At 51.8% G+C, this 69420-nt stretch overlaps 2 protein-coding genes and 1 non-coding gene across 4 annotated transcripts; 2 read left to right on the top strand and 1 right to left on the bottom strand.

Annotated features, from left to right (window-relative positions):
- Positions 1-10656: 10656 nt before the first annotated feature.
- Positions 10657-35983, top strand: LOC114885827 (NADH-cytochrome b5 reductase 3). Its single transcript, XM_029206144.1, has 9 exons — positions 10657-10729; positions 19752-19883; positions 23242-23314; positions 23673-23779; positions 26006-26135; positions 26631-26714; positions 26934-27019; positions 30999-31098; positions 34855-35983. Exons 1-9 carry the CDS (start codon positions 10709-10711, stop codon positions 35025-35027), a joined length of 906 nt encoding a protein of 301 aa, XP_029061977.1. The 5' UTR covers positions 10657-10708; the 3' UTR covers positions 35028-35983.
- Positions 35984-40492: 4509 nt separating this feature from the next.
- On the bottom strand, positions 40493-40642 carry LOC114886325. Its single transcript, XR_003791327.1, has one exon. It is a non-coding gene; the product is annotated as a U12 minor spliceosomal RNA (small nuclear RNA).
- A 294-nt stretch (positions 40643-40936) lies between these two features.
- Positions 40937-63876, top strand: POLDIP3 (DNA polymerase delta interacting protein 3). 2 transcript variants are annotated; one of them, XM_029205574.1, is made up of 9 exons: positions 40937-41089; positions 51298-51688; positions 52449-52535; positions 53724-53819; positions 55577-55756; positions 56318-56395; positions 59206-59335; positions 60453-60519; positions 61533-63876. In XM_029205574.1, the coding sequence occupies exons 1-9, from the start codon at positions 41031-41033 to the stop codon at positions 61708-61710; spliced, it is 1266 nt and encodes a 421-aa protein (XP_029061407.1). In that variant the 5' UTR covers positions 40937-41030; the 3' UTR covers positions 61711-63876. The 2 variants fall into 2 exon arrangements, with proteins under 2 accessions (XP_029061407.1, XP_029061408.1); XM_029205575.1 differs by lacking the exon at positions 52449-52535 and having other exon boundaries at positions 41011-41089; positions 61533-62066.
- The last annotated feature ends 5544 nt before the right edge of the window (positions 63877-69420 follow it).

Raw genomic sequence — 69420 nt, 5'->3', positions numbered from 1 at the left:
CTGGCTCCCTTCCTCCTTGGACAAAATCACACAGTGTTTTGAGGTTCTCAGAGCACCTTCCGATCCTCCCCTTGCCCAAGTCAGGTCAGGGATGGAGCCTTTTCTAGCTCTAGGATCCAGTGGTGACTCCCATTGGGTGCCACCCAGCTCACAGCTCACTTTAACCACCAGCACCACCCCACCGTGGTCACAGGCCTGCTTGCCCTTTATCCTGGGAACCCTCCCTGCACCCACCTTGCACCACCCCTTCCATCCCAAGGGGAGTTACCAACTCCCCACTTGACTCCACCTCCCTCACCAGAGTGATTGGCTAAGGGGTAGGCACCTGACCCAAACTGGGCCAATTGGAGAGTGCCAGCCCTTTGGCATCACTCATTGGTCCAAAGATGGGCACGTGGCAAAACAGACCAATCAAGATCCTTCTCTAGGATTTCTCTACTCAGACCCAGCTGTGGGGCAGGAGGTCCACCCCCTGGGAAGACACCTACTGTTGGCAAAAAGAGGCAAAGAAGTGGGGCAGGGAGACTTGGCCGGGGCCTTCAGTAAACTCCTTCCTGCGCAGGTGGTTTGAATCGGGTTTCCGTCCCAGGCAGTTGCGATCACGTTAAGAACATGGACCCTGGAGCAAGCCAGCCTTGGCTTTGAGTCCATTCCAGCACTCACTAGTGTGTCGCCTTTGGCATGTTACTGAATAGCTCGGTGCTTCAGTTTCCTCAGTATATTGGGGGATTGAATGAGTTACTACAGGAAGCCCTCAATAACACCAGCTCTTCAACCAGGAGCGCTCTGGGTCCTACGCCTTCTCGGGCCCTTGACCCCTCCCATGTGGTACCCATAGTCGTTCCGTCTGTCCATCAGAATACCTGGGTATGGTTTGCTTCCTTCTTGCTGAAGCCTGCACACTGACTCTCCTTAATGATCAGGCTGCAGTGGGCAGCCCTTCTTTCACTGGCCTGCTCGGGCTCTTGTTTTCACATGGGTAGCGGCAAGATGGCAGGCAGCCCAGTCCCAGGGATGGCTTAGAGACCAATGCCAGTGATGGACACCATGAGAGAGACTCAGAATTGCCCCTTCCCTTGGTGGTTAACTTTGTTTTGGGGTCCAGCTTACCTCACATGGCACCCGAGGAAGTGCCTGGACAGTGCTGGGAGGTGCTCAGGAAGTGCAGGTACTGTCATACGAGGTGCCCAGCTCCCTGCTCCCAAGGATAGCTGCCCTCCCAGGGGGCTGCTCAGCCCCTCACACAAACAGCTATCAGCCAGGCTTGCCCCATCACCATCAGGAACTTCCATCCAGACCTGCCCAGATCTGCACAGATCTGTCTGAGCCCTAGCTTGAGCTCAAGTTGGGGATATCCTTTCCTTTTCTTCTTTCTTTTTTTAAATTTATTTATTTATTTATATTTTTGGCTACATTGGGTCTTCATTGCTGCGCAGACTTTCTCTAGTTGCAGCGAGCAGGGGCTACTCTTCGTTGTGGTGCGCGGGCTTCTTGTTGCCGTGGCTTCTCTTGTTGTCGAGCATGGGCTCTAGTGGTGCGGGCTCAGTAGTTGTGACACGTGGGCTCAGTAGTTGTGACTCATGGGCTCTAGAGTGCAGGCTCAGTATTTGTGGCGCACGGCATTAGTTGCTCTGCGACATGTGGGATCTTCCTGGACCAGGGCTCGAACCTGTGTCCCCTGCATTGGCAGGCAGATTCTTAACCACTGTGCCACCAGGGAAGCCCTGGGGATATCCTTTCTACCCCCAACAATCTTTCTAACCAAGGAACAAAGAAAGACCAGGTTTGTAGTGGGTTGTAGTGGGTTCCACATGGAACCTCAGACTGTGACCTTATTGGGAAAAAGGTCTTCACAGATGCAATTATATAAAGATTTCAAGAATAAATCATCCTGGATTTAGGGGGCCCTAAATCCAGTGACTGGTGTCCTTAAAAGAAGAGGAGAGGGACTTCCCTTGTGGTCCAGTGGTTAAGAATCCGCCTTCCAATGCAGGGGATATGGGTTCCATCCCTGATCAGGGAACTAAGATCCCACATGCCATGGGGCAGCTAAGCACGCACCCTGCAACTACTGAGCCCACACACTCTGGAGCCCACGTGCCACAACTAGAGAGCCTGTGTGCCACAGCTAGAGAGAGAAGCCCACGCGCTGCAACTAGAGAAGCCCATACACCCCAACGAAGATCCCAAGTGCCACAACTAAGACCCGACACAGCTAAATAAATAAATAAATAAATAAATGAAAAGAAGAAGAGGAGAGGACACAGACACAGAGAGAAGAAGGCCACATGAAAACAGAGGCAGAGGGCTTCCCTGGTGGCGCAGTGGTTGAGAGTCCGCCTGCCGATGCAGGGGACACGGGTTCGTGCCCCGGTCCGGGAAGATCCCACATGCCGTGGAGCGGCTGGGCCCGTGAGCCACGGCCGCTGAGCCTGCGCGTCCGGAGCCTGTGCTCCGCAACGGGAGAGGCCACAGCAGTGAGAGGCCCGCGTACTGCAAAAAAAAAAACAGAGGCAGAGATTGGAGTTATGCTGCCACAAGCCAAGGAGCACCAAAATTGCTGGCAACCACCAGAAGCTAGGAGAGAGGCACAGAAAGGTTTCTCCCTCAGGGCCTCCAGAGAGAACCAACCTTGATTTCAGACTTCTGAGCTCCTGAACTGTGAGAGAATAAATTTCTGTTTATTGAAGCCAGTAAGTTTGTTGTAATCTGTTATGACAGCCTCAGAAAACCCATACCCACTTACATAATGTACCCACTGGCAGTGTGGCTGTATTACTAGGAAGCTTTAAAACTTTGCTCACTCTTTGCCCAAGCAATTCCATGTCGAGCACTTATTTTTATGAAATAATTGGAACAATGCAGGGATATATGTGCAAGGTGTTCCCCACAGTGTTGTTCAATGCAGTGAAAAGTTAGGAAAGAACTAAATACCTATCAATGGAGCTTGGTCAAATAAATGATAGCATCCCATGTAACAGAACATCGGGCAACTGTCAAACACCATTATGTGTTTAACATCAAAAGATGTTACGTAGTCATATGTGAAAAAAAGAAGTTTCAAAATAGTATATCTGCACAAGACATATTAATCATAAAGAAAATATGGGTAAAGTGGACTTCGTTAAGATAAAAAAAACCTCTGTTCACCAAAATATAACATGAAGAAGCTGATTTCAAATGCTGGTCCCACTAACTGGCTGTGAGAACTTGGGTAAACGTTTCAACCCTCTCTGCCTCAGTTTCTCGTCTGTAAAATGGGGAGGCTTTCTTCATGAGGTTTGCTCCAGTCAACTATTATCGTGTAGCCAACCGCTCCAAAACTTAGTGGTGTAAAACAAAACAATAGTCTTTAAATTTGCCTACGGATGTGAAATTTGAGCAGGGCTTGTGGGGGGTGGGTCATCTCTCCACAGGGTGTCAGCTGGGGTGCTTAACTGGGGGCTGGAGGACCTACTTCCAAGAGGGTGTACTCACATGGCCAGCAAATTGGTGTCGGCTGTTGGCTGGGGAGCTCAGCCAAGCTGAGGGTCAGAGACCTCGGCTCCTCTGCACGTGGGCCTCTCTATGGGCTGCTTGGGCTTCCTCATAGCATGGTGGCTGGATTTCAAGAGCCAGCATCCCAAAAGACAGGAAGTGGAAGCCACCCATTTCTTACGGTCTGGCTCCCACCAAAATGGCAGTGTCACAGAGCTTCTATTGGTCAAGAAGTTACAGAACCCAGATTCAAGGGGAGGGGACACAGACCCCCATCTCCCAATGGATGGGATATCAAAGAATTTACAGATATGTTTTAAAACTGCTTTAGGGTTGCTGTGAGGATTAAGTCAAATCATATAATCACAGTCTCAAAGGACCATCCCATGGATGACTTATTAAATAGAGACCTTTACAGGGAGAAGCCTGGCAGACATGGCTTGGCCAAGTGGTCAAAGCTAGCCTCACGGTAATGGAACACACTGACATCATTGCTGCTTCTTAAAGAAGCCAAGTGGGCTTCCCTGGTGGTGCAGTGGTTAAGAATCCACCTGCCAGTGCGGGGGACACGGGTTCGAGCCCTGGTCCGGGATGATCCCACATGCCACGGAGCAACTAAGCCCGAGCACCACAACTACTGAGCCCGCGCTCTAGAGCCCGCGAGCCACAACTACTGAAGCCCGCGCGCCTAGAGCCTGTGCTCCGCAACAAGAGAAGCCACTGCAGTGAGAAGCCCACGCACCGCGACGAAGAGTAGCCCATGCTCACCGCAACTAGAGAAAGCCCATGCGCAGCAGCGAAGACTCAGTGCAGCCAAAAAAATAATAATTAATTAATTAAAAAAAAAAAAAGAAGCCAAGCATACTCCTGCTTCAGAGTCTTTGCACTTGCTGCTCTTACTTCCTGGAACCCTCTTTCCCCAGTTATCCACAGGGCTTGCTCACTGACTTTCTTCAGGTCTCTGCTAGCATCACCTCAGGAAAGCCTCCCTGGCCCTTACATAAAACAGCAACTCCCACTACTACCTGTACCCTCTGACCCTGCTCTGTCTTTCCTTTTCTCAGCGAAGTTACATGTCTGTTTTTAAAAAATCGTTTCTTGTTTATTCTCCACACCCCATCCCCACTAGAATTTCAGCTTTTCAAAGGCTTTTTTTTTTTTTTTTTTTTTGCTATACGCGGGCCTCTCACTGCTGTGGCCTCTCCCGTTGCGGAGCGCAGGCTCAGCGATCATGGCTCACGGGCCCAGCCGCTCCGCGGCATGTGGGATCTTCCCGGACCGGGACACGAACCCGTGTCCCCTGCATCGGCAGGCGGACTCTCAACCACTGCGCCACCAGGGGAGCCCTCAGAGGCATTTTTGTCTGTCTTTCTCACTGCTATACCCCCAGCATCTCGAATAGTGCCTGGAACAAAGTAGGGGCTCAGTAAAGATATGAGGAATGAATGAATGAATCGGGTGGTAGCAACTCAAATGTCACCTTGATGAGGTCTCCGTTGACTTCACTCACAAGTGAATGGCCTGGACCCACTGTTTTCAGCTTGGTGCTTCTGCGTGTCTCTGGGGACTGAGCCGCATTCATTTGTGATTCCCCGGCCTAGCCCTCAGCATACCACAGACACTCAGGTAATGGTGCTGCTAGGTCTAATATCCACCTCTCCACACATCCAGCTTTGTAAAGCAGTTTTACACCTGGCATCTCGATTCATCCTCACCACAGCCTTCTGAGATGGGTGTGTCACATCTTCTGAGATAGATGTGACCTGGAGAGGAATGATGGCTGGCCCAAGGTCAGACAGCTGGTTGGGGGCAGAGCCACACCTAGAACCCATCTCCTGCTTCCCAGGGAGCAAAGAATGTGAAAATTACACTCTATGGGGGCACCTTGGGAAGGTCGTAGAATCAGCTCCACCAGAGGCTGCAAACCCAGCACCTGCAGGGCCTGCCTTTGGGAGCTGGTACAGCAAGAGTCTCAGATTTGTCACAAGAAGCCAGAAATACTCACTTGGCAACTGATTCAAATGAAGCCAAAACCCAGAACAGACTCTTCCGAGGGCTGGATGCTGACCTTTGGCCAACAGTTTGCAACCTTTGCTCTATTGGATTCTACTAGGTTCTAGATGATCCTCCATTTTACAGCCAAGAAAACTGAGACCCAGAAAGGGGAGTAATTTGCCCAAGGTCACACAGCAAGAGCCAAGATTTGAAAATCTCTGGTCTGGAGAAGGCAAGATATGGGGGCAGTAACACAGAACCCTCACCCCCGAGTCAGTCCCTGACATTCTCTGTAAGGTGGCTCAAGCCAACAAGGAAAAGGAAAACAGATGCCTAATTCTGGGGGCAAGTGGCCGTGGGGAGAGCTGAGTTTCAGAAGCAAGGAGAACTGGGTTCAAACTCCAGCCGCAACCCTCACCAGCTGTGTGACCTTGGGCCAGGCCCTTCCCTTTCTGAGCCACGGCCTCTCCGCTATGAGATGGAGACAGGATGCCCTGGGTAAGCGATGACTCACTCTCAGGCTCGGCTGGTCCAGGGGTGCAGGCCAGACTCCACTGGCTCCATGGGTTTTGGATCCTGAAGGCTGGGACTGTGCTGTGAATACTTCTGGAGAACTCTGATGCGGTTGCCACAGCGCACGCGCGGCACCCATTCCTGTTTCATCAACCTCCCAGCTCTGCTGGCACAGAGATTGCACCAGAGCAGACTGTAGCTTCCAGAAAGGCCTCTGCAGGACAGGCTCGGTGACAGTGGAGCCGACCTCCGGTCCCAGCACCCCCTCCCTGCTGAAGCCCGTTCACAGCCTGAGCAGGTGCCTGATTCTACCAGTAATGCCTCAGTCACCGGCTAAAAAGCTATTCCAGTGCCTGCTGCTGCTGCTGCTTTTTTTTTTTAAACAAGCGCTCTCTTCAAATTGTAAATGCCCGAGGGGGTTAATACCTTAGCTTGCAATAAATTATTTCACTGGCCTCTCCTGACACTCAGCTATGAGAGGGGGTGGGCAGGTGGCCTGGCTGGTTGGGCCTCTCACCTCCGTCCACCTCCAGGAGTGGGGAGACCCAGCCCACCCCTCCCAGGGCCCAGAGGTCCAGCCAGCTCCTCCTATGGCAGAAATGCCTCCTAGGAGGTTACTCCACCGCCCATCACACTGCCCTACCTCTGAGTCCCTCCTTCCCTGACTCAGGGCCACTCTCTCCTCCTCGGCCCCAGCCCCTGCTGAACTCTAGACACTGGACTCCATTGCTCCTCAGGCTTTCCCTGCCCCCTCCCACGCCAGGCCAGAAGCCTCCCGCCCGCTCACACCAGCTGGTGGGCCTCAGGCCCCATCAGTCCTGCCTCCTGAATGCTCTTTTCATCCCCTGACCCCTGGCCTGAGCCTCATGGCATGTCACCAGCCACTGCAGTCTCCCCCGACTGGTCCCTTTCTAGAACTGTCTGGCAAAGGGCCTCCAAACTTAAGTCCCTTCTTTCAAGGCTGTCAGCTACTCTCAGAAGGACAGCTCATCCCAGCATTGAAGGCCCCACTGACTTTACCTGCCTTATTTCCTATATCTGATAACACGTGCCATGCATTTTTTAATTCCCCACAGCAGGGAGAAAAAATTATTCATTGTTTCCCTGAAATTAAAATTGAACTGGGTGTTCTATATTTTACCTGGCAACCCTAATGTCAGTCCAAACACCCTGGACAACATCATGAGGGTTTTTTTAGCTTAATTTTTTTTTTTTTTTCAGCTGCGCCATGAGGCATGTGGGATCTTAGCTCCCGCACCAGGGATCGAACCTGCGCCCCCGCGTTGGAAGCACAGAGTCTTAACCACTGGACCTCCAGGGAAGTCCCCTTTTAATTTTTTAGTATAGCTACATTTAAGTGCAATATCTTGGACATACTTGTACCAAAAAACTGATTCATTGTTTATCTGAAATTCAAATCTAATTGGGCATCTTGAATTTTTATTTGCTAAATCTGGCAACCTAGGTCCTACATAGGTAATAGGGACCAGGGGGACTGGCAAGGGTCGGACAGCCCCAACCTGGACCCTGAAAACTCTGCCCCGCAGTCAGCCTGAAAGCCTCCTTTCCGAACCTCTGCCCTGGTACCTGGAAGGGGCGGGAGCCCAGAGACTCCTTGGGAGGAATTATTCCACTGCTGCCCACTTCTCTCCTCTCTCTGGGCCTAGTTTCCTTCTCTATAAAATGAAACTCATGGTTTCTCTGTCCTGTTTTCCAACCTCTCCCAAGGATCAAACACCTCAGTAGAGTAGGGGATTCTCAGCTGACCGGATGTTTGCCTTTGCAGAAGGCAAACAGGCTTGTGAGAGTTTCTGTTCTCTGGCTCACCAAAGGGCCTTGAGGAATAATTAAGACAAAGGTCCTTTTTGGCTTGTTTTTTCCCAAAGTACCTCGTAAACCAGTTAGTTAAACTACCTCAATGATAATTGATTCAGACATGATCATCAACTAAAAGCATTGCATGAAAGTTTGTTGGGAATTAGGACATTCACAGGGTATCAAAGTAAAAGTTACCTTTACAATAGGGAGACCAGGCAGGCGCCAACAGGCAGGTGACCCTTCACCTGCCCTTTGATCCAATCTGTCTCCAGGCTAAAGGAGACTAAAGACACCTGGCCAAGTAAAGGCCATGCCTGACCTGGGATTAGAGCCTGGACCGCAAAAATTAATGGCTAGAAAGGACATTATGGGACAACTGGGACAAGTGGAATGTGGACTGGGGATTAGATAACTGTGTTGTTTCAATGTTAAATTCCCTGAATTTGATACTTGCACAGTGGTATGTAGGAGAATGGCCTTGTTCTTGGGAGATGTGTGGTGAAGTGTGTAGAGGTGAAGGGCTACATATTTGCAACTAACTCTCCATGGTGCAGCCAAAGTAAACAGGTAGGTGGGGAGGAAGGGGGAAAGGGGTCAAAGGATAACAGCTGGTGAATCCGGTGGTTCATTGTACTATTCTTGCAACTTCTCTGTACATTGGACATTTTTCCACATAAAAAGTCTGAAGGAACACCCACCCAGAATAAAATATCAGAAGTAGAAGGGGTCTTAAAGACCTTGTTCCCTGACCCTTTCCCAGAGAGGGGAAGGCCTTGGCCTGTGCTCACACAGTGAGTGGCAGCTGAACCCTCCCCACTTGGTCTGAGTTCCAAGAGCAGGAATGGGCCACCTAACCAATGTCACCTCTGGTTCTTCTCCCCGCTCTCCCTCACCCGCCAACACTCTGCCCCTGGGGCCACCCTACAGTCATACGGGAGGTGAGCAGCTCCCGGAGTCTGGGGAGAACTCCACCCTGCCCCTCCCAAAGAAACTGGACCACAACTGCTTCATGCGAGGCCAAGCCTGACAGGCGGGATACTTTCTAGGGAAGCTTCCAGATGTAACCAGGAGTGAAATCTCCTTTTGTGCTTTACACACTGGAGTGTTTCAGTGGGGTAAGGTGTAAACACAACAGCTTTTACTGTAGTGAGAGCAAAATGCTTCAATAATTTATATTGTTATAATGTTAATCTTATATACTGCAACAATTATGAAAAGGTTCAGACAGATAAATAAGAAATGGACGGTTAATATGATCTTAAGAGAGGCAACAACAGCATTGATAACTTTAGGAGGAAAGCTATTTCCTTTTTGAGTTTACAAGTGCATGTAATAATTTAAATGACAAGACGAAAAAATAGATTCCATCCTAATTGTGATTTTTTAGGACTGTTTGTTGGACTAGCATTTATAGCCTTAGTCTAAATAGTATTTAAGTTTTGTTTATTTAAGGCCATTTAGGTGATGATTAAAAGGAGAAAGGTGGGCTTCCCTGGTGGCGCAGCGGTTGAGAGTCCGCCTGCCGATGCAGGGGACACGGGTTCGTGCCCCGGTCCGGGAGGATCCCGCGTGCCGCGGAGCGGCTGGGCCCATGGGCCATGGCCGCTGGGCCTGCGCGTCCGGAGCCTGTGCTCCACAACGGGAGAGGCTGCGGCGGTGAGGGGCCCGCGTACTACAAAAAATAAAATAAAATAAAGGAGAGAGGCAACTTCGTCACCTCCAAATTTCACGAGAAGAAAATCCAACATCAGACATCCACATTCGTGATAACCATCACCAGTCCAGGTGTAACAAAGAACACGGAGAAAACGAGAAGTGACTGGGGGAAATGCTAAGGTTCGGGGTGGCCTGTGGCTCCCCTGGCCTCTGTGGAAGGTGTCTCTGGAGAGGGCACCTGTGCCGTGGGTGGCCTAGGAAGCACCTAGTAATGAGAACTTACTGGCTGCACATGCTCAAGTAAAGCTTTCCTATTTGATTACTTCCTTTGCAATCAAGGCCAGAGAGCCCCGGCAGGCCAGCATGGGCCTACACAGAGCAGGCACCTGCCCACTGTCTGTTGAATTCACTCATTCAACAAGTATTTATTGAGCACCTACTATATGCTACTCTATGTTCTGTGCTGGGCTCCAGGCAGGCAGGGGACTTCAAAGCAGAGTCCTGCTCTCAGGAAGCCCACAGTCCACTGTGATGGGGTGGGGCTGGGGGCAGACCATCCCTGAAGAAACACAAAGGGTGACTTTAGCTCAGTGCTAAGTGCCAGGAAGACCACAAGAGGTTGCCTGGAGAGGGAGTCAGGGCAGGCCTTGCTGAGGACGGAACATCTCACCTGATGCCCAAGCAAGAAGCCAGGGCTGACCCTGAGGCAGTTAGGGATGGTGTTCCAGAGAGGGAAAGGCCTGGAGGAGGGACCAAGCCGAGCAGTTTGAGGAACAAGAAGGCCTGTGAGGCCCAGCAACGTGCTCAGGGGCGCAGGCTGAGGTCAGGCCAAGCGGGGCTTCCTCCTGCAGGCCTTGGAGGCCGCGGTGGAGTTTCCGGATTTTATTTTAGATCCCATCAATAGGGGGCGCCATCTTCTCCCCTTTAGGATGGCAAACGAGGCCCAGAGACTGCCAGCGTCCCACCCGAGACCACTCAGCGGGTCAGAGCCCCGCCGCAGGCTACCGGGGCGACTGCGCCGGCAGCCGGCCTCGCGTTCTAACGGATCCTCTCCCTTCAACCCTCTTCCCGCGGACGGAAGCGGGCGGGGCGGGGCGGAGCCGGGCCTCTAGCTCGGCCTCCCGCCCCCGCGCCCCGACTGGGCCGCGCTCGGGCCCGCCCCTCCTCCTCGGTGACGCGGCCGAGGGGGCTGGCCCGGGGCGCGGCGGTCTCGGCGGCGGCGGCAGAGCGAGTGCAGAGCGGCGCCACCATGGGGGCCCAGCTGAGCACGGTAGGCGGGGAGGGACGCCGGCTGCCGCGGGCCTGGGGCGTCGCTGCGGACCGGCGGGCACCGGACCCCCGTCTCGGGCAGCGCCGACTGCGCCCGGTAGCTAGGGGCGGGGGGACCGGGCTCGGACGCGGGGCGCAGGAGCCCACCCGGCCCCGCCCCACCCCGCCCGCCGCGCCCCGGTCGTCCCCGTGCGTCCGTGATTCACGCCCGGGCCGCTGCACCCGGGCCCAGCACTCCCGGTCAAGGGGCGTCACCCGGAGGCGGGCGGCCACGCGTTCGGGGCGCCCCGCCCGCCGCCGCCGCCGCCGCTGCGCCCTTCAGCCCGGCCGGCCGAGGAGTGCGGATGTGTGCGCTAGTGCTGAGCGAGTGCGGGGGTGAACGTGGCCGGTGCCCCCGCGTGTGAGTTAGTATGAGTGCGACTGAACACGTGTGAAGTGTGAAGGAGGGAGCGCGTATGTGTGAGTGTGAGTTTGTGAGGGCGTGTGTGTGACCGGGTGTGTGGGTGTGACGTGTGCGTGTGCAGGAGTGTGTATGGGGGTGAGTGACAGTGAAAGAGTGAGCAGGTGTGCGGGAGTGTGACCGTGAGTACCTGCGAGTGTGTGCGTGTGGAGTGTGTGTGTGGAGTGGGTGTGAGGTGTGTGTGTGTGGAGTGAGTGTGTGTGGAGTGGGTGTGTGCACGTGGAGTGAGTGTGTGCGTGTGGAATGAGTGTGTGTGCGCGCGCACGTGCGGTGTTGCTGGATCGCAGTTTTAACCGACGACAGCCCCTGAACCCTCTCCGTGGGCTGCAAGCTAGGCTCTGGTCTCTCTTAACCCAGCAAACTTGAGAGGCCCCAGCCGGTGGCCCCATTTTACAGATGAAGAAATGCCACTCAAGACTTGGCCACGGGCCGGGCTGGCGGAGTCTGAACTTGTGGAGCTGCAAAGTCCATCGTCATGCTGTCACTTTGGTTCGGCCCAGGGCCACCCTCCCTCGCCCTCGGGCCTTTTGAATTTCTCAGAAGCCACAGTGGTGGTGCGTGGCTTGCGCTCCACGTTGAGGCTGTGGCCAGAGGGCAGTCCCCACCCACACATGCGGGTGCCTGGGCGCTGGCTGGGGGCACTTGGGCAGGGCTGCCACTGGGAGGATTAGGCCCAGAGCCTCTTGCCTGGCGTCCTCCTCCACCTCCTCCCTCTGGCTCTGTGGGGCTCCCCCTTGGGGACTCGGCAGAAGGCCTCTTGGCCTGGGTGTTGGCTTGTGAATGTGTGGCCCAGCCCAGGACTCTGGGTGGCGTTCAGCCCAGGGGGCAGCTTTGCCCAGGGCTAGCCTGGGGGCATCACCCCAGCTCAGCGTAACGTCCTGACCGTGTTCCCAGCAATCCCCTTCCTCCCTCATTGCTCAGCCTCCGGACCGGAACCCAGACCCCCGCCCCTGCTGTTTTCCCGCAGTGCTTCTCACCTTCTAGCCGTGTTGGTTGGGTTTGTCTCTGTGTCCCCAAGATCTGGCTGCTCAGTGTTTTTGCCGAGTAGCCAAGGACCCCTTGTAGCCCCTCTATGAGGGGCAGAGCCCCGTCTGAGCGTCAGGAGACCTTCACCAACTCCCAAGCCTCCTCTATCCAAAGGGTGGCAGGGTTGCCCTTTCCTCGTGGGCCCTGCTGGGGTCCCCACTTGAGCCCAAATACCTGGAGCAGACCCCAGACAGGCCTCCTGGCACAGCGGCTCCACGCCGTCTGCGGGAGGCCAGCACGGGCTCTGGGCACCAGGCGTCTTATCTGAGACGTGCAGGCCCTGAGAGAGGCCTCCTCCCACACACCAGAAGTGGGGACGCCGAGGGGTTGGCACTTGAACCTGCCACCTGGGGGTATGTTGGGGGCTTAGCCTGTCGTCCCCGACTCTGGCTCCCCTTCCCCCAGCACAGTTGTGAGTGCTCAGTGGACCCTGACAGGCCGCCACCACAGGTAGAGTCCAAGGCTTTTCCCCTGCCCCTGGCAGCTCTGTGCCTAGTCCGTGGTCCAGACACCCAGCCCCTGGGAAGCAGGGTTGGGTCCCCCCTGTGGAGGGCAGCTCCACTGTCCACCTGCCCCTCCTCCTGGGTTCCCTTTCCCAGAAGCGCAGAGCCAGGAGCCCCTCGCTGCAGAGCTTCCTCCACTCCCTCCCACTTGCTCCTGCTTCCCGAGAAGGGGGCCATGAGGGAGGTGGACACGCAGATCCCAGCTGGACAGCTGGCGGGCAGCGGGCAGGAAAGCCTCAGCACAGGGGGCTGGCACCTGGGGGGTCCTGGCAGGTCCCTTTGCCCACCCAGACCTGACCTGGGTAGAGTGGATGGCAGGGTCCCGGTGGGGAGTTCCAGGGGGTGAGCAGCTGGCTGGGTGCCACACGGGGGTAGTAGGGCTACCCAGCCCCTCGGCTGTGGTGGGTGAGCTGGGGGCTCCCTGGAGGCATCGTGGGACTCTGGCACCCCATTTCCCTCTCCCCTTCCTGTGTTATCAGAGGTGGGGAAAGGCAGGTGGTGGGTTCCCTGGTGGGCACTGTGTGGCCTATGGGGCACCAGGTCAAGGCCTGGCGAAGCAGCTGTCTCCTAGCTCCCCTGGGGAGCTGGGGTGACGTGGGGTGTGTGTGTGTGTGTGTGTGTGTGTGTGTGTGTGTGTGTGTGTGAAGCACAGCTGAGGAGGAGCTGGGGTGGGACCTTGGCTTTGGCCGCCTGCCTCCTGTTTACTCTGCCCACTGCTTGCAGGAGTGGGAGTGGTGCCTTGGACGGGGAACAGGGCATCCCAACCCCTTGTGAGTCTGGTAAAGCCTCCAATTTTCCAGAGACGAAGCTTCGCCTTTCCACTGCACCCTTTTCTCTGCCCGTGTCCATCTCCCACACTGGCTTGAGCTCCCCAGGGACGCGGTCCCCTGACCTGTCCGCCGCATCCCACAGGGGCCCTGGCAGCTGTGCCCACTGGGGTTTGTGACCTGAAGGACTGACTGACAGTGAGGGTCGGCTCACAGCTGCCTCCAGAGAGGAATTTGTACAAAGTTCACCCTTGCTCTCTCGGTGGCCCGACTGTCCGCAGATGCAGAGGGACTGTGCAGGGCTGGGGCTCAGTGCTCGGACCAAGCTGGGTGCCAGTTCTCACCCTGTCTCAGTGTCCTCACTGAAGTGGAGTGGCCATAGCGCCCGCGTCCCGGGCTCAAGGACTGTGTGAGATACGAGAGTGTCGCGTCTGGGCACGGGGACTGGAAGGAAGGCCGCTCACATTATCCACCGCTCACTGGCACAGCTCCTTCCAGCAGCGGCTGCAGTCCCACCACACCTCTGAGAGGCAGGTGTGGAAACAGCCAGGAGTTCAGGATCCAACCCCTCAGCCCTGTGCTCCATGGAGGGCCGAGCCCCACCCTCCCCCTGGAGGCATCTGGTTCCTTGTCCTGGTTGCGGAAACTTTCAGACAAAGTAAGAAAATTCAGAGAGAGACTGCAGTGCAGGGGCTTGTTCTTGTCCCTTCGTGAATTTATCCACGAATATTTACTGAGTGTCTCTACTCTGAGTGCTAGAGATGAGACACCAGGTCCCCCGCCTTGCTGGGTCTGCCGTCGCACATTGTCTGTGACCTCACATGGGAACCTGGCCCAGCCGTGTGAGCCCAGGGCTGGCAGCCAGGGCACACGAAGCTGGCGCCTGGGATCCGCAAGTTCGGTGTAAGGGCCAAGGCCAGTGTTGAGGACTCGTCTTCAGAACTGTTGACAAATGAGTCATTTTCACGGCTCAGCACGTAACCATGGGCTGGCTGGCATTTGGGGCAGGTGAGAGACTTGGGGTGAACGACAGAAAATTGGGAACCGAAGCCCAGACTCCACCCTGGGCCTCCCTGAGCCACAGTTTCCTCGTTTGTCAAATGAAGAATGCAGTTGGCCTGTCTCCCAGTGCTGAGGGTCAGTGAGGAAATGGAAGGGAAGGTGCTTTGCAGACTGTGAGACGAGCTGCAGGCCAGGGGGTCTTAGTTATTAAACTTGGCTGACCCCTTAAACGGCTGTGCTGGGGGGAAATAAAACTCCAGAGAGCACCAAACATAACTCCACTTGGGCTCTTAATGTCGTTTAAGTTTATTTCCAGGGCTCCCAACAATGGTGATTTCCTGCAAATGTCGCTTCACTCAACTTTTTCCCTAAACAATGTTCTCCATGGATATGGCTTCCCTGATTGATGTGGGAGAGGCCTGGAGCAGAGGAATCATCAGAGTCGCCCTCATCCCCGTGGAGTTTGCAGAGGTTGGGCGGGGGCGGGCTCCGGATGTCTGCTGAGGGCTTGCTTAGCTAGAGGGTAAGAGTTGACGTTTGAGCTGGGCTCTGGAAGTGGAATAGGAGTTGTTGGATGAGGGAAGAGAAAAGGCATTCAGGGCAGAAGGGAGAGTGTGCAAAGGCCTAAGGCAAGAAAGGCTTGTGACTGGATAGTGGGGACCTTGAGTGTTGGCAGTGGGGAGCTGTGGTGGGTGTTTGGGGGTGGCGGAGCAGCCTGTTAGTCTGGGCAGCTGGGGCTTCACTGCAAGAGCCGGGAGATTGGACTGTGCTGGAGCAAGGGGATTTGGGCTGTGGGCTCCAGGGCATCTGTCCTGGGAGGTGGCTTGGGAAGAACCACACTTTGGGCTAGACAGGCCTGGGTTGCGTGGCCATGGGTGAGTCACTTAATCTCTCTGAGAAATGGGTGTGAGTCCTCTGAGGACTGGCTTTCCTTATCTGTAACTTGATGATAATCACAGTACCTATAGCCTAGGATTGAAGTAAGGATTATGCCAGAGAATTCACATCCCACTCTTGGAGCAGTGCCAGCTCAGGGACATTGGCCAGTTTGCTCTAACATGGCCTTTTGCAGCCTCGATTCCTCCCCAGCCCTAGGTGGGACTGTCCTCATGAACTTGAGGAAGATGGAGCATGGAGAGGTGAAGATTCCCTCCTGAAGTCCTGAGCTGGGTCTCAAACCCAAGTCTCCTGACCCCAGAGTCCAGGGCTGCCAACAGGCCTTAAATGCGACCCAGGGTGGGTGAAATACCACTTGGTAGCCAGGACATGGTAGGTGCTGGTTAAGTGGGCAGGTGGCCAGAGACCCTTTGTGTGGCCCTGTGTGGGCCGGAGGGGTGCGCTGGGGCCAGCTCCCTCAGGCCTTCTGTTTAGACCCATTGGTTAACAGACGAGGGGCCCCCCGTGGGGCGAGGCCGTGGCTGCAGCCAGCCTGGAGGCTCTGTCTGCGGGAGAGGCATGGTGTTTTGAGCCCAACAAAAGGCCTGTAACCAAAGCTTCGGCTGGGCAACTTGAAGCAGCTGGGCCGGTTTGGGGGCAGGGCCAGGCCCGGTGTGGGATCTTGGTGCCTCTGCCCTTCCTTCATTTGGGTATTCCGTCTCCTGGGTGATGGTGGCCCCATGAGGGTGGTAGAAAAACCTGTGTGCATGCCCACATTCCACAGGTTATAGACCCTTCGGTGACCTCAGCCCCCCATCTCATCTCATATCCCAGCTCCCCTGGGCTGTTGGCCAGGCAGTGGCCCTCACCTTCCTTCTATAGCCAAGAATACTGAGGCTCAGAGAGGCCTCAGGTACTCAGCCAGAGTGTCCTCCCCAGTTGATAGAGTGGGGGGTCCTGGCAGGGCTTCTGGGAAGGGAGGGAGCAGTGAGGCTGGGCCTTGAGAGGTGAGAATCTTCTCACCTGACCCTCAATAGGGCAGGGGCCCATTCCAGGTCTGTTCTCTGCAGAACATGCTACCTCAAGAGGCCTGCAAAGGAAGCAAAGAGGCCTCCATGCAAGCAAGGAACTTGACTCTGAGCATCCTGGCAGCCAAGGCAAAAAGGGGAATTTGTAGTGTTATGATAAGAAGAATACACACGGTCATCTGCTGTGAGAACTAAAGTCAGGGAGGTACACTAGGGAGGGTGAGTGAACAAGCTGTGAAACAATTTTCTTGAGAACCAGTATTTTGGGAGAACTTTTGGTTGTTGACCCCCCTATATGAACCACTAGTGTGGACTCCCTTTTTCACTTTTTATTTTGAAATAATTTCAGACTTACAGTAAAGTTGAAAGGATGTATAAAGAGCCCTTATATACTCTTCATCAAGATATACCAGTTATTAACATTTGCTATATTTACTTTATTGTGTGTGTATTTTAAACTATTTGAGAGTAAACGACAGATATGATGGTTCTCTGCCCCTAAACACTTCAGCATCTATCTCCTAAGAACAAGGACATTCTTTTGCATAATCACAGGACGTTGATCAAATCAGGAATGTAACACTGATACCGTGCTGTTGTCTAATCTATGGGCCTTCATGCATATGCCACCTGTTGTCTCAGGATTGTCTTTTACAACTGTTTTTTTTCCCCCGGCCCAGAATCAGATTCAGAACCACACATTGTATTCAGTTGTTCTGTCTCTTTGGCCTCTATAGTAAGTCCCCTACAAGTTGCAAACTTTCAAAGGTGCGAACGTGTGTGAGTGAAAGACACCAACGTCAGGCGTGAGTGAAATGGCAGCTTGCCCTCCGTCTCCTATGGCTGACGATCCTTCAGCTCTACCGTCTCCCACCTCCTCTCCCTCCTCCAGTCAGTAACCCTTCTTGCCTGTTCACTCGATGCCAGCCCCTGTGTGCCAGCTGTTGTACTGGTACCACTGAACTTTTCAAGGTACTGGACTGCAAGATTTAAACCGTTTTCTTTATTTTTTGTTTGTTTTTTTGTGTGTTATTTGTGTGAGAAGTATTATAAACCTATTACAGTACAGTACTGTATAGCTGATTGTGTTAGTTGGGTCCAACTTTGTTGAACTCATGAACAAATTGGACTTACGAACGTGCTCTCAGATCAGAACTCGTTCACATGTAGGGGACTTACTGTATTCGCCTCCTACGGCTGCATGTAAATTACCACAAACTAGGCAGCATAAAACAGTGGAAGTTCATTCTTGCATAGTCTGGAGGCCAGAAGTGTGAAATCAAGGTTTTGGCAGGACGTGCTCTCTGGAGGCCTAGGGGAGGGGCCTTCCTCCTCATCCTGCTCCTGGTGGCTTCCAGCAGTCCTTGGCCTCCTTGGCGTGTCACCACATTACTCCAGTCTCTGTCTTCACACAACCTTCTCCTCTGAGTCTTCTCCTCTGTCTTAGAAGGACACTTGTCGTGGGATCTGGGGCCCACCGGGGGGATCCAAGAGGATCTCATCTCAAGATCCTTAGTTTAATTACACGTGCAAAAACCCTTTTCCATCCCCAGGATCTGGGTGGACATGAGTTTTAGGGGAGCACCCTCCGACCCACCAGAGCCTCCTTTAATCTGGACCCATTCCTCGGCCTTCGTTTCTCTTTTTTTTTTTTTTTTTTTTTTTTTTTGCGGTACGCGGGCCTCTCACTGTTGTGGCCTCTCCCGTTGCGGAGCACAGGCTCCGGACACGCAGGCTCAGCGGCCATGGCGCACGGGCTTAGTTGCTCCGCGGCATGTGGGATCTTCCCGGACCGGGGCACGAACCCGCATCCCCTGCATCGGCAGGCGGACTCTCAACCACTGTGCCACCAAGGAAGCCCTGGCTTTGACATTTTTGAAGAGTGGTGCCAGTTCTCGCGGCGAAAGGCCCTCGGTGTTTCCTTGTGTCAGAGGCAGGCTGTGTGCTCCTGAAGGAAGGCACAGAGCGGTGCTGGGCCCTTCTTGCTTCGTGTCAGGAGGTGCACGGTGTCAGCTGGCCCCTTTCCTGTGCTGCTCCCTGGTTAGGGTGGGATCTGCCAGGTTCTCCACTGTAGGGTTGGTCTGAGCGGTCTTGAGGCTGTTGCTGTTCTCTTCCTGAGTCTCACTTGTGGTCCAGATAGTGGAGGCTGCCCAGGACTCGACTTCCGGATGGCCAAGGGTAGCTGCTGCACACAGATACCCAGTGAGGTCAAGTGCCTGCTGGGGGACGGCCTGGGTTAGCCGATATCCATCTTCACAGCCAGAGAGTGTAGCTTATGACTCCCATTTCACAGACGGAGAAACAGGGCAGAGAGGCTAAGTGCTTTTCCCAGGGACAAAAACAGCTAGAAAGAGCAGCAGGCTGGTTGTCTTTCTTTGCAAGGGTGTCCTCTCCACGTAAACCTAAGCAGTTTTATTTGGCCATGGGATGCGGGTTTTCTCCGTTTTTAAAAAGTCCAAACTGCCTCTAGGGTCTTTGTGAGGCTGCGATATGGGGGGCAGGGGGCTGGCAAGGAAGAGGTTCTCAGAGCCACGCAAGCGGGTGAGTGACGATGAGGGTGAGGCCTGATGTTTAAGAGTGTGATTGGGGAGGCAGGTGGACTCAGGTTTGAGTTGCAGCTCCCCACCTGCCTGCTGTGTGACTGTGGGTGAGTTGCTTCACCTCTCTGAGCTGTTTCCTCATCTGTAAAGTGGTGGTGATGACAGTGCCTACCCCATAGGGTTGTCATGAGGTTAACCCCTGTGCAGGGCTCTGCATGATGCTAGGAGTAGACTCTCAGAGCTTCAGGGGACCTTGCAGATCACCTGGTCCAGTTCAGTTCAGAGAGGGGAAGGGACCTGTGCAGAGTCACACAACCAGCAAGGAGCAGAGCTTCCTAGTGTCTAGCTCAGTGCCTCGGCTGCCCCCGCATCTGAAGGCAGAACCCCAGGGCTCAGGGGCCTGTCTGTTTGTCTAAATAGAGCTAGCACTTGACATCACTTAATAGGGCCAGGGGAATTGACTAAAGGGAGGGAGGGAGGGAGCGAGCACAGATACACAGTGCTCAGGATTAAGCACAGGTACTTGGGAACTTTATGCTGAGCTTCCTGGCAGCCAAAGTGAAAAGGGCTACATGCTCAGTTATGTAGCTTTCTTTGTCCCCATTCCTCAGGGAAAATGGAGCTTTTCCAATGACTCAGTAACACAGTGATCGGTTTCTCTGATTTTTGTAACTTCTCCCAGCTGGCACCAAAATGGAGCTGGGGTTCCCTGAATGAACATGATGGGGAGAGGGCGTTCCTGGTAGGGGAGAGGCCCGGAGGTGTGTTTGGAGGAAGGGCAGGGGGCAGGCTGACCTCGTGGGTCTGTCCTGTCGTTTCAGTTGGGCCACGTGGTCCTCTCGCCAGTCTGGTTCCTGTATAGCCTGTTCATGAAGCTGTTCCAGCGCTGCACCCCAGCCATCACCCTCGAGAACCCGGACATCAAGTACCCACTGCGGCTGATTGACAGGGAGGTCAGTGTGGGGCCTGAGGGGGTCGTGGGTCACGGGCACCTCTCTGTCCTTGTCAGCCTCACAGCATTTCACAGGCACCTACTGTGTGCTCAGGGCATGGCCCCTTGTGAAGCAGGTCCCATTATCTGTGCCCATTTTACAGATGGGGAAAGCAAGGTGGTCCCTTTCTAAGGCTACCAGTAAGCGGCAGAGGGCTTTGAACTCAGGTCTTGGCCCACAGAGCTGGTTCTTTGAACCACACTCACTATTCCCCAGAAGGTCAGAGTGGGAGGGACCCTGTAAGGACTCTTGGGTCCAAGTAACCATTTAATGGCTGTGAAAACAGAGGACAAGAGAGGAGAAACTCAGGTCACACTGTGAGTTAGGGGCAGGACCAGGACTTAGGCCTAGGCCTCGCAGCTCCCATCCCAGTGCCCCTGCCTTAAAGATAAGGTCTCCTCCCCTCCTCCTTCCCCGCCCCGCAGGGTCACCCACTCAGGGCCCCTAGAGTCTTTTGCATCTGTCAGATTCCCTGCGGGCAGGCGGGGGCGGCTCCATCTGCTCCTCCCACAGGCTTGCTCCTGCCCTCCCCACTTGATGCTTTTCCTTTTCAGACCTCTGATCCTGATTTAAAACCATCCTCTCCCTCCTTTGCCCAGCCGCCCACCCTGTAAGGCTGTTTCCCTCCTTACTCTCTCTCATCAGAGCCCCTCCCATGTGCTATTTCTGGCCACAACAGCTGCCTCAGGAGGGGTGTGACAGGGAAAACTGAGTCATGGGGCAGAGAAAGTCAGTCACTTGCCAGAAGCCTGAGTCCTGGGCTCTAGTCTGCACCCGGGCTCCCCATGAGAGCTGGGGCTCCTGTGACTGTACTTGTACCAGGATTTCATAGAAGTTGAAAACCAGAGAGAGGCAAAAAGAAAAGAAAAAGAAAAAAAAGTTACTGCTTCCCAGATGAGACCACACTTATCCTCTCAATATATCTTATACACAATTTTTTCTCACTAAAATGAAATAACAATGTTTTAAAAGCTTTTCCTTTTATAAAGTTCTTTTTCTTTGTTGTTGTTTTTTAATTCCCAAAGTAATGTATGATTTATATGTGCTCACTATAAAAATTTTACTTTTATAAAATAAAAGCACATGTTTATATGTGCTCTGTTCATGAGGTGTGAACGTTCCCCTCCCCCATAACCCCTTTGCAGAGGGTCCCCTTCACGGGTCACCGTGAGCCCTTCTGGTAGTACATTCCTGTGTACATGATGTGTGGAGGTTCAGGTGTGTGTATACTTAGTTTCTCTTTTTTAATAACCTGAGTTTTTACCCAGCTGTACAATATGGACACCTTTACATGTCTAACCCAAAGCTGATTCATTATTTTTTAATTTTTTTTTTTTGCGGTACGCGGGCCTCTCACTGTTGTGGCCTCTCCCGTTGTGGAGCACAGGCTCCGGACGCGCAGGCTCAGCGGCCATGGCTCACGGGCCCAGCCGCTCCGCGGCATGTGGGATCCTCCCGGACCGGGCACGAACCCGCATCCCCTGCATCGGCAGGCGGACTCTCAACCACTGCGCCACCGGGGAAGCCCTGATTCATTATTTTTGACGACTATCTGGTATTTTGTCACAGGATGTCACACGGTGGACCCTCCAGGCCCCTTTGATTGATCAGGAGGCACACGTGCTAGCAGTTCCCCTCCCCCATTGTAGCCTAGTGGTGGGCCAGCAGGTGGGCCTGCTCTTGATACTTTGCCTTGGTCCAGGGAGGGGTCCCGGCTGTCGGCCCTTCCCCTCTCTGAACGGGACTGGACCAGGTGATCAGCAAGGTTGCCCACAGCTCTGCGAGTCTACTGCTCGGGTCATCACGGCCAGCACCGTGCCGAGCCCTCACACACGTTAGCCTCATGACTTTTGCTGTGCTGGGCTAGCAATCACCAGTGTCTTTCTCTCATTTCTGTTCTTCCTCCAAAAACATCTGGCACGTGGGTTTCTGACCTTGAGCCCCAGGACCAGTTGATAATCCTGGGATCCACTTGCGGGAGGCCCTGGGGCTCCGTTTGCAGCTTCAGGCCCGGACTGTGGGGCGGAGAGGCCCACCAGCCGCCAACAAGCACTGCGTCCTAAGTGGTGGCTGGGCGCCGTCTCTCCTGAGACCCAGGCCACCTGCCTTGGCTCACACGCTTCAGTGGTGCTTAGCGTGACGTTCTGTCCCTTGGGAGAGGTCTGGCGTCTCCCCTCCGGGTGGTAACACTCTCCATCACTGGACCTTGCCTCGTGTGGGCGTGAACATGTGCTGGACAGCTAGCTGCCTGCCTTCCGGACGGCCCCTCGACACCCACCATCCTGCTGCACCTGGTGCAGGGGAGACCTCACAGGGGCCTTCCGGAGCCCAGGTCGGAGTCCGGGCACTGGGTTCGGTTCCCAGCTCTGACACCTGCTGACACCTGCTTGCCTCCCTGGCCCCAGTCAAGACTGGGCTCCTTCCTCAGCCCAGCCTCACTCTTAAGCAGCCTCTGCCCCACCCTGGAGGGGGAATGGCCTTCACCCATTGACCACACCCTGGGTGCACACCCTGTCTTGGCCATGGCCAGCCCCAGTGACCTCCTGGGCAGCAAGGCTGCCATGCCTCCTGCCCTCTGCAGCCCAGCCACGGTCATGCTGTCCCGCTTCTCGGGGCGGGGGGCGGCTTTTAGTGTAGTGGCTTCTAGAGCCCCTCTCTTGAGTCCCAGGCCTGGGCACATGGGGCCTTGTCTCAGCTCTGCCCCACTGCTGGCCCAGTCCCTGAGCTGTTTCTGCCACCCCAGGACACTTCTCAAGCTGTGGCGGAGGTGGATCCTTTCCTCCTGTCCCTGGAATTTTCTGGGCTGTCTGGCAGCCTCCCTTTGGGATCTTTTTTTTTTTAAAGCACAGGCTCTAGGCGTGCAGGCTTCAGTAGTTGTGGCACGAGGGCTCAGTAGTTGTGGCTCATGGGCTCTAGAGCGCAGGCTCAGTAGTTGTGGCGCACGGGCTTAGTTGCTCCACGGCATGTGGGATCTTCCCGGACCAGGCCTCGAACCTGTGTCCCCTGCATCGGCAGGTGGATTCTTAACCACTGCGCCACCAGGGAAGTCCCTCCCTTTGGGATCTTGAGCTCACTCCCTGCTCCGACCACCTTGCCCTGTGGCCCTGGGTGGGTCAGTGCCCTCCTCTGGGCCAGTGAGAGCAGAGGCACACCCAGTGTGTACCTGACCTCTGTGCCCTTGCACACGCGTGTGCAGGTTGTATGTCCATATGTCAGTGTCACTTCTCTCAATGACACTCCGGTGCTGGGGAGGGGTGGGCACTGAGTCTGGGGGCCGCTCTGCCCTGGGTGCCATCCAGCAGCTCACGCTTCGTTGCAGGTCATCAGCCATGATACCCGCCGGTTCCGCTTTGCTCTGCCGTCACCCCAGCACATCCTGGGCCTCCCTGTCGGTGAGTGCGGCCCCAACCCAGCACACGTGGAGCCGGTGCTGGGACAGAGAGGTGGGGACTTTGCATTTCAGTTAGTGCAGGGAAGGCTTCAGGGAGGAGGTGACAGCCACCCTGGGCCTTCAGGGGTGAGTGTCAGGATAAGAGGCCAGTTGCTTCAGTGTCCCCGGCAGTGGCACGAGCACGAGCAAAGGCAAAGAGATGGGACATGATGGGAGTCCCTGGGGGTGGCGAAGGGAGCAGTGGGAGCCGAGGTCAGGCTAGGCTTTGAATGCTGGACGGGGTGCAGCGAAGTGGGCTGACAAGACCCAGGGGGCCCTGCAGGGGTAGTCAGCCCACACTCACCCCTGCTGTCCTGCAGGCCAGCACATCTACCTCTCGGCTCGAATCGATGGGAACCTAGTCATTCGGCCCTACACGCCCGTCTCCAGCGATGACGACAAGGGCTTTGTGGACCTGGTCATCAAGGTGAGGTCTTGGGGCCACAGCTGCTTGGCGCCGGCGTGACCACCTCGCAGCCAAGGCCCACAGTCTGATCTCTGAAGGCCCTGTGCTCGCTGTGCCTGGTTTCCCAGTGAATAGCAGATCATAGTTCTTAGCACAAGCCAAGCTTTGGGGTGTCGGCAGAGGGCAGGGGCCGGGCTCAGGCTGAGCACCTGCAGAAGAGGAACCAGGCAGGCCCACCAGCCCGTGGAGGGCTCACCTTCCTGCTCTCGGACTGGCGAAGCCCAGTGAGCTGGGCACCTGCTCTTCCCCTGGGAAGCATCCCACGGGCCCGCTGGGGGTGCAGTATGAGGAGCTCATGGGACCGTGTCCGGGAGCCGGGGTGAGGGCCTTTCTGGGATCCATCACCGGTCGGGGGCTGGGTGTGCGCTGTGGGAAGATGTAGCCATTAGAAGCAACAAGACCAGAGAGACGTAGAACAACCAGCAAGGATCTTAAAAAACAAGATGCTGAACAGAAGGAGAAATGACAACTAGAGCCCGGTACATTTTTATGGAAATTAGAAACACAAACTTTCCAGCAGTGATCCATGTTCTCTGATCACACACCCACCCAAAAGTGTGAACCAGCCCAGACCGGTGGGCTGGATGTTAGAGACCCTTCCTAGTCAAGGCCCAAACCTCCATGGCCGCCCTGGCTCAGCACCCCCGGGGATCAGGCTTGCTCTCTCAACTCCACTGTGCAGGTCCCAGGGCCCCCTCACTGGACCCTTGGGTGGGGGGACAGGAGCAGAGACCCCCCGCTGGGCCTCAGCTTCAGCCCTGGGTCTTACAGGGTCCTGGGCTGGGCGCTGTGTCTGTGAGGGCAGGAAGGGAGCTGGGCCTGTCAGTCCTGGCTCTGGCCTGGATCTCCTCTTCGCTTGGTGTCATTTAGACCCTGTGCTGGGTGCCCAGGCCCACTGGCCTCGGTATCTTGTCTTTGGCTGGAGAATGGACACTGAACAGGTGGTCACACAGAGGTCAGTGTTTGTTCAGGGGACAAGCACAAGAGCACCTAGAATGGGCACCAGAGCTGGGGCGGGGGTGGGGTGATGAGAGCTGCCCCCCTGAGCAGGCAACAGTGAGGCAAGGTCTGGCGGCTGAGGAGGCGGCAGCCAGGTGGAGACGGAGGAAAAGGACCTTCCAGGTTCAAAGACCCTGAGGTCAGGAGGAGGCTTGAGGACTTGAGGGACCGAAAAGGGAGAGGTCAGCAGGGCCAGGCAGATCCTTGGAGGCCCTGGTAGTCTGGGGCTTTGTCCGGAAGGAAATGGAAGGTGGTGAGAGTTCAAGCATGTGTTCTTGCTGAAGTCTCTCGAGCCAGATGTGGAGGAGGTGTTGGGGGGATTCAAGTAGAGATGGAATACTCACCAGGACCAGGCCCTTCCTGGCTTGGAGACCTCACTGGCCCCCTTGGCCCTGGCTAAAGGTCAGGCCCCCAGCCTGGCACGCAGTGGGCTCTGCCCACTCTCCCTCCACTCTCCCTGCCCCGCACCCCAGACACACAGACACATCCCCTGTGCTGTAGCCGCAAGCTCTTCTCCCCACCCCACCCCCGAGGCCCCAAGCCCTATTAGACATCCTGGCCTTTGCCCACGCTGTCCCTCCCCCACTGCCTCTCCCCCTTCTCTGCTCATCACTCCTGCTTGCCCTTCAAAGCCCAGCAGAAATGCCCCGTGACGCAGCCATCCCAGCCCTGGAGCTCCTCCCCTGTCTGCCCATCTCTCTGTACGAGCGTTGTAGCACATCCCTTTTTCCAAAGCTGAAATCCCAAAAGGCACAAGGAAGGAAATGGTTCCAAGAGTGATGTTTTTATGGCAGCACGAAGTGGAAAGAATTGAACATCCACCAGGAGGGCCTGGTGAGCCGGCTTCCCAGAGCCTTTACTGAGCTGACAGCCATGGGGATCTCCTGCCGGGGGAGGGGGCGGGGGTGGTCACAGATGCTTGCTGGCAGAACATCATGCAGCAGGCCCTCGGGTCGCTGCCTTGGACACCAGGCTGATGCTTTGCCCTCCAAGGGGATGTTTTGGGGAGGGCAGACCACTGCGGGGGACGGGACACAGGCGGGTAAGTTTTGATGGGTGGAAGGGGCATCGTGTGAGAAGGCCACACACGGCCGCAGAAGACCCCAGAAGAGCGTCTTCCCACTGTGGCCCAGAGCTCACCCCGGCAGCCCTGGGAACGGGGAGCTGAGGACTGTGGGTGTCTTGCAGGTTTACTTCAAAGACACCCACCCCAAGTTTCCCGCTGGAGGGAAGATGTCCCAGTACCTGGAAAGCATGAAGATTGGAGACACCATTGAGTTCCGAGGCCCAAATGGGCTGCTGGTCTACCAGGGCAAAGGTGATCCGGGTTGGACTCCCCGAGGACCCAGTGGGGGCGGTGGATGCTGGGTGCAGGTCCCGACTCTGCTGCTGTCTGGATGGGTGACTCGCAGGACAAGCCATCTCCTCTCTGGGGCCTCCGTTTCCCTGGCTGTTAGGAATCAAGGTGGCCGGCACAGGGGTTGCAGACCAGCTGCCTCGGGGGGCCAGATGCGGCCCACAGACCAGCTTTGCTTGGCTGAGAACAAACAAGGGGTAGGGCTGAGCTGGGACGCCCCTGATTCTCCAGCCTCCCTGCTCCCCAGCCATGCGCAGTGAGGAACTCGTCCTCGAGCTCCTCTTTGCGTTTGAGCTGGTCCCGGTGCCGCCTTCCCATCCCCCTCACCCTGACTGTCTGGGGGCTGTGGTGACCGCCGCGCCCGAACCCCTGAGGTGGGGGCAGCTTCTCCAGCCCTTCCGACCCCGAGGCACAGCATGTCTGAGAGCTGGGCCTCACCCCTTCTCCTCTCCCCAGGAACGTTTGCCATCCGTCCGGACAAGAAATCCAGCCCTGTCATCACAACGGTGAAGTCTGTGGGCATGATTGCAGGAGGAACGGGTATGTGGACCAGGAGCCCCTCACTGAGTCCCTAGCGGGCGGATGTCGTGGTCCAGGGCCAGGGTGTGGGATGTGGCACAGATTACAAGTGACTGGGAGCTTCCCAAGGTCAGGGACCCAGACCCAGTTGTCCTGGCAGCTCTGGGCATCTGCCTGGCACTGGGCCTGCGCGTATGCAGCAGGCGCTCACGCGGTGTGGGGGGGGTGGCTGTGTTGCAGGAATCACCCCAATGCTGCAGGTGATCCGTGCCATCATGAAGGACCCGGATGATCAGACCGTGTGCCATCTGCTCTTTGCCAACCAGGTCAGTGGGTGGGCCTGAGGTCTGCAAACCCGACTCCTGCTGAGAGGGGGCAAGGCCCAGCAGGCACTGCTCAGGGGTCTGCACAGCTTTGCGGAGATGCTCAGGGAGGCTGAAATGTGAGGGGTGCTCTGAACGTTCTGTGCACAGCAGCCCTCACAGGGGCTGGTGGGGTCAGGCTTTTCAGTGCGGAGCTCAGAGCGTCTCACCCGAGTGGGGCTGCTTTGGTGGAGGGGTGAGGCACCTGGAGCACCCACAGCTCCTCTGGCTGCTTCCTTGGAACCTCAGGGTTCCCTTCACCGCACACAGAGTTTGGAACCCACCAGTGAAGTGGGAGGAGCCCGAAGGGCCGTTTTCACAGATGACGTGCCAAGGTCCCACCTGCGCGAGGTCCCTGAGCTGGGGGAGTTGGGACAGGGTTTGGACCTGGGCTCCCCGGCTCCTGAATGCATGTCCTCCTCCCCACACCCGCTGCCTGCCCGCCCCGGCCTGCTGTGTGGCCTTGGACAAGTCACTCTCCCTTTCTGGGCTTTGCTCCCTCACTGTGGAATGAGATGATGAAGCAAGGTCGTCACAAGGGTCTTTCTAGGTTCAGTGTTTCGTGACGGAATACGTGGATCTTACAGTGACGCCCCTTTTGGGGGGAAGCTAAGACGGGGCACCCCCTGCCTGTGTGGGGGCCGTGCCCAGGCCCCCTGCGCCTCTCAGATGTGGTTCAGGTCAGTTTGCCCCTGGGTCCATCTGGCCCAGGCTCCACTCCGTGTCATCTGTGAGGACATCGAGCCTGGAGGCGGCGGGGCCGGGCTGAGGTCCCCGGGCTGAGGTCCCACACAGTTGCAGAAAACTGCTCTGAGGCCAACTGAGGTGGCCTTGACTAGGGGTGGGTGGAAGCAGCCAGAAATTCCAAGCTGGCTGGTGGGGTTGAGAGGGTGGGCAGCGTTCAGCTTGGTAGTGCTGGGGCAGTCTCTGTGGAGGCCGTCAGCCCTCTGTCGCCTGGACGGGCATCTTTGTGCCCGTTAGCAGGGGCGGTGGATTCTGTATCTCTCTCTGCACTTTAGTCAGTGCAGTGTCACAAGTCCTGTAGCCTCTGGAAGCCGTGAGGAAGGAGAGTGAAGAATGCAACTAAGTATCATATGAAAATCGTTCTGACCTCAAGGTCCCTCTGAAGGGTCTCGGGGACCCCAGGGGTCTGCAGGCCACACTGTGGGGACTGCTGCTTTGCTCCAGTTGAGTCGTTGCCCCTCCCTCCCCCGTCCTCAGTGACCTCTGTGCTTGGCTTGGACGGGGGCCACAGCCCCTCCATTTGCCCATCCGTAATGTAGGGTAACGGGGGACCCACCTCTTGGGACGGTTGTGAGGGTTGAGATGGCCTTGGATAGGAGCGTTTAACGTTGCAGACGTGTGCATTCTTCCTGGAGTGACCTAGTGATGGGAGTGGAGGCTGGTGGGGAGGCAGGTTGAGGACGGCATCCTGAGTCCAGGGACGGCATCCCTTCCTAAGGGAAGCACGACTTTTCAGAAGGGCATTAGGGAGTGTTAATAAACAGCGGGGCGCCCTGCTTCTTGGACAGGGAGACAGATATTCCGAAGGTGTCAGTTCTTCATAAAGTAATACTCGAAGTCCCAGTGGGGATATTTTCTCCCCTTTAATATGACAAAATGATGCAGTATGGCCTGGAAGACAAAGTACACATGCACAGCCAAGAAAGTTTTGAAAAAGAAGAGTGACAAGGAAGAACTTAGTGCACTGGATATTAAAACATACTGAAAAGTGTCAGTGATAAAAATAGCATCTGGAGCCACACGTGGGCATCTGCCTGGCACTGGGCCTGCGCGTATGCATCTGGAGCCACACGTGAGACCTGGGCTTACTGGACTTAACTGCACTTCTGGATAGCACGACAGGAAATCTAGACTGTGCTGGGACATGCCGGAGCATGTGGCTAGTCACACTGAAATTAGTTAAGATTGAACGAAGTTAAAAACTCGCTTTCCCAGTCTCACTAGCCACATTTCATCGGTTTCATAGCCACATGTGGCCAGTGGTTACCCTGTTGGATAACACAGATCTATTGTAGAACGTTCCCATCATTGTAGAAAACTGCGTTGAACAGCCCTGGTCTAGAAACAGACCCAAGTGTAGGAGAGACTTTGTATCTGATGCAGGTGACATACCAAACGTAAAAAGAGAAAGGAAAAGGAGTGTTGAGTTAGTTGCTATGCACTTGGAAAAAACGAAGTAGATCCCTACCTTACCTTGTACAAAAATGAAGTTTAGGTTAAAGATACACATGTAAAAAATTGAAGCTTTAAGAGTAGAAGGTGAGGGCTTCCCTGGTGGCGCAGTGGTTGAGAATCTGCCTGCCAATGCAGGGGACACGGGTTCGAGCCCTGGTCTGGGAAGATCCCACATGCCGCGGAGCAACTAGGCCCATGAGCCACAACTACTGAGCCTGCGCGTCTGGAGCCTGTGCTCCGCAACAAGACAGGCCGCGATAATGAGAGGCCCGCGCACCGCGATGAAGAGTGGCCCCCGCTTGCCACAACTGGAGAAAGCCCTCGCACAGAAACGAAGACCCAACACAGCCATAAATAAATTAATTAATTAAAAAATAAATAAAGTATGAGTTCAACATATGCCCTTTTCTTAAAAAAAAAAAAAAAAGTAGAAGGTGAGCATTTTTACAGGAAGTATTGATGAATGAGTGAACAAGGATGGTCAGTCTAAGCAAGACACCAGGGAGAGCCCGTCAAAGAGAAGATTGTTGGAACCATCTGCTTAAAAATGAAAAGCTCCCCTGGGGAAAAACACAAACTATAAATAAGGTAGAAAGATAAGTAACTGGGGATGAGACATATAATGCATCACCAATGAAAATTAATATCCTTCATATAAAAAGTTTTTACAAACTAATAAGATATTACTAGACCGGTGACAAACTTACTTATTAATAATAAAAAATAAAACATGAGCTTTACTTTCCATTAATCTGATTGCCAAAGCTTAAAGGATCATTACCCAGTGCTGGCAGAGGTGTAGGGAGATGGATGCTCCTGGGCACGCTGCTGGTGCGCCTTGGTGTAACCTGCCTGGGGACTGTAAAGCAGCTACTGTGTTGAACGCCCTAACCATGTGGGTTTCTACACTGAACTCCACTCCCTCGAGTTTATCCTCAGGAACAGGGCAGTGAGGGTGGTCAGAGAGGCATTGTTCATAGAGAGGATGCTCAGAGACGCAAGAGGGAGGAGATATGGGGATATATGTATATGTATAACTGATTCACTTTGTTATAAAGCAGAAACTAACACACCATTGTAAAGCAATTAATACTCCAATAAAGATGTTTAAAAAAAAAAAAAAAAGAGGAAAAGAGGTTGCTCAGAACAATCTCCACGCCTCTCCCGTAGTCTCCCTCACCCAGCCTGGGGCTCAGTAGAGGTTTGTGAGCCAGTGACCTTTTCTGATCGACAGAGCTCTTTGGCCCCCAGTTTCACAACAGTCTTATGAGATCAGTCTAGCCAGCCACTGGCTTGAGGAGCCCTGTCCGTCTGTGAGTGACCTGCAGACATACAGGGCAAAGTCTGTGGTTAGGAATGGAAAGAGGGGCTGTTTCAGGAGCAGATTGCTGATGCTCCCTGGGGGTCTGAGAAGGCTTCCTGGAGGAGGTGACAAGCTGAACTCTACAGGGCCATGTGGGGCTGGCTAAATGAAATCAGTGGGGATGGAAAGTGGGGAGCTGCAGGCCAAGCAGAGGGATTGGCGTGGGCAAGGCTGCGGAGGGACAGGTGTGATCTGGGGAAGTAGTATCTGTATTTCCTAGACTGTGGACGTACAAGCTGAGATGCCAGAACATAGAAAGACTTGGACTTTCCTTGGAAGCTTTGCCAAGCGTGCGGCCCATGGGTGGGCGGGATGACGAGGGTCTCCAAAGGCAGTCCCTGTCGCTGTCCCTCCTGACCGCTGGGTCCTGTCCCCCTGCAGACTGAGAAGGACATCCTGCTGCGGCCCGAGCTGGAGGAACTGAGGAACGAACATTCTGCGCGCTTCAAGCTCTGGTACACAGTGGACAAAGCCCCTGAAGGTGAGAGCGCCCAGGCGGGTGGGCTGGGTGGAGGTGCCGGCCCACGCTCACCTGGCGGAGCCCTCTGCCGTTGTGGAGGCTTCTGCTCGCATGGTCTCCTTTGGTGCTCACTGTGGCCCTGTGAGAGGAAGGTGATGAGGAAAGAGGGATTAGAGAGGGAACGCAAGTGCCCCACAGCACACAGTGGGAAAACCCCAGAGCTAGGGCTTGAATTCACACCCGCCTCCTCCAGAGCCCCAGACCTTCCCCTGCCTGCCCTGCTCTCAGCTGGACAAACAAGGCCGGCGTTCTCCCCTTGGGCCGGGGCTCACTGTGGGGCAGGTCTCCAGGGCCAGTGCTGGGGTGAGGGTGAGTGTTTACACGTTGCAGTGTAAACCCTGTAAGGCACTTTACACCCATTTTCTCTCTCATCATCAGCCCTGGAGTGTGGGCTGGGCTGATGTACAGTTACCTTCGTTCTACTTATCCAGGTGTTTAAGCTGTTTGCCAAGGTCACATAGGAGGAGGTGAATGAGGGCTGCCCCTAAAACCTGAAACAAGGTTGCCCTCTGGGAGCTAAACTGTACTCCATTCTCCTCCTTAGGTAGATGTGGTTACAAAAAATATCTTAACTTCTTCTCTGTTGTAAGAAAAGCAGCAGCTGAGGCTTCTTGGTAGATAACACCAGTGATGTTTGGCTTCAGGGTTAGGAGACTATAGGGAGTGGTGGGGACTGTGACGAATTGGAGAGCATCTGCCTGTGCAGAGGGGCAGCCCCCTCCCAGCTGCGGGCAGCCCTGCTGTGCAGGAGTACCGCCCTGGAGGCCAGCCTCCCCATGTTTCAGGGGAAGCTGGGGGCCTGCACTTTCATGGGAAATTTTTAAATATTAGAAACTGGACATTTTCAAAGCACCCACGTGGGCACCAGCTTGCTGCCACACTGCCCTTGCTTTGCCTCCTTCTCCTCACACAGCCACCCGGTCCCCTGGGACTCAACCACGGCAGTGTGGGGAACAGGCCACCCTCTGCTTCCCCCAGAAATGAGCAGGCGGGCTCTGGGGGTACCCATCTCAACAGGGTCCATCCCTGAGAGAGGAGCCACCCTCCTGGGTTGACCAAATCGGATCCTGGGCCCCTGGTGGATCCATGGACCTGACAGTCTTGTTCCAGGGCCCCGTCCTGGGCCCACCCGTGTCTCAGTGGGTCTCCTCCTGGTCGGACCCCTCACTCTGTGTGTTCCCGAAACCAGCCTGGCCCGAGCTGATGTTCTAGTTGGGGAGGATGAACAGGAAACAGGTTTTTTAGTAAATTATAAAGTACAGTAGCAGGTGATAAGTGAGACCCAGAAAAGACAAAGTAGAGTCATAGAGACTGGAGGTCGCACAGGAGGCACTGGTTCTGGGAGTCCGAGCTTCCAGTAAAGAAAGGAATTTTTTTTTTTTTTTTTTTTTGCGATACGCGGGCCTCTCACTGCTGTGGCCTCTCCCATCCAGCTCAGCAGCCGTGGCTCACGGGCCCAGCTGCTCCACGGCATGTGGGATCCTCCCGGACCGGGGCACGAACCCGTGTCCCCTGCATCACCCGGGAAGCCCAAGAAAGGAATATTTATCTTGTACCCACGTCTCATTCAAAAGGGGGAAATGAAAGCTGGTTTAGCTCCCTTCTGGTTGCAGGTTCTAGAGTGTGGTCAGGTAGGCTCATTGGCCACGATGGGAGTGTCCTTGCAGGGGTCTCTATCCCTGTTGCCTGCACTTGGCCTGGCCGCAGGAGGAGTGGACACTGCCCTCTGGTGGTGACGCCTGGCAACGCCTATACCGAAGTGCCTCCTGGGGACAGTTTTAAGAGTAACCAGTTACTGACCAAGGAGAAATACAGTTGGGTAGTCTCCCGGTATTTTACACTTACGTTTATTATTACCCTGACCACAGTTCGACAGTAGTTCGGGTATTGCCGTAACATTAGGTGTAAGCTGAAAAGGGTAGACGCTGAGGAGGAAAATGGTACCAGGCCAGCAGGCAGTTGTGGAGCTAAGCAAAAGAACAGGGGAGAGGGGCCAGCTGACTCTTTTTCCCCTACAAAGTCACCTTCAGTATACAAGTAAAGAAAAATACACTATCTAAAAACGTCCTTGTGAAATTGAGATGTGTCTTACATACCTGTACATTCATTACACTAGCAAATATGGTTTAGTCCCATGCAGGTTTTTTCAAAGTAATTTTAGATCTGTTAATAAAATGTTATCTACCTACCTATGTCCCGCCTTGTTCCAGAGGGATTTTAGGCACCTTACAAAGACTCATAGAGTGAGTCGGAGTGGTATAAATGGAAAGTGGGGGTGAAAGAAAAACAAGGGCAGGGCCATAGAATGGAATTGGGAATGAGGTTTGTACAGAAGCGTGGGCTGTGATGCACACTTGCTGTGGGTGGCCATGTATATCACTCTGAGCTTCCCAGCAGCCAAAGTGAAAAGGGAGATGGGGTCAGTTACTCAGCTCAGTGTCCATGAGGTAAAGAATACCCCATTGCTCAGCACAGCAGACTCTTCCTCATCCCAAGACCAGCTGGGACTGGCTTGGCCCCTCGCAAGGGACCCCCCCATGGAGTGTACATGATGTGATGCAGAGAGCATTGTCTGCCGTGATGGGGGAGTTACGGCCCTGAGCGCAGATGTGGAAGCCAAGGCGTAGATCGGAGCCAGAGTGGAGCCGGGCTGGGTGTCGCCTCCTCCCCCTCTCCTCGGGCCCCAGTCATCAGAGCCCCATTCTCCTGGCAGAGCCCTGCCAGCCTGCCGTCACCGTGGGCCCACCGTGCTCCTGGAACTGGCTGGTTCCCCTCCCTGAGCAGCCCCTACTGGCAGGTCAGTCCTGAGGGTCCGGGTGGGACTAGAGCCCTGCCAGCCTCGGGGCACCAGGTTCTCGCCGCGGGCACCAGCAGTGACTTGTAGGAATAAAAGGTGGCTCTGGATCTCAGGTGAAACCTGGAGACACACTGCGCATGTACGTGTGCGTGTGCGAGACAGGGAGGCCGGCAGGACCTAGAGGAGCTGTTGCTGCCACGAGGGTCCTGCATCTGGAGCTTCAGCCTGGCTCCTGGCCTTGCTGTTTTCAGGCTCACCGATTGCTTATTTGGGACGCATTCCTTTACTCATTGTTTATTGCGTAACTACTGTGTGTGGGGCTGTCTGGGCACTGAGACTACAGCTGTGGACCAGACACAGCTCCTCATGGACCGACATGCAGTAGAGGGAAGAGTCAGACAGTGGGCACAGGGCCAGTAGGTAGCATGGAGGGTGGTGGGGTAGGAAATGTCACCCTGACCAGCCTGGCACTGGCTGGGGGACCTCTGGGACCTGGGGCTAACGTCCCAGCCCTGTCCATGCCTTTTTGTGTGACCTGGGACAACTCAACTCTGGGTCCTCTTGGCCTCAGTTCCCACATCTGTAAAACGGGATCAGTAACCCCTGCCCTGTCCGCCCACAGGGCGGTTCTGAGGGCCACATGAGAGGCCAGTGGCAGTGAAACGCGTTGCACGCTGTGAAGCGTGATGGGGGAAAGTTGATGGGCTTGCCTTTGTGGCACAGGTGAGCCAGGCTTGGGGGCAGGGGATCGGGCTGAGGGTTTACTTGGCTCAGCCTCTTCATCCTTCAGTGTTTGTGGAAAGAAGGGAGGAATTCATGGCACAGGAACTTCGTCACGGAGGAGAGGGTGCTGGGCGGGTGGGCAGTTGGCAGTTGGTCACACGGCCGTACTCGGGCTCACCTGGTCTCCCACCCCGCAGCCTGGGACTACAGCCAGGGCTTCGTGAACGAGGAGATGATCCGGGACCACCTTCCGCCCCCGGAGGAGGAGCCGCTGGTGCTGATGTGCGGACCCCCGCCCATGATCCAGTACGCCTGCCTGCCCAACCTGGACCGCGTGGGCCACCCCAAGGAGCGCTGCTTCGCCTTCTGATGGGCGGGCCCTGGCCACTGGCTCCGCCCCACACTCACCGCGCCCTGTCGCCCTGTCCGTACCCACCCCTCCTGCTGTCGTTTGTTAACACCACTCTCCCCCACGTCTCCTGCTGCAGCCGGGTTCAGCCTGGCCTGCCCGTGCCTGGGAGGTCACCCCGCTGGGCTGGCCCCCGAGGGGCCCCTTTGGGAGCAGGGCTCTGTTACAGGTGGCCGCTGTCGGCCACCTTTAGGGCAGATTTCTGTCTGGGCCTCACTGGAGATGTCCCCCCCCCCCCCCCCCACCCCCACAAAACACACACACTACTGGGCCGAGGCTGCCAGCACCATGCTGCCCACCCTCCCCAGAGCATACCACACTCTGGAAATAAACATAAATATATGGGCAGCCCATAGCTGCAGGTGCCAGGCCCCTACCCACCGCCTGCTTCAGGGCCACAGCCAGGCCTCGGCACCTGACACTACGTGGTAGGTAACACCAACACGTCCTCTTGACGGGGCTGCTGGGGTGAGAGGCTGCCCCGACCCCAGGGCACAGCAGGCCCGGCCAGCAGGGAGTTGGGCTCCCCCTGGGGCTGGACTAGGAGGGGGCTGACCAAGGGCCCTTCCATCCGGCACACGGGCCCTCCGGGAGCCTTCGCATTTCCCTGAAACACCAGAACGTTTGGGCAGCTTTGGGAGTTCCAAGCAGTTGACCTCTGATCGACCAGCTTGGGGTCCCGGGACGCCAGTTCTGATGGGAGAGCTGAGATGATGTGTTTATCCCTCTGTCCCAGACGCCCCTCCTGCTGCCCTCATCCGAGGTGGGGGAGATTTTGAGCAGAGCCTCTTGTCTGAGGGACATTCTCAGTGGCCTCGACGTTGCCTTTAGACCACAGCGTGTCATCCTCTTGCATATCGGCTTTTCAGAGTCATTTATGAGCACACATAACGTTGAAGTAAAACTTTGCTAATCTGAACACTTTTGCAGCTCTTGGAGGCTCTGTGACCTATGTCCTTGTGGGGGAGGGAGGGGGAGAGGAAGGGGCTGTGTAAGGCCTGGCATTTATTTCTGACGTTTGTGTTTATAGTAGAAAACTTGGGGACTTCCCTGGCAGTCCAGTGGTTAGGACTCCGTGCTTCCGCTGCAGGGGGCCTGGGTTTGAGCCCTGGTCGGGGAACTAAGATCCCACAAGCTAATGTGGTGCAGCCAAAAAAAAAAAAAATTGGGAGAGTTCAGAGGAGTATACACAGGGGAAAAAATGCCGGAATCTAGAGGCCAGCACTTAGAACTTGGATGACACCACGTCATCCACTGTGTGGCCTCTGCTTTCCCGCTGTGGTCAGAAACTCGCCATAGGCCCACACGGATCATGATTTTCTTATGTAGCAAATCCCTGTTGTTGGACAGTTAGGCTGTTTCCAGTTTGCAGATTTTGTAAATAACAGTGGCCATGTTCACCCTCCTTTTTTTTAAAATTTATTTTTATTTTTGGCTGCGTTGGGTCCTCGTTGCTGCTTGCAGGCTTTCTCTAGTTGTGGCTCGCGGGGGCTACGCTTCGTTGCAGTGCGGGGGCTTCTCATTGTGGTGGCTTCTCTTGTCGTGGAGCACAGGCTCTAGGCACGCAGGCTTCAGTAGTTGTGGCACGCAGGCTCAGTAGTTGTGGCTCGCGGGCTCCAGAGCGCAGGCTCAGTAGTCGTGGCACACGGGCTTAGTTGCTCCACGGCATGTGGGCTCTTCCCAGGCCAGGGCTCGAACCTGTGGCCCCTGCACTGGCAGGCGGATTCTTAGGCACTGCGCCAGCAGGGGCAGTCCTTCACCCTCCTTTCTTATGACTTCTTTCAGGGTAGATTCCTGGGAATAGATGGAGTGTGGACAGTGGGGGGTCCAACTTTTAATCCTCCCCTTACACCCAGCCTTATTCACATCATCTCAGCCGTGTTAAAAGGTGTCCCCAGTCCCAACTTTGGACAACCCCGTGTGTCCCCAGTGTTTTCCTTTTTACTCTGTCCTCTGGGGAGCCCTGAGAGAAGTAGAGAGAAGTCAGTAGCACCTATTTCCAACAGACAGACTGAGGCTCAGGGCAGTGAATGGCTTTCAGGGTGGAGGTCGGGCCTAAGGCAAGGCAGGTGTCGCCCTGTCCTGGGGAAGCTACAGGTGAGGAAGGGAGTGCCTTCATTCATTCAGGCACTCTTCCAGGGCCAGGGCCAAGGCTGCTCCAGACACACCCTTCCCTGCTCCTGGGGTGTTCACAAGAAAGACACTAGACAAGTAACAGGTGATGGGAAATGCCAAGATGGAAGTTAAAGATGGGACAGTGTGGGGCTTCTCTGGTGGCACACTGATTAAGAATCCACCTGTCAATGCGGGGGACACGGGTTCAAGGCCTGGTCTGGGAAGATCCCACATGCCTCGGAGCAACTAAGCCTGTGCGCCACAACTACTGAGCCTGCGCTCTAGAGTCTGCAAGCCACAACTGCTGAGCCCACGTGCCTAGAGCCCGTGCTCCACAAGAGAAACCACCACAATGAGAAGCCTGCGCACTGCAGTGAAGAATAGCCCCCGCTCACCGCTACTAGAGAAAGTCCCTGTGCAGCAACAAAGACCCATCGCAACCAAAAATAAAAATTAAAAACCAAAAAAAGACGGGACAGTGTGGGAATGAGGGCTGTTCTCAGAGTTGGGCAGCAGGAACTCCCTCTGAGGAGGTGACCTTTGTGCTGCGATGTGAAGGGAAGGAGCTGGCCCCGCTGGGGTAGGTGTTCGAGGCGGAACAGCAAGTGTGAAGGCCTTGTGGCTAGAACAAGCTTGTGGAAGAAACTTTCAGAAACAGATCAAGGAAGGCAGGTGGCTGAGGGGACAGTGAGGATGAGACTGGAGAGGGAGGCAGGACTAGAGGGGTACTCCAGCGGGAGTGACCAGCAAGTGCGGAGGCCCTGGGACACAGTGAGGGCCAGTGTGGCTGGAGTGGAGTGGGGAAGAGGAGAAGACGGGGGAGTTCACAGGAGGCCTCGGGGCTAGGGAGCCACTCTCCCCTTTCATCTCTCACCTTCCATTCTGTCTCTGGCCCTCACACATCCTGGAGCAGGGCTGGGACTCCTCAGTGGGCAGGGGAAGGACTCAGCCTGGGCCTCTCAGGCCCTGATGGCTCTTCTCCACACCTACCGTCTGCTGAGGACTCTACTGAGCGCTTGACACACATTAGGTCTCCTGGTGCCTGTCCCCGTCTGGAGGATAAGAAAACGGGCCTGAGCGTTGAGACTTGCTGCACACTGCCTGAGCCCACAAGAGGCTGTCTGCTGAAGCTGGGAAGAAGGACGTAAATTGGACCTGGTCCCTACCCTCTTAGAAGTCTGTCTCCCCACCTGTAAAATGGGTGAGTGAATAGGGCAGTGATTCTCCACCCTCTCAGACGTGACACCATTTAAAAACAACATTTATAACAGCCGCTTTACGCTCCTGAAGTCACCGCTGATACCACCTACCTATACAGAATTTTTTTAAAAATCAACACAAAGGGGACTTCCCTGGTGGTCCAGCGGTTAAGAATCTGCCTTCCAATGCAGGGGACGCAGGTTTGATCCCTGGTCAGGGAACTAAGAGCCCACATGCCGCGGGGTAACTAACCGTACGCACTCTAGAGCCTGCGTGCAACTACTGACCCCACGCTCTCTAAAGCCCGCGCTCCACACCTGGAGAGGAAGCCCTGAGCGCCACAACGAAGAGCCTACACAACACAACTAAGACCCAACGCAGCCGAATAAATGAATATTAAAAACAAAAATGCAAACATATTATAAAAGCAAAAACGGAAAGGACTTCATAAAATGATGCACATTTCAGCATGTAAATGCTGGTGGCCCCAAGGCCCGTAGACGGAAGCATCAGGAGTCTGCATAGACGCATGGTCCCTGCACTGGCGCAGCCTCTAATGCCGCCCGCCTTCCCCGCTCTGCCGACAGGGGTGCGGTTTTCCCAGGCGGGTCACAATTGTTGGTTAGTCTCCAAGTAAGGCAGGACCCAGCTCCTTTGGCTACAGCGCAGGTGCGTTGCTGGCAATCCCATATTTGTTTACACCAGGAAAAAAGTCCTGCGTGTTCATACAAGAAATGGAGCGAAACCCAGGATCAAAGAATCGTAACCGGCGCCTCCGCCCCGGGAATGTCCCGAGCGTTGGGAGATCCAGCGGGACGTCCCATCCCGTCCCCGCCTCCACGTGACCGGATCCCTGCCGTTCCGACACCCAAATAAGACCCCACGAAGTTCCGAAACGCTTCTGGAGGAGGGCAATCCGGCAGTCACAGAATTACATGACATCAATGACTCCACTATTGGGGTAGTTTAAGGAAATTATTTAAGCGCTATTTTTACACTTCGCTTTCTTCGCGTGGAGGTGCGAAAGGGCCTTAACTCCCGCGCTCCTCTGGCCCTTTCCTATTCCTGCGCACCTGCCTGCCCTCCGCTGTGCAGCCGGCCAAGGGTTGGTTCCTGGTTTCCGCGTTCCTTCCCGGCACCTCGCGGAGGGAGGAGTTAATGGTTCTGTTTCACGGCTGAGAAAAGGAGGGCCAGCCAGCAGCCAATCACGGCTGCGAAGGCGGGGACCTGGATTTCCCTCCTCCGGTGCCCAATCTTCACCAGCTCGTCTCTCCACGGACCTTCTTTCTGATGCCAGGTTTTCATCTGCGGTGTGATGTTCTGTCGAGAACACATAACTCCACTCACCCGTTGTACTTACAGCAGTGATTCATAGGGCACTTAATCTTTGTTCGGCGCTGGCCTAAAACGCGTTGCACGTTTAGTCTTTGTTTTATGTTTCTGTTTTTCTGTTGGTGGTGTTTCGGCCACACCGCGCTGCATGCGGGTGTTTTACTTCCGCGATCAGGGATCTAACCCCGGGCCCGCTGCAGCAGAACCGCGCAGTCCTCACCACTGGATCGCCAAGGAATTCCGTTTCCTGCTGTTGTTGTATTTTTCATTCACTGGTTCGACATACTGAACCTCCCACCAGGATCAGTGCTGGAGACTGAGATTACATCAATTAAAAAAAAAAATACAGATTCGGAACACTTCATTTGGCCCTCGCAGCGACGTAGTTCATGTGCCCCATTGTGCAGATTAGGAAGACAACGGTCAGGCTGGCAAAAACATTCGGTTGTAAACGTCCTACTGCCCAGAAGTGTGAGCCGTGTTACGTAACCACTGCATTATAACCCACACAACGAGGCTCCTGTGTATTGCACGTTGTCTCCCCTGAACAATTAACCGGTAACACTCTCAGTCAACGTACCTCGTATGCTGCAAAGAACTGACTGTCTTACCTAAACCCAATCTTAACCGTTTTACGGGATAACAACCCCGGGTAGGGGCGCGAGGTTTGACCACCACTGTTAATCAATAATGGCGACTACACGTAATTCCTTGGTTCGTCTTCAACTTTCACTCAATTCGGTTAATTATTAAATTCTATTTTTTAAATGCAAGGGGTACGGGCAGATCGCAACTCCCAGGCATCCCGCAAAGTAGGCGGGTCACCGTAGGGGCAACCTTTACCCGCTCAAAAATTCGTCTCACATTAGCAGTGAGGATTCGGGCGTCACCCCGAATCGTTATTTTCCTTACTCATAAGTTTAAGGCATAAACTCCTCCTCACGTTTACTTCCTAGGTAATGAATCCCATTCTCATTAGCCCTACGGTGAGTGGCAAAGTTGACCGTCGAACCGAGAACCTCTTTCCTTTGAAGACTGTCTTACTCATTTAATTCTTTTCTGTTGCTTTTCATTCTATTTGCTCGTTTGGAGAAAGAGGGAACGGTAGGGCTACGACCCGCCGTATGCAGATAAGCAGCGGACGTCGCAAAGGCTCACGGGGAGAGCCCCGCCCCTTCCGGTTCTTGCTCGGTTTGATCTGTCGCGAGATTTCGTCAGCCGAACGCCGGAAGCCGCTAGTTGCTCCGTAGCGGCCGAAGGGGCGGGCTCGAGGGCTGAGGGACGATTAGCTGCTCGCGGCTCGCGCGGCGGTGCAAGATGGCGGACATCTCCCTGGACGAGCTCATCCGGAAGCGAGGGGCTGCGGCGAAGGGGCGGTGAGCGGCTTTTTCTCCTTTCGGGGTTCACGGCCCGAGTCTTAGCGGGCCTCGGGGCGGAGGAGGGAACGGTCTGGGCGCGACGCGGAGGGCCGTCTGCTCCCGCCCCCTGCCACAGCCGCGCTCCCCATTGGCCCGGCCGCCGTCGCCGCCGCGGGCCCGGCCGCCCGGCTGCCCACTGGCTGCCGGCGCCGTCGCTCCGGCGGGCCGGGGGGAGGCCGGTGGGACCGCTGACGGCGGAGGGGCCGGACTGCGGGGCATGTGGGAGCGGCCCGAGGGGCGCCCCGCGGGGGGCGGAGTTGCGGTTGTGGAGGGGACGCGCTGTCCGCGGCCCGGAGGGTCTCTCCGGCGCAGCCCCTCGTCTGAGGAGCCGGGCGCTGCCCCACGGTCTCAGCGCGGCCTCAGAGTTAGGACGACTGGAGTTGCGCGGGCAAGTGATTTGCTCAGACTCTGCCGGTCTGTTAGTGCCGAAGCCGAGATCCACACCCAGACCTTTAATTTCCAAATTTTGCGCCTGGTTCTCCTCTAACACTCGACTCCCTTTGTGCGGCATTTCAGGTTCTCTAAGCGCTTTGCTGTCCAGGCGGTCTTTGCTCTTTTCGCAGCCCTGCTGGCCCGCTCTTAATGTTTTCCCCATTTTCCAGATGAGGAGCTGGAGGCGGAGTGAGTTGCCCGAAGCCACGGAGAGCTGAGATCGGTGCCGAGTGCACTTTATGAGCTGGCTGAGTTGGCCTCAGGCTTGGGCAGAGAAACAGGTGGGACGGGGCTGGAGGCCGGCTGTTTCTCGATGGTTCGCAGAGGAGACTGTTCTGTATCTGGGTGAGGAGTCGCGGGGATGGTTCGCAGTTAGGTGCCCCGGACTTCGTCTGGACCTTCAAATGTTGTTAGTCATTTCCAGCCTTTGTGCGCTCCAGTTCACCTGTATGAAAGAGTGGGAACTTCGGCCAGTAGTTTTCCAGCACGCGTTAAATTAGTTCACATGTCCTGTAAACAGCCGGGCTGTAAAGGTAGATGTAGTTTTCTCAGATAGTCATTCATCCAGCAGACATGAATTTATTAACACTGCCTGCGTGCCTGTGGCTAGAAAATGGATTCTTTTACTCTCTGAAAGGTATCCCCCCACCCTCACCGCTGCACACATAGCCACTGCGCCCGCCACCACGGAATTCACCAGCCAGCACTTCACCTGGCTTCTGGTTCATGACAGGCACCCAGCATTAATTTACTCTACCATTACGTGTGAGTAGTTCTCTCCTAGGTCTTCCTTCTAGTAACTGGTGTGGAATTGGTGCTGGGTCCTTGGGCCACTTCTAAGCCCATCCAGGTTTCACAGGTTTGCTCGACAGTTGCCGAATGAGCCAGCTTCCCAGGACCTGCGCTTCCTGCAGTCACTTCCCTCAGTTCCTGACTGCAGGCGGTCTGTACTTTTTTTGGTGTTGATGTGTGCAGTCTTGTGTTGGGCATTGGGTGGGCATGCAGGGAAGGGAGGATATGTGGACCCCTGGGAAGAGCAGAGACTGTGCAGCCAGGCAGACCTGGTCCCTTGGCAAGGCCCATTGTTGGGTCTGTGCCTCCCTGGCCAGGTGACTTCTGAGCTGGGCAGTTTCCTCATTTGTAATAATGGTTCCTGGTAGGTGGTTGAGAGAATTAAATGAGAATGTAAGAATGTATATTTTAAAGTTTGTACCAGATAGTAAGGGTTTAGCAAATGACTTTAAAGGAGTAGAAGCCCAAATCCCTTCCCCCAGGGTACATAATAGCTAAGCATTGGGGTCCTAGAGTCAGACTGCCAAGTTTCAATCCCTGCTTCTCCCACTTTCCATATGATCTTATGAAAGTTACTTAACCACTTCATGCCTCTCTTCCCTTATCTATAAAATATGGGTAATATTCACTTCATTAGGTGTTGTCAGGACTTAGTCAATCAATGTATCTAAAGTACATCAGAAAGCATCTGATGGGTACTGAGTGCCCAATAGATGTTAGTTATCATCATCGTTAAGGAAGGCTTTTAAGTACAGAAGTAACATCCCGTCTTCAGTGTGAGAATATTGCTTTGCTTTTATGTGAAGATTGGATTGGTGGAAGTGCAGGCCAAGAGACAGTGTAGAAGAAACTGGACTGCATGCTGTGTTTGGGTTAAACCTGCTGGAAACTCCATTTTTAGTTTGCTTGCACAGCCAGCAAAGGGAAAAACTAGATGGGGTGGGGAGGGAGTCCCCAGCAAGGACTGAAAGGTCTGAACAAATTTCAGTGAACAAACGTCAGTTCCTACAGTAAACAAATGGCTATTTTACATGCTTTCTAGAAGAAATCACCTTACTGGAAACTTTGGTTTAATGTAGCATGGATGTCCCAGGAAGAACTTTGTGCTTAATAATTTAGGAAGAAAGAACCTATGACCATCTCAGAAAACTTCTTTCCTCTTCTTAGTGGAAATAGCAAAGGACTGAGCCCATGGAAGTGTGAATAACCCCTTTTCTCAGGTCATGGAATTTGCTTGTTCTTCCGAGCAGCCCTTCTGTTTTGTGTTCATCGGATTGTGTGAGTCAAGAAAGGTGTCATCGTCGTTATTACCTGGCCCCCAGTTAACCGTCAGGTTCCTTGATCAATGTGAAGTTAGAGAAAGGGGGGAATGATTTCATGGCACTTTATCCAGGCCATGGTGAGGTGCTCTCCTTCCCCACACACAGCACACCTCTAGTGGCTCCAGTTGTTCAAGACCCATAGATGAGTCCTTCCAGGGCAGCACTGGGCACCAGCTGTGGCGTGGGCCTGCCCCTCTTGTCGATTTCTTCCTTTAGATGTGAGAGTATCACTGATTTGGTTAGTCAAGTCACCCTGTCTTTGGTTTGCTCAGTTCACCCCTCACAGGATAGCTATCTGTCACTCCCTCCATGTCGTTAGATGAAGGTGACACGGCAGCCTTAGTGGGGAAGTTGGGCCTTGAGTGTGCTGGAGGTGAGCAGCTCTGGGCCAGATGCATATGTGGGAGTCCTTGGAGCCATGGGGAGAGGAGGTTAGGGAACTTTTGAGTTCAGGCCAGGGCTCTGGTCCTGGTACTCACTGCTGGTTTCCTTATTGAAATAAGGTAAAGGAAATTAGATCTAAAACAAGGAGGAGGTAAATGAGTTGCTACATTAGCTTAGAAGGGAAGAATTATAATTTAAAATGAAACATCTGCACAGGACTCTCTTGGAGGGTAAGGGGATCGTGTCTTGTTTTTCCTTGTGTCTCTAAAGCACATAGTTCAGAATTGACCCTCAGTAATTGTTAGAACTAAACTGTGTTTCCTCCCTAAGATGACCTCAACACACACGTTCTAACCCAGAGACCCCCATGGATTAAAATCCACTTTAGAATAGTCCAGGGCCCCCCTTGTGGGCCCGAATCCTTTGGACTGGACATCTGTCCAGAGCCAGCTGCCACTCTGCTCTCCACAGGTAGATCCAAGAGGGTGAGGCATTCCTAGCCTCAGACAGACCCTCCCTGGTCATGTGTATGCCAGGCTCCAGCAGGGGACTGGGGGAGGGGCACAGGCTCCAGAGGGCATTTGCCCTCTCGCCCACACCACTCTTCCTAGGACCTGGTGGCGTGCCTGGGGAGCATCTGGAAACAGTGTACAGTTGCACTGTTTTAGGTGTGATGGGTCCAGGCAGTTAAGAGACTTGCTCAAAACCTCCCTCTCTCCCCATCCTGAACATTTACTGAGGCCAGAAGTGCAGAATGTGTTTCGGGAACATCAGATAGTCTGCTGTGGGAGGTGAGGCTGCAGGCAGTGGGGGCCAGACCAGTGGTTCCACTGAGGGGTTGGGCTTTGTTAGAGAACTCTTAGCAGTTCTTGGAGCAGGAGGGTAACATAACTGGTTCTATGTTTTAGAGACCTGCTTCTAGCAGGAGTGTTTATTTGAAAAATTCCTGATGACTAATGCCTGCCATATAAGCAGTACTGCTGCTTGCTGGGATGAATGGCTGTCTTTTCATGCAGGGAGAGGAGCAATGATTATAAAAAGCCTGAACACTGAAACCCCCTAAAGCTGCTTATGAAAGGAGTTGAAAGAACTGGTGTAACCAGGGAACTGAATACATGGAATTGAGGGAAAGTAGCTTACTCGTGCTCTTGCATCCACAGCTGTATCACCTCCCTCCCCAAAATGTACCTTTTTGTGCTGTTCAAATAGATAAAAATACCAGCACGAGACATCTTGGTGGTCTTCCTTGCTAGACAAGCAGTATGGTTTGTGGGTCTCTGGTGAGCACCCTGTCCGCCAGCCTCAGTGTGTGTGCTCACCCTCTCGTCACTAGAGGGTACGCTATATCCCTGGATGTGACTGGAGTCCTAATTTTTTCCTTAGCTTGGGGACAGTATTCACCCTTCCTTAACTCCTTGAGTCCTGTTCTTTATTTTTGACCCACGCTTGATTTATTGGTGTTTTAACTAGGTATAGTGAAGTTCAAATCCACCTTTCACCATTATAGCTCTATTTGGGATAGTTACTCTCCTTGAATCTCAGTTTCCTCATCTATAAAAGGTGGATAATAACCTAATTCTCAGAGTTGTGAGGGTTAAAGGAGGTGGGTCAAAGTTTATGGATCTGTAGTAAGTGCTCAAAACTGTTAGTTGAGATTGCCTTCTTTGTAAAATCTTTCATAAACCGTGGTAGCCAGTTGCCCCTTGTGTGGCCATGGCAGACATTGTTTATCAACCGTAGACTTCTGTGAATTCTCAATGCAACACTTCAAACAGCCATTACAAATTATCAGAGAAGGGAAATTGTTGAGGAATATGAATAAATTAAGGTTTCAGAAGCCTAATCTCCCCTGCCCTTCCTTCTGCAAAGGTTTACTGTTCAGACCCAATTGGAATGAACCAGAAAACTTTTGAATCTGCCCCTTTCTTCATTCTCTGTTCAAGGATATGAATTTTGTTTTCAAGAATCTCATTGTTGGGACTTCCCTGGTGGCGCAGTGGTTAAGAATCCACCTGCCAATGCAGGGGACACGGGTTCGAGCCCTGGTCTGGGAAGATCCCACATGCCACGGAGCAACTAAGCCCGTGCACCACAACTACTGAGCCTGCGCTCTAGAGCCCGTGAGACACAATGACTGAGCCCACGTGCCACAACTACTGAAGCCCACGCCCTGCAACTAGAGAAAGCCCGTGCAGCAACAAGGACCCAACGACCCAACGCAGCCAAAAACAAATAAATAAAATAATTGTTTTTTAAAAAAAGAGAGATAAGCTGATAATCCTACATCCATTTAAAAAAGAATCTCATTGTTCCTTTAATTATTCAAAATAGTTGCTTTCAGTAGCTTTTTCTTTTTTTTCTTGGCAATAATGTTTAATTGCTTGAATGACTGGTGAAATTGGGTAACTTGACTTTTTGAAAGCATAATTATGCCATTGGGTCTAGATTTGCCCAATTTTATGGTATTGTAAAATCATGGTGTATCACACGATAAGATCATCCCACCTCCTGTAGTTATAAATATCAGGAACCTTTGGTAGGGGTACCCTGGTGATGGGAGGAGGTGGGATTTGGAGAAGACAGATGAAGATAGGAAATCTTCATTCAGGAGGCCAGGCTCAAGTTTGGGTTAGGATGTGTCTGACCTCCACTGGTGGACCTGGTCATCAATGAAGTATTCCACTGTCAGTGTGTATGCAGCCTGGTTCCCTTTGTAATGTCCAATCATTACAAAGAGACCAGCTGCTTTCTCTTCCGGGAGACCTTTCCTGAAGCTCCTGCAGCTCGGCAAGATCCTTGTGGGTCCCACTTTTGGAGTAAGGGCCAGAGTGGCCCTGTGCCATGGCTGTGTGGGTGCCCCTCTCTCAGCTGGGAGAGCGATTGGTGGCCAGGATCCTAGCAGGGCACTGGACCAGTTGGTGAGGGCTGGGTGGAGGACTGGCTTTGCAGGGGCAGTCTTCTCTAGGAGAAGCCCTTCCAGGGCAGCCACCCCTTCTCCCGTCTTACCTCCCCTGGGGCTTGGAGTAGGAAAGAGAGAAGCTTGGAATCTGTTATAATGGAAAGAGTCTGGAGTCTGGGGTCCAGTCCCAGCCATGCCACTAGCTCTTTGATTTGGTTTCTCCTCTGCAAAATGGAAGAGATGGCAGGTGATCTCAGAGATTGTGAGCCTAAAAGGAGAATGTAAGTTAGTAGCCCTGTAGGATCCCTGACATAGCTCTTTGAGCCTTTGTCATTCCCCTGGGGCACTGTTGACATAGGGGAGGAGCTGTAGGATGTACCCCCTGGGAAGCTCTTAATCCTGTGGATGATGCAGGCTTGTAAACAAATCATTGTGATGCTGCGTGGTAAGTGCTTTAATAGAAGCTTTATTTAGTGCTTTGAGGGCTCCAAGGAGAGAGCCTTCAGCTGTGGAAGTTATATGGGAGAAGTGAAGGAATGCTCTTGAGCGTGGGGAAATGGGGAGAACTTAAACGCCTCCTCAGCTCCCCCCTCCCCCTCTGCGAGAGCAAAGACGCTACAAGCTGTGGGCTGTAGGGGGCGCTCTCCACATTTGGTCTGCCTAGGGTGCCTTTTGACACTACTCTTTCCAGGAACCCTGGGCTACCTCTAAGCCCTCCCATGGCCCCACAGACTTTGTTTTGTTTTTAACATCTTTATTGGAGTATTATTGCTTTACAGTGTTCTGTTTCTGCTGTACAACAAAGCTATACATATATCCCCATATCCCCTCTCTCTTGTGTCTCCCTTGCACCCTCCCTATCCCACCCCTGTAGGGGGTCACAAATCACCGAGCTGATCTCCCTGTGCTTTGCGGCTGCCTCCCACTAGCTATCTGTTTTACATTTGGTAGTGTATATATGTCCATGCCCCTCTCTCACTTTGTCCCAGCTTACCCTTCCCCCTCCCCGTGTCCTCAAGTCCATTCTCTATGTCTGCATCTTTATTCCTGCCCTGCCTCTAGGTTATTCAGAACCATTTTTTTTTTGGATTCCATATATATGTGTTAGCATACGGTATTTGTTTTTCTCTTTCTGGTTTACTTCACTCTGTATGACAGACTCTAGGTCCATCCACCTCACTACAAATAACTCAATTTCAGTTTTTGGGTTTTTTTTAACATATATAAATTTATTTATTTATTTTTGGCTGCATTGGGTCTTCGTTGCTGCACGTGGGCTTTCTCTACTTGTGGCGAGCAGGGGCTACTCTTCGTTGCAGTGTGCATGCTTCTCTTTGCGGTGGCTTCTCTTGTTGCGGAGCACAGGTTCTAGGCTTGCAGCTTCAGTAGTTGTGGCACGCGGGCTTCAGTAGTTGTGGCTCGTGGGCTCTAGAGCGCAGGCTTAGTAGTTGTGTCGTACGGGCTTATTTGCTCCACGGCATGTGGGATCTTCCCGGACTAGGGATTGAATCAGTGTCCCTTGCATTGGCAGGCAGATTCTTAACCGCTGTGCCACCAGGGAAGTCCCCTCAGTCTCCCAGAGTCTCTACATGAGAAAATAGAGCAGGCATGGACAAGCAGTCCCACCTACCCACCTTAAACCTAATCTGATTGATTCTGTAAATAACCCCTTCCACTCTCTCTTCCACCTGTTTTTTTTTTGTTGTTGTTTTTAAATATTTATTTAATTATTTGTTTGGTTGCTCCAGGTCCTAGTTGTGGTATGCGGGATCTTCGTTGATGCGTGTGAGATCTTTCTTTAGTTGTGACCTGCAGGATCTTTTTTTTAGTTGTGGCATGTGAGATCTAGTTCCCTGACCAGGGATCGAACCCAGACCCCTGCATTGGGAGTGCGGAGTCTTAACCACTGGACCACCAGGGAAGTCCCTTCCACCTGTTTTTTGTATAAACCCACCGGAAAGTACTTAAATCCTAATTTGCCATTTTTCAAAGAAAACTGACGTTATGCATCACTGCCTTAGGTCTGGCTCTGGCATAGTAGTGGCAGCAGGTGTTTTTCCACTATGCTTAGAATAACAAGATGACGGTCCAGGTTTTCTTTTACTGGTGCCAGGAAGACTCACCTTTGGTTGCACTCCTGCTGTTAGCAGAGGAGCTGGTGGACAGTCTCACTCGAGCTGGCTGAGGAAGAAAGAGGCAGTAGGAGAACCCAGTGGCTTGCCCACTATGAAGGATGCCTCCTGGGAGGCCTGCACAGTGATGTGGGACATGGTATAGGAACTTGTTTATTCAGTAGTTTTACCTTCTAACCCCAGGTCAGAGATTTTCAACACTGCTGTTCTCCAGGATCACCTGTCGAGTGAAAAATGCATATGCCCAGGCCTTCACCCAGATTTTGGACTCAGTAGCTCTGGGGTGGGGTTTAGAGAGCTGTATTTTTTTGTTTGTTTTCTTTCCTTTTTTTAGAGCTATCTATATTTTTAAGAAGCTCCTTAGATGTTTCTGATACTGAGCCAGGGCTCAGCAACACTTACAAAGCACAGGGCAGTGAATCAGGAATGAGCCCCATCCGCCATTTCCCTCCCAGTCCGGGGTAGGGAGAGAAGGGAAGAACACAAAGGATAATAGACACAAAGGAGGGCTGTCCTGGAAGAATCAGAGAGGGTTTCCCAAAGAGGAGGCGTAGGAGTTGGTGTCCCCAGGCAGGGCACCTGCCACAGGACTGTTTGTGTGGCTGGAAGCCTTATGGTGGGGTGGGCAGAAGCCCACAGATCCCAGAGAGGACTTCCAGGATTGGACTAGAAGCATCTTCTGTTTCCTCGCAAGCCATTAGAAGAGCCAACGAAGGAGCCCCAGAAGAGAATGGGACTTGTTTTATGGTTCCTTTCCAATTTTAACAGTTTCTGGATTGACATTTTTGTTGTTGCAGACTGTGATAAGTATATATTTGGTCTTTGTCCTGGCACACAGTTTCTAAAACCCTTGGAATTTCCTGAGTGATAAGAGTGATAGGAGCATCTTTTGTTCTAATGAAGCAGCTGTTGGTAGGCCCCTAGGGAGCTTCAGGACAGGGGCTGGTCACCAGAAAGACCTAGGCATGATTAGCCTGTTGGAACTTGCAGCTCCACCCCACTCCCTACCCTGGACCTCCAGGGAGAAAAGAGGGGCTAGAGATTGAGTTTATCATCAGTAACCAGTGATTTGATCAATTATGGTAATGGAACCTCCATAGAAACCCCTATACAATTGAGTCTGGAGAAACTTTGGGTTGGTGAACACATCCATGTGCCAGGAGGGTGGTGTTGCCATACCCTTTCTCTGTACTTTGCCTTACACATATCTTCTCCTTGGCTGTTCTTGAATTGTATCCTTTGTAATAAACTGGTAATAATAACTAAACTGTTTTCCTCAGTCCTATAAGGTATTCTAGCAAATTATGTAACTTGAGGAGGGGGGGTCGTGTGAACCCTCCATTTATAGCCCGTCGATCAGATGAACAGGAAGCCCAGGACTTGGAATTGACCTCTGACTTGAGGGCAGTCTTGTGGGACTGAGCCTTTAACCTGTGGAGTCTGTGCCAACTCTAGGTAGTTAGTGTCAGAATTGAGCTGTCAGACACCCAGTTTGTGTCTAGAGACTTAGAGAATTAGTTGGCGTGAGGAAAAAGCCTACACATTTGGAGTCAGAGTATTGTGAATAGAAACAGTTCAGAGTGATTATTTTTCTTTCTACCAAGCCTTTATATCTTAGTCTGTTAGTCCTCTGGCTCCAAGCCAGACCCATGTGTTGGCTTTCTTGGTCCCAGCCCAGTGGGGATATCTGCCTGCCCTGGAGGCAGGAGGCTGCCGGAGGCCAGCTGGGCACCCTTCGTTAATCACTCAAGCTCTCTAAGCCTGTTTCTTCTCCTGTAAAATGGGCATAATAATGCCTGCTCCACAGGGTGTTGAGAGTGCTGACTGAGAGCATGGATGTGGAAGCACTTTGGAAACTGAAGTTGCTCTTCAGGTGTGTGGGGTTTTGATATCTGGGAAATATTCTTATTTTTTGTGGTATTGCTTGGAGGTGTCTATCATACTGTCTAAAAACACCTGGTCTGGGAGCAAAAACAGTCTTACCTAGTGATAGAAACCAGCAGGCCCTCCCTCCTAACTTTGTTTACAGTGCAGAGTTAAAAGTCATAAAACTACGAAATAAGTCTCTATTAATTGTTTCCTCTGACAGGGAGCAGCTTTCTGGTTTCTCCAGGACTTTCTTTGTTTCCGGTATTACCATGGCTCTACTTCCACAGCCTGCTGTTGATATCCAGATCCTCTTAATGTTGCAGTTTTTATTTGCAGGCTCAATGCCAGACCAGGAGTTGGAGGTGTCCGATCTCGTGTTGGGATCCAACAGAGCCTTCTCGGCCAGCCAGCACGCACAGCCACCTTCCAGCAGAGGTTTGATGCTCGGCAGAAGATTGGCCTCTCAGATGCCCGGCTCAAGCTGGGAGTCAAGGATGCCCGGGAAAAGCTTTTGCAGAAAGATGCCAGGTTCCGGATCAAAGGGAAAGTGCAAGATGCCAGAGAGATGCTGAATTCCCGCAAGCAGCAGAGCACGGTGCCCCAGAAGCCCCACCAAGTGGCTGATGCCCGGGAGAAGATCAGCTTGAAGCGGAATTCCCCTGCTGCCTTCATGAGCCCACCCATCGGGACAGTGACCCCTGCTCTGAAGCTCACTAAAACCATCCAGGTAGGTTGTGGCTCCTGTCACAGATTCCTGGAAACCAGTAACAGCTGTAGTTTCAGGCCAAGGACCAGGAGTGTTTAGGCAAAGTGACAGTTCCCCCAGCTGTTTGTGTAGTAACCATATGAGGTAGGCAAGATATCATCTCACTTTTCTGTAAAAGAAAAGGGTGGGGGGTAGTCCAGAGAAATTAAGTGATTTTCTAAGTGAAATAGTAGTAGAGGGAAGTGAGAGGAAAGGACAAAACATTGACTGAGCTCGTGCTATGTAGCAGGTACTTAACGTGTATTCCTCACTGCAACCATGGATTATTACCCCAGTTTTATAAAAGAAGAATCTAAGTCTCAGAGATGTGAGTAATTGTGCACAGTTACACAACCGGTCAGTGGGAGGGAGGACCAGGATAGAAGCCCAATCAGACCTGGCTCTTAGTGCAGGGTCTTGGCCACCTGCACAGCCGCTGCCCCAAAGGGAATGGAAACAATACCATTTAATCTTCTCAGCATCTTTGGTAAAAGGAACAGCAGCAGCAGTGAACATTTATTAAGCCAGGTTCATCGAGCCCTGCAAATGCATCGTCACGTGATCTCTGGGATGATGAGTCTTCCTGTCGCTTTCCTGCTTTGGGCATAAGGCGGTCTTGTAGGGCCTTTTACCACAGACCAAAACTGAGTGCCCACCATATTTTAAGTTAAGTGATCCTCTACTCATATAGAGAACACATGCAGGCCCTGTGGGATGAATTGTGACCACTGGGTATTTCTAGGTTCCACAGCAGAAGGCCATGGCACCAACTCATGCCCATCCTGCTGGAATGAAGATCAACGTCGTCAATAACCACCAGGCCAAACAGGTGGACTGTGTGTGTGTGTATACACACGTGTGTGGTTTTGTTTGTTTAAATTTTTTAATATTTATTTATTTAGCCTGTGCTGGGTCTTAGTTGCAGCATGCGGACTTCTTAGTTGCGATGTGCAGACTCTTAGTTGCGGCACGCAGACTTCTTAGTTGCGGCACGCATGCAGGATCTAGCTTTCTGACCAGGGATCAAACCCAGGCCCCCTGCATTGGGAGTACGGAGTCTTACCCACTGGACCACCAGCGAAGTCCCCCACACTTGTGTGTTTTGATGTGGCCTTCCAAGTGGATTAACTGAGGCCTGGCCCAAGGTTCCAATTTGAAGAGTTGGAGGAGGGATTAATTACATTTGACACTTTTTGCAGTGTATGAGTTTTAAAAAGAAATTTCTTAAATGCATAGGGAGAGAGAGGCAAATTGAAATTTTTTTTATTTTTATTTTTTTTATAAAAGTAGTATGTGCTTATACAGAAATTTTGCAAAACAGAGAAAGGTTAAGGAAGGGGATAAAAAAGTCCTCACGCTCTGGCTCTCTACAGCCAGCCCCTGTTGAAATTCTGCCCTGGTTCCTTCCTGTGTTGTGTGTGTGTGTGTGTGTGTGATTATTATTTATTTAATGCATAGTTGTAGTTGTGATTATGTTATTATCCAGTTTCATGTTGTTTGTTTTCACTTTATAACTCAAGCGTTTTTCTGTTTCACATTTACTGTAAACATTTTAATAACTGCTTGATCCATTGAGTTGACATTCGAGTTTATTTCAACCATTTTCCCGTAATTTCCACTGTTAGAAATCCTTCTATGAACATCTTGGAGGAAAAAAGCTTTTTCTAGAGTTTGGGTTTATTTCTATAGGCCAGATTGCCTGGCACAGACTTTGTAAGCCAAAGGATATAAACAGACATTTTAGGGGCCCTTGATAGGTAACTACAAGGTACCCACTTGTAGAAAGGTACTTCTGATGTAACTGGAATTGCAGCACTTTCATTGCGCCCTTGGGGGCAGGGAGGCAGCCTGCCAGGACTTGAGCCCCAGTCTCCCAGACCAGTTTCCCCAGGCACTCCCCCTGCACCCACTTCTCCCCCCACCTCACTTACTCCAGCCCTCATCTCCCTGTTGTCCTTACTCCAAATGTCTGTTGAGAGCCTGCATACCACGTTAGCTTATATTTCTTTATTTTCAGAATTTATATGACCTGGATGAAGATGATGATGTTATAGCTCCCATTCCTAGTAAACAGATGAAATTTGCAGCCTCAGGCAGCTTTCTCCACCATGTGGTATGACATCTTACCTTCTTCCTACACTCTGGGTGTGTCTGATCAGGTTCATGGGAGAGGTGGTGGAGAGTAGGGCCTTTCAATTCAGAAATATTTCTTCATTTGGGTCATGAGATTATCAAAACCGGAACTAGTCCAACCCCTGGCTTTTATAAATGCTGAGACCAGCAGCGCGTCCACTGACTTGTTCAAGATCCCACAGATAGTGAAGTGCAGAGCTGCAGCTCCCAATTGCTGTGTCTGAGTCACTGCAGGGGAAATATGAGTGATCCCACAGGACAGAATCACATTTTATTTCCTTTGTGGCAGGACATTCTCCCTGGTCCCCTTCCTTCCATGGTCAGCAGCTCTGGCTCCATTCTTGAGTCTGGATTCCCTTGGTTAGTGTGTTAGCAAGAATAAACTGAGCCTTGCCTGAAGGCTCCACCAGGTGCAGCCTGCATGCAGGGAAAGCTCGATGGACTAGGATGCTGATGCAGAGAAGGAAAGAAGGCAGTTCCTCGGAATATCAGGGACCTCTGAACGTGATGCTCAGCTCAGTGCATGCGGCCAGATTACACACAGGGAGGCAAGTGGGTGCCCAAGCTAAGTGCCTTTGTTTGGTCTTCAGAGACCCAAAGACTCAGTTTTGGTCACTGCACTGAACATGTGGACTAATTTCCTGGTTACCGTTGAAGCTCTTAATGTGATGTGTGAAGCTGAATGATGCCAGTTTGTTACAAAGGGGCTGGGCCTTTCCTAACTCAGTTAGTGGCTAACCCTAATTGGAAAAAACCCTGTGTTTATATTAACTTATTTAAGACTTCCTTTCCTTCCCACCCTGTGAGATGGGTACTATTATTACCCCTATTTTACGGATGAGGAATTAGGCACAGAGAGGTGAAATAAATCTGCTCAGCTTGTAAGTAGTGGATCAAGGATTTAAGCCTAAGCAGCCTGGCTCCCAGGCTATGTGTTTAACCACTACACTCACTGGCTCTCGAGACTCAGAAAACAGCTTGAGAAATGTGGGGTCCAGCATGAATCTAGGTTCACCTGGATTGGCAGAAGCTGGTGAGTTGACCCTGTCCCATCATCTCCCTGTCTGGCTGCTGCATTCCTCCTTTCTCCTACGACAAGACCACCTGCCACTTCTGCCTCATGCATTTTTTTTCCTCAGACACATTAAAACCAGGGAGTTCACTGGTTTATATTTCCAAGGGATCACATCTGCACTTAGGGGTAACAGGTAAGTGAGGGATGGAGCTGTTTCTGCTGGTTTGCACATGCTGACTCTGCCAGCATGTCCCTGACAGTCTGGGAGCTGAGGAGGCAGGGCTACAAATCATTCCTCTGTGCAGAACAGGGACCAAAAAGCTGGGAGTCCAGGCCTTCTTAAGAGTGAGTTCCTATTCCCAGCCAGCCCATCGTGATAGAAGCGTATCTAGGAGTGAACTTGACCCTGAGCTTTTGGCCTCTTAACTCCAAATTGTAGGGTTTTTATAAAGTCTAAACGGTACGGGTGAGCCTGTGGCTCCTGTTCAGGACTGCGTGGAAGCTTCTTGGAAAGGGCTTCCCACACTGGAAAGTGGCTTCTGTGAACACACGTGCAGGCCGTTTTTCTCTCCTCCTGCCCCTTCCCTGGCAGCTGGCACCTTTCTGGCTTTAGATCGATAATGGAACTGGGAGGTGGGAGGCCTTGAGATACTGGGGGTTGTCAGCCCCCTGGGGTGTCTGGGTCCCTAGCTTTTCAGATTCCTCTCTTCCTCTTTGTTTAGGCTGGGGTGAGCAGTTCCAAGCTTTCCATGTCCAAGGCCCTTCCTCTCACCAAAGTGGTTCAGAATGATGCATACACAGCTCCTGCTCTCCCCTCCTCTGTTCGAACAAAAGCCTTGACCAACATGTCCCGGACGTTAGTGAACAAGGAGGATCCCCCCAAAGAGCTGCCGCCTGCTGAGGTGAGGTGAAGGTGAAGGAGAGGAAGTGACCACACTAGTTGAGAGTTAGCCTGTGCTGGGTGGGCAGTGTGCTGTGTGCATCCTGTTGGGTCCTCATAGTGCCTTTGAGGTGGGCGTTGCCACCCCCGTTTTACAAATGAGCAAACCAAGGTCCAGTGGCCCCTGCCCTCAGAGAGCTCACAGGCAAATAGGGAAAACAGAGCTGCAGACAGAGCACTGTGCCTGGTGATACAACAGAGGGCTGCCAGGAGCACTGAGGAAAGAGCATCTAATTCAACTGAACAGATACGGGAAGGCTTTAAAGAGAAAGTGCCATCTGAGCCGGGCGGGTCTTGAAATGTGAATGGCATTCCAGGCAGAGGCTCGGGCCCGAAAGGGCCTGGCGTATTTGGGAAATGATGAGAGGTTCCATTCCCTAGCATAGGGTGATGGGGGCATGATTAGAGGGGCCCAATTGTGACAGGCTCTCCATGGGGGTTTCCTCTGGGCCCTCCTGGTTGTTTGCCTGAAGTGAGCTCTGCTGTTCACTGACTTCCGGTAACGTTCTTTTGTCTGTGGCAGCCTGTCCTCAGCCCTTTGGAAGGCACCAAGATGACCGTGAATAATCTGCACCCTCGAGTCACCGAGGAGGACATTGTTGTGAGTACTGTGGCCTGCCAGAATTTCAAATCTCAAGCCACTTCTGTTTCAAGGGTCCCCAAGAGCACCCCCCGGTTAGCTGATTCTCTAAGAGGACTCACAGGACTTAGCATAGAGTTGTATCAGGGCTAAGATTCATTACAGGAACAAAGCAAAATCAACAGAGGGAAAATGTTCGTGGGGCAAAGGCTGGAGGAAAGCACACTCAAACTTCTGGAGTCCTCTCCCATTGGAGCCACACAGGATACACTTTATTCCCCCAGCAGTTGGTTGTAATGACATGTGTGAAACCAGGGAAGCTCATTAGAGACTCAGTGCCCAGGGTTTTTATCAGGGACGAGTCATGTAGGCACCCTCTGCCTAACACCAAAATTCCAGACTCAGAAGGAAAGCAAGTGTTTAGCATAAACTGCATTGTCGGCACAAACAATTTAGGCTCAGTGCGCCACTCTTATCAGTTAGGGTTATGGGAGCCCTTCCAGAATCTAAGTTCCCAGATGCCAGCCAAGGGCCAGCCTTGGAAGCAGACCTTCCAAAGGAGAGCAGTCAGGCCAGGTATGTGAACCCTTTTCCTCACAGCTTCTAAACCAGAGCCAGGGGAATTCCCTGGCGGTCCGGTGGTTAGGACTCGGCACTTTCACTGCCGGGGCCTGGGTTCAATCTCTGGTCGGGGAGCTAAGATCCTGTAAGCCATGCAGTGTGCCCCCCCCCCCAAAAAAAAAACTAAAACAACAAAAACAGAGCCAGGTGCCCAACCTAAATCTCAGGGCCATGGAATTGTGCTAGAATGGGATCATTTAGTCCCACTGTGCAAAATCCAGTGGTTCATATTTTCCTCAGTCTTTGGAATTTCTTCCTCCTTTAGGGGTTTTTATGATAGCTCCAAAGTAAAAGGGATGAAATGGACTGGTGTTACCTAGTGGTTGGCCCCTCTGGATTGCGCTTCTGGTCCATCCTGTCCCACCCTTGGCAGTCATGGGCAAAACCCAATTCAGGTACCTAGTGAAGGGTGGCCCAGACTTAGCCAGGACTTTTCTTTCCTTTTTTTTTTTTACATCTATATTGGAGTATAATTGCTTTACGATGGTGTGTTAGTTTCTGCTTTATAACAAAGTGAATCAGTTATACATATACATATGTTCCCATATCTCTTCCCTCTTGTGTCTCCCTCTCTCGCACCCTCCCTATCCTACCCCTCCAGGCGGTCACAAAGCACCAAGCTGATCTCCCTGTGCTATGCGGCTGCTTCCCACTAGCTATCTATTTTACGTTTGGTAGTGTATATATGTCCATGCCTCTCTCTCGCTTTGTCACAGCTTACCCTTCCCCCCTCCCCATATCCTCAAGTCCATTCTCTAGTAGGTCTGTGTCTTTATTCCTGTCTTAGCCCTAGGTTCTTCGTGACATTTTTTTTTTCTTAAATTCCATATATATGTGTTAGCATACGGTATTTGTCTTTCAGCCAGGACTTTTCAACCTCATTTTCATTCAGGCACCAATAAGACTGTTAAAGAACCCAGGTGCCCTTTTTACTCAACTGTTAGATCACAGAATGAATGCAGCTGGACTCCAGCCTCTCCCTGCAGCTGAGTCCCAGGTTCTATAACAGCCCATGTTTATAATGGCTGCCACGTTTGTTAATGGTTTTAATTGTGAAATGTGAGTGCTGGGTGATCACTTTGTGAACAGTGCACATGAGAATAGAAATTGTTGCCTGCTTTGTATAAGACTTGACAAATTAGAAAGAAAGCAATTTTTTCCTGATTATAAAAGTAATAATAGCTTTTATTTATTGAGTTCATTATAGCTATTATTATTTATATATACTTACTGTGTGGCAGGCATTTTGTATGCAGGATCTTTGAAATTACAGAGGAATGAAAAACGAATTACCTGTAATGATTACTACTCATAGTAAACTGCCAATAATCATAGTGAACTGCCAATAATAGTCATCCTCACCTCTTTTCTACCCAAATAAGTAATGTTAAAAGAAAAACTAATAGAGTTAGAATCACACTTAGTATTCAGTTCCGTATCTTGGTTTTGATATGAAGCATTTTCCCTTTTATCATTAGAAAAAAACCATTTCAACGACCTTTTCGTAAATCTTCTTTTTGTCCCCATAACCAACTTGTGAAGGCAGTTGCAGGTGAAGAAATGGCTTGGGTGCTAGTTGGCCTTTGCAGTCTGTATCCATATTGGGTTCCCTCTCTGGCCTCGGTCTGCGCAATGAGGAGGGAGTGGAGTTGGAATAAATGATGATGACACAGGTGTACAGAGCACCGCCTTGAAAACGACTTCAGTTGAAACCCCTCAGTCTAGCCAAACTAGGATGATTGGTCACCCTGCATAGAACTCCAGAATTTGTGTTTCCAACTGATTCCCAGATGATATATTAGCCACTGTCTTTGATGAGCCTATATGTCTGTCCATTCTCATTACAGACACTCTTGACAGAAATTCCGTATTCCATAACTATTACCCTTGTTGAGGAAGTGGGCACTGAGGCAGGAGGACTTTGGGGGTGACTTGGAGTCACAGGGACTCCAAGGCTTGTAAGCCCAGACTCAGTTCTCACTGCCAGAACAGCTCTTCCCCTCATCTGGTCCCAGGTTGAGGCCTGTGGATGTCCCAGGACCACCTAAAATGGAGCCTCCCTGAAATCTTGGCTGCTGGGCACGTTCAGTTAGAGTGCGGCCACCAGTCAACCCAGAGCCCTGTCTGGAGTGTGTGAACGGCAGGCTGGAAGGATGATGACTGCCCAGAATTCTGCCCCAACCCTAACTAACCCCTCTTGTTCTTCACAGGAGCTTTTCTGTGTTTGTGGAGCCCTGAAGCGAGCTCGGCTGGTCCATCCTGGGGTAGCAGAGGTGGTCTTCGTGAAGAAGGACGATGCCATCACTGCATATAAGAAGTATAACAACCGGTGTCTGGATGGTAAGTCAGGGAGAAAGCAGCCACCTCACCTTGCTGCTCCTCACTGCTCACAGCAGGCCTTCCTCTGAGATGGGTGGTTGGACCTCCTGGTGCATTAAACCCTCCGGGGCCACCTGTGTACTAAGAGCAAGCAGAGATGTTATGTTTTTAATTGAAGTATAGTTGAATTACAATGTTAGTTTCAGATGTACAGCACAGTGATTCAGAGATACACACACACACACACACACACACACACACACACACACACACACACACACACACACACACACACACACACACACACACACACACATATTCTTTTTCAGATTCTTTTCCCATATAGGTCATTACAAAATAGTGAGTATAGTGCTATACAGTAGATCCTTGTTGGTTATCTCAGCCTCTGCTTTTTTATTGGATTATTTAATCCGTTCACATTTTATGTGGCTTTCTTTTGCATTATATGAAAATCTAGTGCAGCATTTTAGTTCTTTTAATGATTTTTTTCCACTGTACTTTTTGAGTCACTTTCTTAATGGTTGCTCAGGGGTTTACAGTATACATTGTAGGTTATCAGAATCTATTTCAGGTTAGTATTAACGCAGTTGCAGTGAGATTTAGAAATATCACTCCTATAGGGCTCTATTCCCTCTTCCCCTTTTTTTGTGCTGTTACTGTTATACTTATCACATGCTATATAAAGTGGGAATCCAGTCCTTGTAAGGTTAATCCTTCATGGACAAAGTAGACATCTGAACATAGACTTTGAATCTTTTTTTCACTTAATTTTATACCGTAAGCATTTTCCCTTACTACTTGTTTCACAAGCAAGTTTGGATTGCTTCATGCTGAGTCCACTCTTTCCCTTACTTTGACTCTGATCTCCTGCATGAAGCTAGCTCTGTTGCCACTTGGCTTCTTGGTGCCATCATTGGCAAGGTTTCATGGACCTCATAACCCTGGGGTTTTCTTAGCCTCTGGCTTTGCCAAAGCCTGACAGCCCCGTCCCTAGCTGTGCAGCCAGGGCTGCCAGTGGTGTATGCTTTGACGCCTGGCAATGAAAGTGGCAGTCCGTGTCCTTCTGTGGGAGGAGCTGAAGTCCCACGGCAGAGCCTTTTCTCTTTTGGTTTTTCAGGGCAACCAATGAAATGCAACCTCCACATGAATGGGAATGTTATCACCTCAGACCAGCCCATCCTGCTGTAAGTTCCAAAGGTGGGGTGCTGGGGACCAAGTGGAGCTTTTCTGCTTGCCTACTCTGCATGATCATCTCTCTGTTCTGAGGGGTAAACTGCCTGTATCACAGCTCCATTCCATTTCCTCTGCTCTGATAGCAGGCAGCCAATCAGGAAGCTTAAATTTGTACAAAGTGGCTTGTCACATCATTTCTGCAGGGGATTGACCCCACAGGGGCTAACATTAAGACCTCGTTCCCAGCCTTATAATTTAGAAACACCTGAGAAGAAAGTGGCGAGCAGGCCAGTTGTGTCCCTCTTTGCACAACCGTGTGTGCGTTGTCCGGGTGAGCGGAAAACCCTGCCTCCTCATGATTGACTCTGGGGGACAGTGCTGGGTGCTACCCCTTGTTTTGTTACATACCCAGGCATACATTGCCTGGTCCAGGACTGAGGACTTTTTGAAGCCTGAGATGCAGAAAATGTCTAGACTGACATTCAGAAGGAAGTCCTTTTGTAGACAAGGATACACAGACCCAGGGAGAATGTTAGCCTTGCCAAGGTGGGAGGGGTAGTGTGGGGCAGGCCTGAAATAGACTTTGAAATACCGAAAGACGGCACTTTGAACCCTGGATATTGCGTCGTGTGACCTACATAAGTTTCTTAAACCGTGTTCCAGTATTAAGTTGTATTCTGAAAAATGTGCGTTTTATGACCTAGTGAGTTTGGGAACCACTGGGCTAAACCCAGTTAAATCTATAAGACTTCTCAGAATGTGTAATATGCCGATGTGTGTTTGACCATCCCTGAGGGACATGCAGTGTTTCCTAAACTTAAAACCCAGATCATAGCAGACTGCATCTCAATTTTCTCATCAGCAAATTTAAAAAATGATAGGTTTGCTATAAGAAATGGAGTAAAAGGGTACGGAAAGCATTATGTTTGGTGCTCAGCTTTTGAGAGATCCTCAGCTAACAGTGGGACCGCTCTCTACGTAAGGGAAACCCACAAGGACTTTGACTTTTCTCTGCTCTCTACAGACGGCTGAGCGACAGCCCCTCAGTGAAAAAGGAGAGTGAGCTGCCTCGCAGGGTGAATTCTGCCGCCTCATCCAACCCTCCTGCCGAAGTGGACCCTGACACCATCCTGAAGGCACTTTTCAAGTCCTCAGGGGCCTCTGTGACCACACAGCCCACAGAATTCAAAATCAAACTTTGAGCGGGGGAGCGAGACAGCCAGAAGCGGGGGCAGAGGAGGGTGGCTCTGTTTCCCAAAACAAAGCTTGTGATCTATGGGCCATTGGACTGGAGGCCCCTGAGCGTGGGAAGGGTCGCCGGGGGTAGAGAGCTTCCTCACTGGATGGTACCCGCCTTTCTGTGTTGTGTTCTACCCTGTGCTCTTCTGTATGTTAACATTTCCTGTAGTATGTCTCTTCTCTCTCCACCTCATCACCAAGGTAAGCTTGTGTTGCTCAGAGTGTCTCCCCCTAAACTCAGCCCTAAATTGTTTTTTTCTGTCTGGAAATGGTTCCCTGAATTCTCTGGGTGGCCTTCTTGAGGCCCAATGGAATGCAGGCCAGGGGCTGTTTGAAGGACACTGCTCTTTCTTCAGGGGTGAGGGTTTGACTCCCCTTTCTCTTTTTTAAACTTTTCGAAGTGGGGAATGGAAGCCCCTGCCATCCTAATAGGAACCAGGTCAGCTCAAGATCTCTGCCGCTCACTCTCCTGGTCAGTGGAGGTGGCCTAGGTGGGGATCAGGTCACAGGCCCCTTGTCCTCTCACCGCAGTTGGCTCCAGACCAGTGTGGTCTGGAGAGGACCCTGTGGCAAGGGCAGGGTGAGACTTGCTTCGCTAGGAAGAGTGCACCGCTGGCTCTTGGTTTGGGGGACCTGTACTGTGTCTCAGTCAACCTAGAGTAAATCCTTGAGTTCACACTCCCCTCTTCCCTTGAGTTGTGCCGAGTGCCCCACCCCAGCTCTCTTGGCCTTCTGGGCGTCACTGCTGGGAGTGGCTTGTATCATTAGCCTCCCATTTCTCACGCAGTACAGCATTGTCACACCCTGGTTTTGGTGCACATGCCAGCTCTCTGCTCGTTGGGTGTTTCAAAGGGCCTGCCTCCCGTCCTGTGACTCTGTGGGCCTGGGGGGTTATTTGAATAGGAGTTGTTGACTTACTGCTAGATTTTTTCTTCTGGCCTTAGGTACAGGAACAGGACAATAGTTAGGGGTGCTGAGAGGCGGCATATATCCAGCAGCCACCAGGGGGCACTGCTCCACTGTTGTGAGGGACCCACCCTGACGGGAGGGTATTTTCCTGCCTTGGCAGTCGGGGTAGGGGAGCGATGGGTGGTGGGGAGGGAGGTGAGAGAGCAAAGCAGCCTTTCCAGGCAAGCTGGTGAGTTGTTCCCTCAGTATGGTTCCAGGCATTTGGGGCAAAACTGTAGAACCTGGGGCAGCCCCAGAATATACCAGCACAGCATTGCTCCAGTGACATTCATTCTCAGTCTCCTGCCGGTTTGTTGGGACTGTAAAGGGAAGCCAGCCTAGCAGAGCTGGCGTGTTTTGGGGAGCGGGATTCTGGGAGGGCTACAGATCAGTAGCAGGTGGTATGGAAGGCACAAGCCTAGAAAGTATAAACGGGACCTGAGACGCTAAGAATCTCTCATGACCTACTTGGGGCCAGTCCAGTGAAGAAAAACCTGGAAACACGTGTTTCCACAGAGTTAAATCTGTCAAGCAGGGGGGACCCAGGGTTTGAACCGAGCTCAGTCCTCCAGGTCTGAGGTTGCCCAGGCCTGGGAAGCCCGAGGAATCTGCCTGTTGCTGCTCCACTTTCTAGTACTTTAAAGAAGGCTGCTTTCGTTCTCTTCTCCCCCCCCTTTGAATGGGTGCAAACTTAGTTCTCTTCAGCAGCTGGGAGACACGCCTCCTACACTTACCCCTCCTTGGCCCCAGAGAATGTCCATAAGACACTAGGACCTGGTTTCGCAGGTACTGGAGACAGATCACTGCGTGGACTCTGCTTTCGGGAGGGACGGTACGTATCCCGACTGCATGGCTTTATCCTCCTGTCTCCCCTCCAGTACCATGCCAGGCTGCTCTGCTTATCACAGGGTTTCAGTGAGCCCACCTGCAGCTGCCTGGCCATCTGGGCCCTGTCCTCTGGCTGGCCATATGGTACATTGCAGGGCAGAGCCTGTTTGCCCCCCTGTTCTACAGGATGGCATCGTGGGAAACAGAAGGTGGTAGGCCAATCCTTGTGTCCTTCACCTCCCACTCCCCTGCATTCCCCATCTGTGTCTCTTTTGTTCAAAAGGAGAGGAAGAGGCATTAAGGGATGGAGGAGGCTGTGTTACCCATTTCTGAATAAACATTTGTTATTCCTACTTTTGAGCTGTCATTTCTTAAAAGATTATGCTAAGAGGCCTCATGGAATTTGGCACAAGGAAACGAGGATTTGCCTCTGCTTTACGGCTCACCAGCTATGACCTTGGGACAGTTGTTCCCAGGACTCACTGAACTGCAGTCTCTGCAGCTGAGAGAATGTGAGCATCAGTGTATTGGAAGCACCTGGCAGAGGAACTCGGTACCTTCTGGGCCTAAAGTGCCTCACTGTGTATTAAGCATGGTCAGCTCCAACATAGAGTTAGGTCTGTTCATAGGGAACAGGGGAGCCTTTGCCTTGAAGTTACACTTACGGGTGAAATTTACTTCTTAAATCAACTATGCATTAGAAAAAAAAAAATTATACACACAAAATTTATCGTCTTAACTATTTTTAAGTGTACAGTTCAGTGGTATTAAATACATTCACATTGCTGTACAGCCATCACCACTATCCACCTCCAGAGCTTTTTCATCTTGTAGGAGCTGAAATTCTCCCTTAAACACCAGCTCCTCATTCCTCTCCTGAGATCCTCCCCTGCCCCTGGCAACTACTATTTTCTGTCTTTATGATTTTGACTACTCATGTAAGTGGAGTCAGACAGTATTTGTCGTCTTGTGACTGGCTAATTTCACTTAGCATAATGTCCTTAAGGTTCATCCATGTTGTAGCATGTGTCAGAATTTCCTTTTTAAGGTTGAGTAATATTCCACTGTATGTATATACCACATTTTGCTTATCCATTCATCTGTTGGACACTTGGGTTGCTTCCATGTTTTAGCTGTTGTGAATAATACTATGAACATGGGTGTACAAATATCTCTTCAAAACCTTCAAGACCCTGCTTTCAATTCTTTGGATATATACCCAGAAGTGGAATTGCTGGATCATGTGGCAGTTCTATTTTTAATATTTTGAAGAATCGCCATTCTGATTTCCACAGTGGCTGCACCATTTTACATTCCTATATGGGAAGATGGGATGGAAGTATTTATCCCTATCCTTTCCACTAAATAAAACCCTGGATATTTTATATAAAACAAACATAAGACTGGAAGGTGGAGAGAAGAAAGACTGGCTGGGGACCTTGGGACCCAATGAACGACTGGCATTGAGTTCCCTGGGTTTTCTTTTTCCTTCATATAAGCCAAGCTGGGTGCTGGAGAAGCAGACCAACAACCAAAAAACCCAAGTGAGGACCGGAAAGGGGTTAGCTTAAGAAGACAGAAAGAAAACTCTAGTGAAACACCACGGGAAGAACTGCAGCCCCACCTTCACCAGTAAATGCCAAGTTGGGTCGTAGACTTCCAATCCTTGCTAGGCTGTACTGGGGGCACCCCCAAATCTCTGCAGGGGTGGAGTCAAGAGAAGGCCGGATAGGGAGCTGGGACTTTAAGTTGATGTCCGTGGAGGCCACGTGAGGAGAAATGGGGCACCCCAGCCCCTCCCAACCAGGGTTTTAGTAGAGGTGTGGTGGGATGATGGAGCTCACTGCCACCCACACCTGGCAGTAATGAAGCACTGCCTTTTCATGCCCGTCAGAGGAGGTGTGCTGTAGGAAGATTTAAATAAGATCCAGAGTCTTCTTAACATAATACCCAAAATGTCCATGTTTCAGTCAAAAGTCACTCATACCAAAGATCAGGAAAATCACACCCTGAAGGAGAAAAGACAATGGACATCGACACCACGATGACAGAGATGTTAGAATTATTGACAGGGATTTAAAAGTGGCCATCATAAATGTGTTGATGAGCAATTAACACTGCAATAAGTCTCAGCAAGGAAATAGAAAATGTAAAGAACCATTTAAAGTCGAAAAATACAGGGCTTCCCTGGTGGCGCAGTGGTTAAGAATCCGCCTGCTGATGCAGGGGACACGGATACGAGCCCTGGTCTGGGAAGATCCCACATGCCGCAGAGCAACTAAGCCAGTGTGCCACAACTACTGAGCCTGCGCTCTAGAGCCTGTGTGCCACAACTACTGAGCCCACATGCCGCAACTACTGAAGCCTGCGCGCCTAGAGTCTGTGCTCCACAACAAGAGACGCCACCATAATGAGAAGCCTGCACACTGCAACGAAGAGTAGTCCCTGCTCGTGGTAACTAGAGAAAGCCCGTGTGCAGCAACAAAGACCCAACACAGCCAAAAATAAATAAATTTTTAAAATGTATTTAAAAAAAAAAATACAGGGAATGCCCTGGAGGTCCAGTGGTTAGGACTTAGCTCTCTCACTGCTGGGGCTGTGGGTTTTATCACTGGTCAGGGAACTAGGATCCCACAAGCTGTGCGGTGCAGCCAAATAAAGTTGAAAAATACAATTACCGCCCCCCCCCCCCCCGCAAATGGAGAAGAATCAGTGAACTTGAAGTTAAAACAATAGAAACTACCCAACCTGAACAGCAGAGAAAATAGACTTAAAAAATAATAATGAAGGACTATGGGGACCTATGGTACTAAAACAAAAAGTCTAAAGTCTGTGTCATCAGAGTCCCAGAAGGAGAAAAGTAAGGGTGGGGCTGAAAAGCAGTTGAAGAAGTAATGGCTGTCAGGAGTTCCCTGGTGGCCTAGTGGTTAGGATTCTGGGGTTTCACTGCTGTGGTCTGGGTTCAATTCCTGGTTGGGGAGCTAAGATCTCACAAGCCATGTGGCATGGCAAAAAAAAAAAAAAAAAAACAGAAAGAAAGAATGGCTGTAAGCTTCCCAGAAATGGCAAAAGATGAAAACCTGCATGGGACTTCCCTGGCAGTGGTTAAGACTCCACGCTTCCAAGGCAGGGGGCGTGGGTTCAATCTCTGGTCAGGGAATAAGATGCCACATGTCGCGCAGCATGGCCAAAAGATTAAAAAAAGAAAAAATACCCCTGCAAATTCAGAGAAGCCTAAACAAGGTAAACCTAACGAAATGCACACCAAGACACATCACAGCTAAACTGAAAACTAAAGAAAAGAGAATCTCAAAAGCAGCAAAAGAGAAATGATATCTTACCTATAAAGGGACAGGAGATTCCTCATCAGAAACCATGAGGCCAGAAGGAAGTGGCACACTTCAAGTAGTGAAAGAAAATTATCGTCAACTGAGAATTCTATATCAAGTGAAAAATATCCTTCAGAACGTAGAGGGGACTTAGACATTCTTAGATGTAGGAAAACTAGGAGAATTTGTTGCCAGCAGTCCTACCCTAAAAGAATGGCTAGGGCTTCCCTGGTGGCGCAGTGGTTGAGAACCTGCCTGCCAATGCAGGGGACACGGGTTCGAGCCCTGGTCCGGGAAGATCCCACATGCCGCGGAGCAGCTAAGCTCGTGCGCCACAACTGCTGAGCCTGTGCTCTAGAGCCCACGCCTCAACTACTGAAGCCCATGAGCCACAACTACTGAGCCCACGAGCCACAACTGCTGAAGCCTGCATGCCTAGAGCCCATGCTCCGCAACGGGAGAAGCCACCACGATGAGAAGCCCGCGCGCTGCAACAAAGAGTAGCCCCCACTCGCGACAACTAGAGAAAGCTCGTGCGCAGCAATGAAGACCCAACACAGCCAAAAATAAATAAATAAATTTATTTATTTATTTAAAAAAAAGAATGGCTAAAGAAGAGCTCTGAACATAAAGGAGAAAATAAAAGAAGAAAACTTGGAGCATCAAAAAGGAAGGAAGAAGGAACAGCAGAAATAGTGAAACTTGGGTAAATATTTTCCTTCTTTTATGTTTTCTAAATTATGGTTGATGGTTGAAGCAAAAATTATAAAATTGATGTTCTCAATGTATGTAAAGGAAATATTTAAAACAATTACTTTATAAATGGGAAAGTACTAAGGGATATCAAGAGAAGGAAGGTTTCTACACTTAGAAATGTCAACAACATTGATAAAATGTCAACAGTATACTGTGGTAACTTACATGTATTTGATGTAATTCTTAGAACAACTTCTAAAAAAAGATAATACACCCAAAAACACTATAGATAAATCAAAATGGAATTCAAAAAAAAAAATTCAAGTAACCCACAGGAAAGCAGAAAAAAGAAAAGAACAGAAAACAAAAAAGATGGGAGACTCAAGCCCTAACATCACTAATTCTATTAAGTGCAAGTGGTCTAAATATATCTATTGAAAGACAGAGATTGGCAAAGTGGATGAAAAAGTGTGACTTAACTACATGCTATCTACAAGAAACTCACTTCAAGTATAACTATAAGGTTGAAAGTAAAAGGATAGAAAAATACATCATGCAAACAATCAAAAAAGAAGTAGGTATATTAATATCAGATATATTAGACTTCAGAGCAAAGAAAAGTTACCAGGGACAGGGAGGGACACTATATAATGAAAAAAGGGTCAACCCACCAAGAAGGTACAATCCTAAATATGTATTTACGAAACAACAGAGCTGCAAAACTGATACAAAAACTGATAGAATTGAAAGAAGAATAGCAAATCCACACTTCCACTGGAGACTTCAACACCTCTCTCTTAACAATAGGTAGAACAACTGGACAGAAAACCAGTAAGGATGTAGAAGAACTTAACAACACTATCAACCAACATGATCCAATTAATATAGAATACCTCACCCAACAAAAGAAGACACATTCTTTTCAAATATCCATGGAATGTATACAAAGATAGTCCATATCCTGGTCCATAAAACAAAAGTCAACAAATGTGAAAGAATTGAGACCATACAAATGGTCACAGTGGAATCAATAATCCCTGGGTTAAAGATTGAAAGCTTTCCCTCTAAGATCAAAGGCAAGACAAGGATGTCCACTTTCACCACTTCTATTTAACTTTGTGCTGGAGGTTCTAGCCAGGGGGTTCAGTGGGGGGGGAGAAAACATCGGATTGAAAAGAAAGAAGTAAATTCATCTCTATTTGTAGATGGCATTGTCTTGTATATAGAAAATGCTAAGTAATCCACTAAAAGGCAACTAGAACTAATAAACACAGCAAGGTTGCAGGATATCGATACACTTGCAATGAAAAATCTAAAAATCACAAGAAAATAAACAATTCCACTTAGCATAGAATCAAAAAGAATAAACTACTTATACATAAATGTAACAAGTGTTAGAATACTTATACATAAATATAACAAGGGTTAAACGCATAGTCTGAAAACTATAAAACATATTTTTAAAGAATTTAAAGGGACCCTGAGTAGCCAAAACAGTCTTGAAAAGAATTGAAGGACTCACACTTCCTGATTTCAAAATTTAAGTACAAAGCTATCAAGACAGTGTGGTAATGGGACTTCCCTGGTGGTCCAGTGGTTAAGACTCCACACTACCAATGCAGGGGATGTAGGTTTGATCCCTAGTCGGGGAAGTAAGATCCCATGTGCCGTGTGGCGTGGCCCAAAAAAAAAAACCCCAACTATTAAAGTATAGAAAGTCTTGAAAACGGAAGAAAATTCTTTTTTTAAAAAAATTTATTTTATTTTATTTATTTATTTATTTTTGGCTGTGTTGGGTCTTCGTTGCGGTGCATGGGCTTCTCACTGAGGTGGCTTCTCTTGTTGCAGAGCACAGGCTTTAGGACGCGGGCT

The sequence above is a fragment of the Monodon monoceros genome, unplaced genomic scaffold (assembly GCF_005190385.1).
Source record: "Monodon monoceros isolate NGI ecotype Baffin Bay Population unplaced genomic scaffold, NGI_Narwhal_1 Super_Scaffold_6, whole genome shotgun sequence".
Taxonomy (NCBI): domain Eukaryota; kingdom Metazoa; phylum Chordata; class Mammalia; order Artiodactyla; family Monodontidae; genus Monodon; species Monodon monoceros.
This window is presented reverse-complemented; position numbering and strand designations above follow the sequence as displayed.

Bases quoted from the DNA above. Each gene is read 5' to 3' on its own strand.
- LOC114885827 (XM_029206144.1), top strand. From the start codon at position 10,709: ATGGGGGCCCAGCTGAGCACG. The intron at 26,715-26,933 runs GTATGTGGACCA...GCTGTGTTGCAG, and splicing joins CATGATTGCAGGAGGAACGG to GAATCACCCCAATGCTGCAG. The intron at 27,020-30,998 runs GTCAGTGGGTGG...GTCCCCCTGCAG, and splicing joins ATCTGCTCTTTGCCAACCAG to ACTGAGAAGGACATCCTGCT.
- POLDIP3 (XM_029205574.1), top strand. From the start codon at position 41,031: ATGGCGGACATCTCCCTGGACGAGCTCATCCGGAAGCGAGGGGCTGCG. The intron at 51,689-52,448 runs GTAGGTTGTGGC...GGGTATTTCTAG, and splicing joins AGCTCACTAAAACCATCCAG to GTTCCACAGCAGAAGGCCAT. The intron at 56,396-59,205 runs GTGAGTACTGTG...TGTTCTTCACAG, and splicing joins TCACCGAGGAGGACATTGTT to GAGCTTTTCTGTGTTTGTGG.